At 44.2% G+C, this 72089-nt stretch overlaps 1 non-coding gene across 1 annotated transcript; it reads right to left on the bottom strand.

Annotated features, from left to right (window-relative positions):
* Positions 1-51002: 51002 nt before the first annotated feature.
* Positions 51003-51075, bottom strand: TRNAR-UCU. The gene has a single exon. It is a non-coding gene; the product is annotated as a tRNA-Arg (tRNA).
* Positions 51076-72089: the final 21014 nt, after the last annotated feature.

Here is a 72089-nt window from a genome sequence, read left to right as displayed (position 1 = left end):
AATGAACCAAAATTAGTGTGTCGGATATTAGGCCTGCTGAAGGGATAGGCTGTTCCACCCTTTGCTCCTTTTTAGGGTCCTCAAATAAAGACACTTTTATTTGGGGGAGAGAGCAGGAAATAGGGAAGAACAGAAGGAGACTGGGGTGAGCTTGAACCTCACAGGGTCCCAGAACTTGAGCTCCAGACCCAGTCTAAACATCTGCACCACAATTTTATATCCCCGCAGCTTGAGCCAGCTGACAAGGGCCGAGTGCAGGTGTTTAATTGCAGTGTAGACCATTAGTGGCTGTACTGTGGTACCAATGCCTTTCAGGAGCAGAGAGGACAGGAACAGAAGAAAGTTAAACGAGGATCCCTAGTGTGAAGGGGTTTTCCTACTGGGGAGAGTTTCAGGCAGGTGGCGTCTAAGACACACATCCTGGTGTTTGGGAGATGACTTCACTGCCCAGGACCTCAAGAGGAAATTTCAGTTCAATAAGCAGAGATGGCAGGACAGGCACTGTGCACCCAGAGCCGAGGGAGAGCATTCCATGCTTATCACCCACCCACCCAAAGCCAAGCATTTGTTTTACAGGAAGGAAAGTAAATTCCACCAAGGCCCTGATTCTGCTACGCTTGATCATGCTGAGTAGTACTTGCTCACCAGAGTAATGCTAAGAGAGAGGAACATTCCTTGGGTCTTATCCCACCCACCAACCCACCAAGGGACAGTTACAACAAACTGCCATCCACTTTGTGCTTTCTCCCCCTTAACAAACACACGAACGCAGAACCAAATGCAACTGTTGAGCAAACAGGAAAGCAGGTGACCAGAAAGAGGACGCGAGCTCTGTGGTTCGAATCAGACTGGGCAGAGCACTGGAGAATTTACTGTTGAGAACAATCTGTCCCTGGCAGAGGGATGTGTGCAAAGTGGTCTCTTCACAGGAACGACTAGGAAATGGGAATTCTGGTTTGTGAAACATTTCAAGGTTTCCAAATTTGTTTATGTTCCTCAGCACAACGAAAACTTTTCAATTTTGTTGGAGAAAAACCAAGTGTGAGAGCGACATCCCAGAATAGCTAAGCCCAGCAGTTAGGGCACTCAGCAGAAATGTGAGAGACAGGTTCAAATGCTGTGGTACTTCATTCGGAGCAGGGATTCAACCTGTTTTCCATCCCCTGGGTTATTCTGGGGTGGGTCTCTCTCTTCTCCCACCCCAGAAATTCCATCCTGGACCTGAGAAACCTTCCCAAGGAAAGTTTTGTCAAAATCGATATTTCCGTTTAAAAAAATCAATAGTCTCCGGTGGGGAAAAAATCGTTAACAAATCATTAACCAGCTCTAGTTCTGTGCTAGGATTCTAACATCAGGGTTTCATCGGTGTATTCATTTTTAAGCAGTTGTATTCAGGCAGTTATACCGCAGCTGTTAACATTTAGTCAGGCCCATAATTGAACATTCATGTTCAATCTTTACCAACAAAAGAAAGGCAAAAATATTTTTTCTTATTTCCAGTTTGAGGGGTAGGTGGAACTGGCCAGTTCAGGGGCTTGGCAGTGAGAATGCAGACTGAGCAGGCAGGGACCAAAAGGCGTTATTGTTGTGTATTTGGTTGTCATGGGTTTTGTTACTATGGCAACTGAGTTAGACTATTAAGGGATAGCTCTGCCGGTTTCAACCGGCTGAGTGAGCTCTCTGTCTCTGTAAAAAAAAAATGGGTTTTTTTGCTGCTGCTGCTCTCTGGCCTCAAGTGATTTCTTCTAAAACCAGCTGCCCCAGGACATAACACAACACTGTGGGGATCCTGGTGTGGCTCTCCTACAGAAAGAGTAAAGTAGAAAAGTAGAAAAGAAAAAAAAAAAAAAAAAAAAAAAGCTTGTGACTGTGAACTGTGAAGTGAAAAAAAAAATAAAAATCCTGACCCAGGCTGACTGGAGCCTTGAGAAGAGAAGAGAGAGAATACAGAGCAGTACTATTTTGAGCTTTTTTTTATTTTTGAATGACATTGAGAGACAAGAGAAGCCAATACTGTTGTTAGGTTAACTACTGGCTGCTTACTCACTACTACCTACTACTACTGCCTGTACTAAATCAAACTGTGACTGACAATACATTGACATTGTGGAAATCTCTGGGTCTCCTGGTCAAAATTTCCCAAACCACTGAACACAGAAGGAAAAGAGACTAAAAGAAAGATGAAACAAAGGAAAGGAAAAGGAAACACAAAAAAAAAAACAAGCCATAGTAAAAAAGCTAACAGAACAAATGATGTTTAAAGAGTGATTAAATGTGTGTGGCCCTGCAAGGTTATGGCCTCTGAAGCTAAGCAAGCTGGAAGCAGCTTAGACTGACAGAGGCTCAGACAGCTGGCTGTAAGGCTGCTGATATTGCTGTCTCCATGGACATGGCGGTGCATCAAGGCACAATACATAGTGCAAAAAGAGGTCACAAAACAAAAACAAGAAAGAGAACTGTCAAGAATGTTAATCAATGTGTCCAGGCATCAGCGGGTCACCAGGCTGCACCTGGGTGTCGTATTGTGGCACACTGTGGGAAAAAACACAAAGAAAAATGTGGCAAAAAGAAAGAAAAGAGGGAGAAAGAACCTAAAAGAGAAAGAGGATGATCAAGGACCCACCACCAGACCCAGGAAGATGAGGTGCATGCACAAGTGGAGGCTCACAAGCATGTTTGCATTTTCAGTTTGTCTTTGTGGCAGCGCTCACAACCCCCTTGGGTGACCCCTTTATTGGAGGCAACCTACTGAGATGGAACTAGAGCTGTCTGCAGCAGCTGTCTGACTGGTTGCTGACTAAAAGCTACAGCATCTACAGCATCTCAACAAACAAAACTGTTCTGAAGACATGATGTGTATGAAATTGAAGGTTGGGTGCTGCTGTGCCCATGTGATGGTTAATTGGACACAGGTGGACAGTGCTAAATTGCACTGTTTGTGGTGAGTGCTGGCTAGAGGTGATGGGTGAGTCTTTCTTGGCTTGAGAAGACTAACCTGAACAGAGGAACGGATGAGAAAAGAAAGAAACCAACCAAACTAAATAAGGAAAAAGGCTGCTGCATTTTTGGATGATGATTGGGGTGTATGAGAGATGAAAATGTGACTATGAAGAACAAACATTGAGAGTGAACAAAATATCTGAAAGCCAGAATCAGAAATATGCCCATCAGGCCAAAAGTTGAAGCAGACCTGAAGTTGAACAGACCCACCAGTCTGTCTCCCAATAATCTACCCTCTCATCAGCATGGCTATCGTCATCTCCGTAAAGAAGTGATTTCTCTCTGGATTTCATTGTGATTTTTTTAAAGTCACTGTCACCCGCATGTTAGAGAGCAGTACCCGCCTGCCCGCCGCGATGACTCATGATTGATGCGCCTGGCTGGATGAAAAGTTACAGATGATTGAGATTGATCTGAGTCAAGCATATTTACAGATGCACGTCGTAAGATGTTGACTATTGATGACTCATCAGGCTTGCTTCGATACTGTCGCCTGCCTACCCTTCTTGTCAGGCGGTGCCCCGCCCCGTTCCAGAGGCTATGGACCCAGATCTTGTGTGGCTTGTCAGGAGTCAGGTGCTATCTGGAATGATCCTGATCACTGGAAGAATTGAGAGGGAGGATCCTAAAAGAGAAGAGGGCTACTACTAAGAAAGGAAAGAGAGTGAGGCCTTAGTTCTTAAAAGAAACAAAATTGTTCTTTCCCTCTTCCCTGAATTTGGGGGACATCATCTGCATCCTCGATTCTGCAGGTCTTCATAAGGCCCCTGCAAAAGTTTAAGCTATTGTGGACCTCCACAAGCCAGCTGCGCCAGTAAGCCCATCTCATCAAACACTGGACTATTCAACTTCATCTCATCCACACACTAGCCAAACCACTTCAACCACTCCTTGGAGCAGAACAGCAGAAAGAGGAAGAAGACTGTTGATTAGTGATTGAACAGGATGAATTTGTAAATGTGCATTGTCCTAACGCAAAAATTCTGAAGTTTTAACCCACTCCACTGCATTGTGCTTGATGCCCTTGCTTCTTATGGCGTGGCATTGCTATGGAGTGGAGTGAGAGACAGAGATGCAAGAGAGAAGAGAGACCTAACTCTTGCGCAAACTAAGCAAAGCAGAGCAGAAATTAACTACAAATTAGGCTAACTAGGAATTGTTTTGTTTTTAGGATTATTAGGAACATCTTTTGGTATTTGGTTACTCTTCTTACAGACCATCGACCTCTGACACATCATCTTTTTCCTTCCATACACAGGCATTCCCATTAGCTGCTAGTCTGCAATTAGCATTGCAACGTTGGGCATTGATACTTTCTGCACACACATATGAATATGAAATCAAATATAATGCTCAAAAAGCACGATGGCCTCTCAATGCCAAAGTTCAAGATGGTCAAACATCAAGGTTGCCAAAGAAAACTCTCTTCTACTTTGAAGAGGTAGAATACACCCATAGAATACAGACAGATAAAGAGAAGGCAACCCGCCAAGACCCTATATTGGACCTGGTTATGGACCTGGTCCGACCTGTTCAATCTGGAAAAACCTCTTGGGACTCCCCCCGGTCGTCCTTCCTGTGTGTCTGGATGGGGAGTTTTATCAATCCAATTGTTTTTGTTGTATGGAATGTGGTCATTCATTAACCACCCCTGAGATCACAGATGTTAGAACAGCTACATTCCTATTTTTGTGGGATTAGAGTGGATGAAAGAATTTTTAGGAAGCTAGTTTGGAGTGGTATTGTGAGTGCCTGCAGTTGAAGAGTATGTCATGAGATGTCATGTGAGGAAGGCACCTGAACACCCGGAGATGGCCCCCAAACCACGTGCACCCCCATGATGGCCGTGGCCTGCTTGCCTGTGGCAACTTGCTGCAGGTGGCAGTAGATGCCCATTCTCAATGGCCAGAAGTCTCTCTCATGCATGCCACTTATAATGCTAGTACTATCCAAAAAACTGCCAGAAACTCTTGGAGAGTTTTTGGACTTTTTACACGCAGGAGTTTCAGTCGTCACGGTCTGCCAGAACAAATTTTTCATCACTTTCAGCACATTATCATCTCGTCCACCACATCCAACAAGATACAGGCAAATGGATATGCCAAACAAACGAGCACACAGCCAAATCAATGTATACTAAGAAATCTGCAGAGGAACACAAAGGGACAACCAAATTCCACACCAATCAGCACTATAGAAACATCCATTCCAAAGCCTTGATGGAACTTTAGCTGCTGATGCCTGAACACACAGCATGCTTTGACCAGCAGCGAGAACTCAGCGCACTGAGCCAAACCAAGAACTGCAAAATCAGCAACCTCAAGCTGCAGCAACCACAGACCCAGAGCAAAAGACCATCAGTTTAGCCCAGGAGGCAGCACAGGACAGCCAGTTTTGGCAAGAGCAGAGAATCACCTTCGGCACCAGTCCCATCGAATCAGGCCCTCAAACGACACCTGTTTCCTATACAGTCCCATCCGGCAACTGAGGAAATCAGAGCTCATCAGTCATTGCCAGTCTCTCCAGGTCATTGCCGTCTACATGTAGTCCAGTCTGACTCAGGTCTGGCCAGGTCTCCTCTACAATCACTGCTGACCTGCTGCCCTGCTTCCAGCTCTGAGCCCTCTCACATACCCCCTACACATGAGACCTGAGCACCTCCACCTCCTACCTGCAACCAAACCTCTCCCTCTCCCCTGCAACTTTAGTTAGAGGCCCTCACAGAACAGAATCCAGGCGGACCCAGAGTAGAGACCATGGGGAATCAGACCAATCTGGGTTCCTTTTTATAATCCCATGATGTTTGGGGCTGGGCCTGGTTATAGTTTAGTTTTTATGGGAGATGGGTCTATCCTATTTCTTATGTTGTGTTTTAGTGTTGTTTTTGTTTAGGATGTTATATTTAGGGAGTGTAACTGGTTGTGGATAGGTCTGCCGTTGAGTTAGGTTATGGTTTTGTGCTCTCTGTCTCTGTACTGGCTTTTGGTCTTTTGTTGTAAGCTGGCTTTCTGTTCTCTCTCTGTCTCTGGCTGTCTCTCTCTGCTCCAAAGAGTTATCACCCGACATGTTTGCTGCTCTACAGGCAACAAGTTTCTCAGCCCAGTTGCTAGTGGACTGGTGGCTACAGGTCCGAAACATTCTCTCAGCTGGCACTTTGTTGTCAGTTTCAGCCTCGAGGCCAAGGGATGAGCGAGCCAGAGCGACTGAACTTCACTCCCATCTCTAGAAGCAGTCCCTTTGGATAAGCTGCAACAACAGGAGTGATGTGAGAGAAGATTGCACCACCAATTCCCCCTGCTTTAATGCCCTTTTTTCTGGTTCAGTGGTGGGCTTCAATCTGCAGGGCTGTCAATGCAGCCTCTCTCTTCTCAGAGTGGTGGGCTTGCCCAGGATTCTCTGCTTGGTGTCTTCATCTGGTTCCCTTATTTTATATCATTAAGCCTCACTCTCATTCTTGTGTTCTTCTGTTGTTCTCCCAAGCAATTATTTGACTCCGGAGCTCTGTGGCCCGTCCCCTGTTGTTCTGGTGAGCTCCAACCACCATTCTCAGGAATCAAATAGGCCAGGAGTGTTCACGTCTCAAAACAGCAGCTCCTGTCTGGGATTCTCAACTGGGCCTCCTCCTCTGGATCCCTTGTTTTGACCCTGCGGCCTATGGCCTGTTTGTTAATTTTTTGTCCTTTCCACTCGGCTAAATTCTGGCCCCTCCCTCATTCTGTAGCTCCACCCACCAATTCTCATCGCCGGGTTGGCTGGAGTCGCTCACTTTTCAGAGCAGACAGTGTTGTCCATGGTTCTCCGATCAGGGTCGCCTTCCGGATTCCATGTTTTGACCGGTGACTTCACTCCCATCCCTACTTTCCTTTTATTTGTCTCATGCCGTTGAGTTGAACATTTTTTTTGGCTCCTCCCCTTGACACTGGGAGAAACCATTGTTGTTATGGGTGGAGCCCCCTGTGAGGTCTTTGCCCAAGTCACAGAGTTACAATAGGTTAGTTTCTCCTGCTTCTTCGTGCACTGTCCAGCATTCTCTGCTCAGCATCCCCTTCTAGTGCCTTTTTATTGTGCCCACTCCCATCATTATCACTGTATAGCTGACCTTTGGTTTTTGTGGGCTCTCCCATCTGCATTGCTGGTTGTCTGATAGGATCCCTGACTCCTTCTCAGAGGTCAAAGTGGCTGGTCTTTCTCACCAATGCTAAATTCACTTCTTAAAACCAAGTGTCAAAGAAAAATAGAAGGTGATAAGCTTAAAGAGGCTTCTTTTGAGCTGCATATCTCAAAACACCAGTGGGCCTGTCTCGTTTGATAGGTATTTTGACAATAAAAGGCCTAGACTTGGAAGTTAAAACACAACCACTGTGGACATGCATCACTTTTTTTCCCTTCAGAAAAATATGACAATTTTACTACATGGGCCTATAGAGTATTCAGTGAGTCAGGATTGACCTGATATTGAGTCAATGATCCGTGAACTCTCCCTCGTGAGCATAGACGCTGTAGTGCATATGTTACATGGCACATTGATTCAGGATGAATTGAAGATAGAAGGAGCAACGAGCTGAGCCCAGAGTTTCTGCTTTAAACTCTTAAACCTTTTGTTGTTCATAAATTTGCACCCCATCCATGATGTCCCTTAAAGCCAATGTGCTATACCTTTTTACCGCTAATTTACATGAACAGCTCACTTCTTGAGTCATGTTTGCCTCAGTCCCACTTACAAGATGTCTTCTTCAGGGCAAACCCAAAATACAAACCACAAAGAACTATACAGAGAGAAAGAGCCTCCCACCGTCTGTTTATTAGCAGGGACGTTGACTTCTGATGTGTGTCACGGTCTCAGACGGCTTACACACAATATTGGTTGGTATTTAAGTGGGTGCAGAAATGATGGGTGTTAAAAGTCTTTTGAGTGTTGCTGCGATGAGTCAGACCCACTTTAGAATTTATTTTTTAATCAAGGTTGAATTCTGGCCTTCAATCTGAATTCATTATTATGGTTTTTTAAAACCTGTTTATTCCTTTCTTCATTATTTTCCTCTTTCTGTTATAATTTCCAGGTAATACTGGATAGATAAGGGATGCTAGGAACTAATTACTTGACTACATTTTTGTTCACTGTGAGAAAAGAAAACCAGCCTCTCTTGCTAACCTCTAAAGTAGCATATTCATTTTTCTACCAAATACATCACCACCATCCACACAGAATTACCTTGCATTAATGCAAAGATGTCATTAAAAATAACTACTTTAGAGGGGAAAGTCTACAATATAAAGCACACATTCATTGAGATATCAAGATATATGGTATAACATTGATGGCACCCCTACCACTAATGCATAGAAAATGACTGAACAACAGCCAACTGGATATCAGTGAACCATTCTGCATTGTCCTGCATGATTATTCCTTATGGAATTGTCTATTGTGCTCAGTGAAGTTCTGCAATCAGTTTATTATTATCAAGAGGTATGTGGTCCGTATGCACATGCTTCTATTTAATTGGTGTTGGTTCTGCTTTGGGATTGGACTAGATGACCTCCTGAGGTCTCTTCCAACCCTAATCTTCTATAGCACCTGAGCTAGTTGGCAGCAGACAGATGGTTAACACATGGCTCTCCAGAAACAAGAGTATCAGTGCTGTGAACTCCTGCTTAAAGGAAAACCCTGCACTTCCTGATGTAACAACTGTGCTTCCTCCTGATAGCCCTTTCCTGTCCATCCCTCCCTCAGCAGCATGTACAATAACAGTCAGGAAAGCCACTTCCCCTTTATCAAATAAGTACTGTTTTAATTCATTGCACAAACTGCACAGGCCTTTCAATGGACTTTTGCTGAGCACGTGTGATCCAGCAGCTGCTGTGGTCTGGGAAGGAGCAGAGCTGCAAGGAGACAGAGGAAAAGATTTTGTAAAACCCCACACTTTCAAGGGTTTGTTCCAAATCGCACTGAAGCCAAAGGCAAAAATCCCATAGACTATGATGGAACTAGATCAATATTTATGAAGTGGTCTGAAATCTCCAGATGGAAGGGGCTACATGAGTGCAGAATATTATTTTTTAAAATGATTCATTATGCCAAATCTCGAGATTCTTCCTTATTTTTTAATGCAGTTTTCACTCTTTCCTTAGGCAGTGTTGTCCAGTGTGTAGGGCTCTGCTCTGAAACTCAAAAGATCTGAGCTCTATTCCCAGCTCTGCCACTGGCCTGTGGGGTGACCTTGGGCAAGTCACTTCCCTGCCTGTGCCTCAGTTTCCCCACCTATAAAATGGGGATCATGATACTGACCTCCTTTGAAAAGCACTTTGAGGCACAGGGATGAAAAGCACATGATAAGAGCTAGGTACTATCATCATCCCAGGAAAATTCACATTAAGTCAGTGAGACTGGTGAGCTCTGTGTCTGTAACATTAACTTTCACTTAAAATGGGGAATGAGGTGAAGTAACGAGGACGGGTCAGTCGTGGTTCAAGTGAGGCTGGGGCTTATGAATTATTGTCGGGTTAGGGGGACCGCCCCAGGCCACACATTTAGGCAACCAAGGATGGATTTCGAGCTGATCCTGCAATAAAACATCCATGGGGGCAGATCCCTGAGGGTCCACAGAGCCCCCGTTAAACTGGTGGAGCTCTGTTTGAAGGCAGGGGTCTCCCTGAAGTCAGCCATGGTTCAAACCAGGCTTGGCCGCCTTCTCTCTATGTCTCCCACCCCTGGGTCCCCTGGGGGCAAGCTCACTGTTCCCTGTGGGACCTGAGCTCACTCCAAAGGTCCTTTCTTGGTTTAATTACCTCTGGTCCCTGGCTGCTCCTCAGGCTTAGCTACAGGGCACTGAAGGCAAGCAGACGTCCACACCCCCTCTCAGGTCTGGTTGCCATAAGATGGGGGAGGGGAGGCTAGTCACTGCCTCAGGCTGGGGTCCCTGGGCTACCAGGCTCTCTGCCGTCTCTAGAAGCCTTTACTTTTGGGCAAACATCCCCCCACCCCAGCCCAGCCCTGAGTTCTGTGGTCAGCTTCACCTTTTATAAGCTCCCCTTCTCCCGGTAGAGCATGCTCTGCAGGTGCACCTGATTGGCACTGCCTGAGCACAGGGATCCTCCCTAGGCTTGCTTGTGGCCTGTCCCCTCACAGTGCGCACATGAACCACACTGAGTTAGCTCAGACCCTTATGGTACGTCGACACTGTGATGAAAGTCTACAGCCTGGCCATGGCTGGCCCAGGTCAGCTGACTCGGCTCAGGCTGCCGGGCAATAAAACTGTGGTATAGATGTGTGAGCTTGGGCTAGAGCCTGGGACCCTGTGAGAGGGTGGTGTGCTCTCGAAGTCAAAGCTCCAGCCTGAGCCAGAACGTCTACACTGCAATGTTATAGCCCCACACCCCAGGCCCCATGAATCCAAGCCAGCTGACCCAGCCTCTGAGACTTGGAGCAACAGGGTTTTCACTGCAGTGCCGACATAGGCATTTTTGGCAGCTAAGTTCAAAGACGTTGGTCTTTGTTTCACTCAGTGAAAGAAGTGCACGAGAAGGCTTTGATCCACTGAAGTTAAGGAGAGTTGTCTTTGCACTGAGTTTTGGATTGGGCCCTAAGGAACCCAGTGAAACTTGCTACCCATAATGTTGCTAATCAGCCTTCTAGCTGGAAAGCAATTGCCCTAAATGTAAATTAGAGGTGCCTCATTTTTTGTGAAGTTTAACAGAAGGAACCAGAAAGTCTACTCTCACCAAAAAAATAATACACCTCTACCCCAATATAACGCCACCCGATAATACACGAATTTGGATATAACGTGGTAAAGCAGTGCTCCAGGGGGGCAGGGCTGCACGCTCCGGTGGATCCAATCAAGTTTGATATAATGCGGTTTCACCTATAACATGGTAAGATTTTTTGGCTCCCGAGGACAGCGTTATATCAAGGTAGAGGTGTAATAATAAAAAAAATCCATAAATAACAGGCCTCGTTTTAGCCAATGGGTTCCCCTCAGGTTTTTTTACTCCTTTTGGAACAAAGAAGGAACGTTCCTTTTCATCTGTCAGTCACGCATCTTGTGGTGACAAACTGGCTCTGGAAAAAACGATGACTTGATTATATGGCAGCATAATCTGATGGCTTTTCTCTCACAGGCATATGCTTTGCATTATGTCTCTATATGCAAATATGTTGAATAAATTGTTCATGCTTATAAAAATATGGGATTCTGACTTTTTCAAATACAACTTTTAAAGCCTCTCTTTTTTTTTTCTGCTAGAAGGGCAACACTTTTCCATCTACAGGGGAATATAAAAAATAAAATAAAATGGGAAAGGCCTGAAGTTAGGATGATGGAAGACAGAACAGCTAAGAATCTCCTGTAAGAAAAACCTGTAGTGCCCGACCTTGTGGCTAATTAAGGAGAAGATGGAAGGATAATATTAAGGAAGACCGAAGACCTCTTAATGTGAATTATCATAAATGACAAAAATATGCCCTGGACTGAAAGAAATAGGCGAAAATTATGAGCATGGTCAAGGACCTCTAAAGTCTATAAAGCTTGGAGGAGGAGGAGGAGTTAATTCTTAAAGAACAATAAAATAAATACATATAAAAACTAGTCCATGTCGGCTGTTACAAAGAGAGGAAAAATCCACAAAATATGAACCAGTGAGGTTCCTCTCGAAACCTCAAGTGCCTCTTGAAAGGATAAAACAAACCTGAAACGACAACCAAACAGAAAGAGAAATGAAATTCAGTTATGTTTGGTCGTTCAGTTCTTTGAACACCCAAAGCTTTACATTTCATTATGGTAACACCTGTATCACCAGCAATTCACACACCTTAAAAGTGAAGAATCAACACACATTTTAGGGTAGGTCAACACTTGTGGCGGCATGTACAGTATGGACACTGCACACCCAGCTAGTAGGGGTCTGAAGAGCCCCGCAGACAGTGGGACACTGCTTAGGCGAATAGAGTGGAGACGTGGCAGAATCTTAGGGTATGTATCCCATGGCTCTCTACTCACCCAAGCAGTTCCTCCTACGTCTACTCTGATGTTTTGAATAGGGTAGTGTCCTGCTGCCTCCCCTCTGCCTGAGCCCTTCCCCACTGCCTCCTCCTGTCAGAGCCTCGCACCGTATAGCTACATGTACCCTAAATGCCACCGCAAGTGTAGGGGTGGGAGGAGGCGGAGCAAGGGCGGGGCCTCAGGCAAGGGGCGGAGTTGGGGCGGGACCTCAGGGCAGAGCACCCACCGGGAAAAATAAAAGTCAGCGCCTGTGGATGGGACTCAGCCGCCTCTGTGTCAAACTTAGCCCACTCCCTCAGGTGAGGGGCATGACACCAGTGCTCGTGTGGTGGAAGCAGAGTGGGGGATATAAGGGCAGCCTGAGCCTGGGGGGTGGGAGGGAGCCAGCTGAGGAGAGGACAGATGATGCTCTGGTGCTCCCAGGCAGAGGGACCTGCGTGGAGAAGGTGCCTATTGAGGGATAAGGCTGGGCCAAGGGACTTGCTGGGAGAGAAGCCCCAGCTGGGGGGACCGCAAAGGATTGTGAACCCAGAGGGTGAGCTAGAAGCAATGGGAATTCTGATAAAGGACTGGGAAGACTTCTGAGCCTAGAGGGAGGGCTGAGTGGATGCTAAAGCCCAATTATACACTGAATGCCCCAAGTGAGCCTGAGGAAGATGGGTGGCTGGGTTTGAGTGTTATCTTATGGGAACGAACCACCCCCAGGGTGCAGCAGTCTTGGGAAAGTGCCAGATGGGCTGTGTAATGTGAGCGAGAAGGTAAACTGAGGCAGTGGCTGGGCTGGAAGCCAGATTGTCTAAGGCACCTTTGGAAAAGATGTCAGGGTGTCTGTGCTCCACTTTGGATCCCCAGGCATTGCGCACAAACGTCGACTTGCACCCTTGTAAAGCTTCCCCCCAAATAACCAGTGGCTGAAGAGCTAACATCTGGCCTAAAGTGACTTGCCCTGGGCCCTACAGAGTAGAGATCTGACTGCTGGATCGGAATGTGAACTGCAGGACCATCCGTCCCCTCCCAGTCCCATTCTGCTTCTGCTGCACATCCCAAGTACGGCTGCATGAGGAGACGAAATTCACATCCCTTTGAGGAAACACATCCATTGATGCCAGGAGCATTGCACCTGAAACACAGTGGGGAAGTTGCTTGCAAATCTATAAACGCTTTATCTCCTGCTCATCTTTCGTCAGACAAGTTTAGTATAAATGGAGCTTAATATTGCCTGGCTATTTCCGGCTCCCCCGCCATGTTATTTGTTTCTATCGTGTGTATTTTCTCCTTCTTTAAAAATGAGGTTTCCCAGCTGCACGTCCTGATATCTAAGCTAATAGAAAGAGGTGACGTACAGTGGGAAGACAATCTATCCCTACGCAGATGTTGCTCATAACTTTGAATCCTCAGAGCCTCTGAATGTTTGCTAGTCCCTCAAGGCCAGGCTGTTCTTGGCTCAAGCTCTGTGGTGCTCACGCAGACGGAGCCTGAGTGTAATGCAGTTTGGCCTTGGAAATCTTTTCCTCCCCCTCTTTTGTGCTAGGCATTGTGCTTCTCAAAGCACTTTCCTGGTGAAACGAGGACAACAGAAAAAGGAAAGCCATTCCCAACCTCACTGGGAACCATCAAAGCAATGTCTTTCTGAGATGGGGATACGCTCTGCCAAGCAACCGCAAAAGGAAAAAGAGAGTCCTGCGGCCGGAGCAGAAGTCCCTGCGGATCGTCCCGTGGTCCCGTGGCTCCGGTGGAGCATCCGCAGGCATGCCTGCGGGAGCTCCGTCTGAGCCGCGGGACCAGCGCACCCGCCGCAGTCATGCCTGCGGGAGCTCAGGCGGAGCCGCGGGAAGAGGGGACCCTCCGCAGTCATGCCTGCGGGAGGTCCGCCGGAGCCAAATGCCGCCCTGCCGGCAAAATGCAGCCCCACGCGCCTGCTTGGCGCGCTGGGGTCTGGAGCCGGCCCTGCATAGCACTATCTTGTGGGCAGGGATCTACCAGGAGCTGGCTAGAGAGAGACATGCAGACAGATACAGTTTTTGCACACCCTTAGTAAGATGTGGAATCCAGGCTCATCCATTGATATAACAGTGAAATAAATCTTTTTACTGCAGTCTGAGCCTTCCTGCTTCCTTGGGGATACCACAGCCTGACTGCAGTTTCTGACATGTTAACGGAGGATGGCAGATAGGCAGAGTGGACTGGGACTCAGAAGACCAAGCTTTTACTCCTGGACCTGGCACTGGCCTGCTGGGTGACTTTGGACAAGTCACTTTCCCTCTTGGTGCCTCAGTTTCTCCACCTCTAAATGGGGACAATGACACTGATCTCCTTGGTAAAGTGGTTTGAGCTCTGCTGATGAGAGCTCTTATAGAGCATGAGATTATTACTTTGGTCTCCAGTTTGTTTTAACCTGTGAACTCTTCAAGGTAGGGACTGGCTGCTTTGATTCCTGGTCAGAGCTCATCTATTGCATGGTGTCCTGGTGAAACCATTTAGAGAAGAGTTATCCAGAGAATTCAGGGGTGAGTACATTTTGAGTCATCCAATCCCATCAGATTTGGGAATATTGATCGAGACAGCAGGAACTCCAGGGGAATTCTTCCCACACCAGTGTGGCCATTATTTGTTTGAAATAATGTTATCTATTTATTTAGAGAGATTTAAGCAACCAAGAAAAGCAACCAATGAAGCAAAACTGTGGCAGCCTCAACAATTCATTCAACTTGGTGGTGACCACTCAGAAGCATTAAATAAGCAGGTGCAGGTAGCTAATTAATACAGTCAGACAATAGATCAAAGCAATGGAAAGACATCTCTCTCTCTCTCTCTCACACACTCACACTCACACTCACACACACACACCCTATCCTCAGCTACCTCATAGAATCATAGAATATCAGGGTTGGAAGGGACCTCAGGAGGTCATCTAGTCTAATCCCCTGCTCGAAGCAGGACCAATCCCCAACTAAATCATCCCAGCCAGGGTTTCGTCAAGCCTGACCGTAAAAACCTCTAAGGAAGGAGATTCCACCACCTCCCTAGGTAACCCATTCCAGTGCTTCACCACCCTCCTAGTGAATTTTTTTTCCCTAATATCCAGCCTAGACCTCCCCCACTGCAACTTGAGACCATTGCTCCTTGTTCTGTCATCTGCCACCACTGAGAACAGCCGAGCTCCATCCTCTTTGGAACCCCCTTCAGATAGTTGAAAGCAACTATCAAATCCCCCCTCATTCTTCCTTTCTGCAGACTAAATAATCCCAGTTCCCTCAGCCTCTCCTCATAAATCATGTGCTCCAGCCCCCTAATAATTTTTGTTGCCCTCTGCTGGACTCTTTCCAAGTTTTCCACATCCTTCTTGTAGTGTGGACCCCAAAACTGGACACAGGACTCCAGATGAGGCCTCACCAATGCCGAATAGAGGGGAATGATCATGTCCCTCGATCTGCTGGCAATGCTCCTATGTATATATTTCCTCACAACCCACCAAACTTTATCAAATACATGCCTATTGTAGCATGCCTGGAAGGTGATCAATAGTCGACTATTTCACACCAATGTGGGGAGCAAGTTCCAGATCCTCCGACCCTTGCTGAGAATGCCCTGCTCAGTGACCCCCTTTTCTTTTATAATGAGGGGAAGCCAGCTCCAGCATCCCATCCCCGTTGATTGCATCTGCAGCATTATCTCCCCAGGGGGTCTCTCAGGTAGGCAGGTCCCAGGGCTCTGAATACTTCCCGTTTGTCGCATTTTTAAATGATTGGATTTTCTTCAAATCAGCCCCACCTTTACTCACCTTCAGGATCATGCAGCTCAGACATGGTTCTTCTTGTGCAAGTCTGATGATCCAGGAAGGGAATGGTTCAATTTAACCAAGCCATCAGACAGAGAAGGACTGGAGAGAGATGTCGGACTGTTTTCATGCAACACTGAGCATTTCCAAAGGTTCATTTCCATGAGTAATGAACGGGTGGTTTAGCAAACGTCAGGTCGGAAACAGCTATGTTCCTTGGAGAGACAGGTTCAAATGCTTGCACTGGGGAAAGAGCCTTTTATTTGTCCAGGAAAGATACAGTATCAGGCTGTTCACAATGTGTGGTTATGAAAAAGTAAGGTGCTGTTTGTACCACATGCAAAGTGAGGGTCCCAGGGCAGTTTTATTAAGAGGTTTTCCCCAGTGGGCATAATTTCCCCTACTCCCACTATTGTGCAGTGTGGTGGATACTGTTTGGGGTTGCTTCCATCACCCCAGAGGTGGCTGACTTTCTGAGGTGCTGTATGCACATTAGTTGTAAAGTGCTTTGGGGTCAAAGACACTCTAGAAATGTCAGAGATGAATTAGAAATGGCCCTGAGATACAAAAGTCTGTATGGAACACTAGCAGCCTTGGGTGGGTTGTCAGTAGGAAGGATCAAACCTAGGACCATTAAATCATGCCAGAAGATGGGTGGGATGGTATGATGGGATAGCCTAATTTTGACATTTAATTGATCTTTGACTACTAGCGGTAAATATGCCCAATGGCCTGTGATGGGATATTAGATGGGGTGGGATCTGAATTACTACAGAGAATTCTTTCCTGGGTGTCTGGCTGGTGAGTCTTGCCCACATGCTCAGGGTTTAGTTGATCACCATATTTAGGGTTGGGAAGGAATTTTCCTCCAGGGCAGATTGGCAGAGGCCCTGGGCGTTTTTTGCCTTCCTCTGCAGCATGGGGCACGGGTCACTTGCTGGAGGATTCACTGCACCTTGAAGTCTTTAAACCACAATTTGAGGACTTCAATAGCTCAGACATAGGTTAGGGGTTTATTACAGGAGTGGGTGGGTGAGATTCTGTGGCCTGCATTGTGCAGGAGTTCAGACTAGATAATCATAATGGTCCCTTCTGACCTTAAAGTCTGTGAGTCTATGACAGGGGATGGCTCATGGGATGATTTCCCTGTTCTGTTCATTCCCTCTGAAGCACTTGGCATTGGCCACTGTTGGAAGATAGGATATTAGGTTCGATGGACCATCGGTTTGACCCACTATGACCCTCTTATGTTATGTTCTTATGCATGAGCCGCTACTACCTGATCCAACACACCCAACTGTTAGTGGGGGCTGTAGCAGACTCATCAATCTCTAGCTGGCCTAGCTATTTCTAAAGGGGATAAAATGCCACACGGAGTGGGCCCAGCTTACACGTGTTTGAAACCTGCAAAGCACAGCGATGCTCGGAGCTGGGCTTTTGAATTTTCTGCATTATAGGGGCAGGAGCCAGCTGTGAAATTTGAATCCCGCTCCGCCTTGGGATTCCGTCCCTCAAACATCCAGGGCATTCAGCTGAGGAGCTTGGGGTCAGGCTCATCTCTCTTGTTCAATCAGAATGAACTGGAAACGTACCCCAGGGCTTCCTAATGGAAAATCAGGGCTGTCTTAAACAAACAGCTCCACAGTCACATGGTTCTTCCAAGTAAAGGAGTGACACTCTCTGTCACCCATCCCTGGCTAATCCTCTTTGGAAGGCTGCCTGAAATGCCTGGCACCTGTGCTACCAAGTATTACTGCAGAGATTTTTGCTGGGTCTGACTAGGTTTATGAGCTTTTTACAAGTCTCTAAGTTTCCAGGGCAGCATAAATTTGATACCTTGACTATTCCAAAATGATTCTGTCTCTCACACCAGCACCCGGGCATGAAAAGTCGGTTTCAATTCTTGCCCCTCTTAGAGCCATGGAACTGTAACACTTGAGTTGGTAAGCTGGGTGAATTCCACTGAAAAACACTGAGCTCCTGTTAAAAACAAAAAAACCCACCACTGCTTTCTTGCATGGCAAGAGGGACTGGAGATCTCCAAGGCTGTATTTTGCTTGGACAAGCATATTTACTCTATGCCCTATGAACACCCCGCTCCAGCCCTGAAGGGGTTGGAAAAACCCTGCAGAGGGCTGGGGCTGCAGAAGGGAGCAAACCCCTGGCTGATCGGGGGAAGTGGCTGCAGCTGGAGCCATGCCTCAAACTGAGCAACTAGGCCTTATAAGAAGGCTAGGGCAGCCAGAAGCTCAGGAGTCTCACTCTGACTGGAGAGAGAGACAGGCCTGGCTGCTGGGAAACTCACTCAGGGACCTAGAGTGAGGCAGGGCTGGGGAAAGGCTTTGGGGGCTGGGAAGCCCTAGGCCAGCAACTCCCCAGGCTGCAGGGCCTGGTCCTAGGCCCACATAGGTATTGAGGTTGCAGAGGGGCAGCCTGAGGGTGGGTAAAGGCAGCCAGTCCAAACCCCTTGTTGCCTGTGATGATTGGCTGATAGACTGCAGTCTGCCCCAGTGAATGGGGGCTGGATGGAGGCTGGGCAGTAGCCAAAACTGAGGTGAAGTGGGGATAGTGGGTTGGGGGTTCCCCATGGAGGGGAGACCCAGAGAGAGTGGGGGTACTGCCAGGGGGGCAGCACCCAAGACAAGGGCACTGGGGTCCAGGAGGTATATGGGGGCCAATGACGGATGGGACACCTGGCCTGCAGAGGGTGCTCCGATGACTGGTGAGCTAATTCCCGAAATGACCAGCAGGAGGTGCCGCTGGGTGAGTCAGCGCCTGATTACACCTTGTGTGTGCTTGTCTGCCTCTGTTTTATTAGTGTTTATTAATTATTAGTTTTATGGTACTGCCTGCGACCTCCAGTGAGGATTGGGGCCCTGTTTTGCTAGGTTTAGCATGCACGCATAATCATCGTTATTGTTTATTTCGGTAGCACCTGGGAGCCCTGGGTCACAGTGCGGGATCCCATTGTTCTAGGCACAGTACAAACAGAACAAAGAAATGGTCCCTGCACCAAAGAGCTGAGAGTCTAATTCCTGAGATACAGTCTCTACCCTCAAGGGTTTATAGCCTGAATAGACAAGACAATGGAAGTATTATTATTCCCCATTGTACAGCTGGGGACCTGAGACACAGAGAGACTAAGAGTATGTCTACACAGCAAAGAAAAACCCATAGTAGCTTACTCAGGCTTGCAGGGCTCAGGCTGTGGGGTTGTGTTTGGGTTGGAACTTGGAATCTAGGACCCTGCAGGATGGACGGGTCCCAGAGTTTGGGCTGAAGCCCGAGCCTGCAAGTCTACACAACAATTAAACAACCCCACAGACTGAGCCCTGCAAGCCTCAGTCAGCTGGCACAGGCCAGCCGTGGATGTCTAGTTGCATATTTCCTAAAGTCATGGAAATGTAAGGCTGGAAGGGACCTCGAGAGGTCATCTAGTCTATCTCCCTGCACTGAGGCAGGACCAAGTAAACCTAGACTATCCCTGATAGGTGTTTGTCCAACCTGTTCTTAAAAATCTCCAATGACAGGGATTCCACAACCTCCACTGGAGATAGATGAAGGGATAGGTAGATCCAGGACCTAAAACAGAGTTTTAAAAAACGTTTGACTTGTATTTACTTATTTACATTTGAGTTTATCATTTAATGGGAAACTCTTCCTCCTTGTGTTGAAAAAGTGACTGACAGTAGCTAGTAGTGCAAACAAAACTCTCTGAGAATAGGTTCCCTGAAGCTAGTATCCTTGGGAAATCAGAAACCTGAATGTTAGCTGAGAAAACAATGAGCCCGGCCAGTCCTGTCATTCCTGAGAAATAGCCAAATACAACCACTAAGGATTCTGAATTTACAGTGTTGTTTGGAAGCTAAGCCTGACTTTTTTTGATGAACACTGTACATTAAAAAAAATTGATTTAATGGAGTAAGTTATAAATATATTTCTTGCCACACTCAGATCAAAAGACCAGAGCACATAAAGAGTTATTTATTTCCAGTCCATTGTAACGATGACTGAATTGGCAGTGACAACCCTTTGGAATTGATTTGTAGCGGTAAAAGACTAATTACAAATATTTCAAAACAATTTTTCCCTTCCAAATAGACCTTATCCAGCACTAATCACAGGGAAATAAAAATAAAAAAATCAAAGAAAACCACCCGCCCTGTAATCTATTCATTATTTGTATCTGAGATCTGAGCTGGAGCTCCATTGTGTTAGGTGATGTACAAACGCATAGGAGAGATCATCCTTGCTCCCAAAACGTACACTCTAATAGTTAAGACAGATGAAAAATAGCAATTATTATTTTCATTATAAAGAGGTGGGAGCTAACGCACAGAAAGATTATGGGATTGGCCCAAGGTCACACTGGAAGTCTGCGGCAAAGCCAGGAATTGAACCCAGACTGCTGATATTTCCTCACCCCAGTGTTCACTGGCTTCATGGAATTCTCACAGACGATCCCGCCAAGTTCAAAGTTTGGGGCCTTACCAGCGGAGCGCGCTCAGGGATTGACCCAAGAAACCCGCCAGGGAAATGACTCCGCAGGACAACTCCATTCTGCTCAGATGGCAGCCACAAGAGCTTCCTCAGCAACTGGTCCACAACTGGAACTCTCTTCCAGAAGGGAGCAAGATGGTCACAGGATGAAATGTGGTATGCACGCCTGCAGTCTAGCTTGACTTCCAGAGCCCCACCAAAACCACGTAGAAAACTAATCTAAGGTCTACTTATACCAAAAGGGGGAGAAGAGGAGGGAATGATGCTGAGATCTTCTTGTGTCCACTTTAATACACATGGAAGGCATTGATATAATAGAATGACAGGCATTGTAGGAGAACCTATAGAGGCAGAAATAGTTTAAGAGAATTGACCAGGGTGACATAGGGCCTGACTCTGCAGTGGGCTCTCTGCCTCTAGTGAAATCTGGGCCACCTCAGATCCCACAGACGTCAATGGGAGTGGAGGACACTCAGCACTTCAGAGGAAGTGCTCAGTACATCCCTGAGCCTACAGTGAGCCCTTGGTAGAGCTGGGATTAGAACCCAAGAGCCCTGATCCTGTGTCTCCGCCTCACACCACTAGACACCACCCATTCCCTACTTTAAAAAAAAATTTGTGGCAAAATTAATATTAATATAATAGTAGGGTCTCAATGTTCCAACCCAGATCAGGATCCTTTAGTACTAGGCATTGTACAGACACATAGTAAGAAACAGACTCTTACTTTAAAATCTTAATAGGCAAGACCAACCAAGGGTATTTGTACAGTGCCTAGCACAATGGGATCCTGGTCTGCGACTGGGGCTCATAGCTGCTATGGTAATACAAATAATAAAAGTAACCCTGGTTTGCCCAGGGTCATATCAGAGGTCAGTGGAAGAGGCAGGAATAGAGAACCCAGTTTTCCTGATTCAGCCCCTTATCCGCTGGACCAAACCACCTCCCAAGGTGGTCCTTTTTCTTCTTCTTCTTCTTCTTCTTCATCATCATCATCAGCTTTTTGAGTCTTTTTTAATTTATCATGGATCCTGGCAAGTGACACTCCTGACTGGAAACATGAGCCTGTGACTCAGCTGTTTGCAGACGACGTTGCCAGGACTGAATGCCAATGAGTTTTAATCAACAAGGATTTGCATGTGGAAATATAGCCATGTCCAGAATAACCAACTCTCAGTAGTTATTGAGTCTCTTAATCACCCACAAAAACACTTAGCCGAGTGGTTTTGTCTTACACTAGTGTTTTTAACTGTTCAGTACCAATATTTTGGCAGGGTCTCACTTTCGGGAGAAGCAGCAAGAGAGGCTATAGGGTAACGCTTGACTGGAGGGGGCCATTCCACCTTATAATTTGTCAGTTAAAGGGACACTTTAAAAACTGCTTGACTCAAATTAAACACTGTCCCTGCACATGTTGCCAAAATTAAATTAAATACATGGCAGCTGTTTGTATTCCTAGCAGGGAAAAAGACTGTTTTCTAGGACAAGACCTGTAACCATTTTAAAATCGGAGCATACCCTCACAACCCAGGTTGACCTGCACACACAATGCAGGAACAGTGGAAACACAAACATGTCCAAAAAGCAGCAATGGATGTGGAGTGCGTAGTCTAGGCACCAGACCAGATAATAGGGCTATAAGAAGTGTATGAAAGTGTGACATTGCCCCCTTGTGGCTGGCCTTCAGAATAGATAAGAACCTTCCTGGATACTGCTACCAGCTAGGAGAGATGTTGCTCGGGATTTTCAAATAACACGTCTCTTGGACCCACTCCTCCCTGCTTTCCTGAAATGAGTTTTAGACTGAAATTCCTGAGAGAACATTGGGTTCCTTGTGGTTTATATAAACTCTCATTATTTAATCAACATTGTGAGTGTCTCTCAGCCTGCACTGGGAACCACAGTCCTTAGTACCCCAAAGTGACAGGATGACTCATCCATTTATCACACACAAGGGAAGAATAACTTGCTCTGAATGGAGTTGAATGATCCTGCTACAAGCTGGGTTTCCTCATACACAGATGCCTTAGATGGGATCTTCATGTTCATTTTGTTTAAAGTAGAGCTGGGAGGGAACGGGAATTTCCATTGAATAGCAAATTCCATGATTTCTAGATTTGCTTTTGTTCAGAAGAGGAACAAGGCATCTAATTTTTAATTTCCCCACCAAATGAAATTTTTGGGTCAGTCAAGACATTTTGAAACCGGCAGGGTGTTTTGAGATCGTATCAAAGCTCATTGTTTTATTTATTTTAAAATGGAATTTTGTTGAAATCAGCATGCTGCTGCTGACTTCTAGACCACTACCCTTAAAGGAACAGATCACCCTTCACATGCCCAGGGAGCCTGACAATTATTGCACTCACCTGGGATGTGGGAGACCACACTGTAGTCCCTGTTGTGAACCAGGAAGAACTTACATCCCCCACATCCTAGGTGAATGCCCTAACCACTGGGCTATTGGCTAGTCTCGGATGGCTTGCTTTCTCGCTCTGGTGTTTTCTCACAAAACATTTTGAAAGGTTGGGTGGAACCAAACCAGATTTTGAAACCTCAAACATTTTTGCGGGCCAGAATGCTTGTTGTCCAGCCTGTCCTAGTACAGCGGCTTCTGCTCTTTCCCTGTGTCCGGAGTCACAACCTGAACAGGAAGTAAGTGGGGAGTGGCCACACAAGGCAGCCACAATCTAGCTTGATGGGAGCTGTTGGGCTTCGAGCACAATTTGACTTTTTTAAATGCCAACATTGTTAAGTATTTAACTGATGATCATTTTAGTAGAAACATTCCATTAATATGCATCTCCCTCAATCCCAAAGAGCCTCCTATGCCTCCCCAGGTCCTAAAACCCTCAATCGTCCCTTACTCTGCTGCCAAGACCTCTAGCCTTACCCCTGGCAACTTGCCCAATGCATTTCTGCCGTGTCAATGCAAATGTTTGAAGCTTGCTGGAAACTGCAAATGTGGGGCAACATTATTCATTTTCGCATTCAATTAATTTAAAACCTCCATGAGGTAATTTAATTGAGGTGTCCCAGGATTGCCATCCAGCTACACTGGAGTCCTGTAGAGCCTATCTTATCACAGAAGGTGTGGGGCCTTGGTCAACTGCTTGTCTTCACTAAGTCAACCTAAGTTACGCTACTCCAGGTATGTGAATAACATAGATGGAGTCGACATAGCTTAGGTCAACATACCCCGGTGTCTTCACTGTGCAGCATCGATGGGGGACGCTCCCTGATCAACTTCCCTTACTCTTTCCAGAGAGCTGGAATACCGGGGTTGACCGGAGAGTGTTCTGCCATCAATTTAGCAGGTCTTCACTAGACCCACTAAATGGATCCCTGCTTCATTGATTGCAGCAGCATCAATCTCCCTGTAGTGAAGACCAGCCCCAGTCCCTACTGCAGGAGAATAGCACCCGTTGATCAAGAGATGGACCTGTTTGCCAATTAACTAAACAAATGGCAAGCCATTTGATTCATTGCAAGTCAGAGGTCTGTAGTGCTGGATAACCAACCAAGCATTATCTTAATGAAATGCAATTCATTATCAATTCCAAATGAATTAACTACAAAGGAGACCAATTTTTAGCATAGGGAAAACTTCCCGATAGAGCAATCTTTTAGCCAATAGATAGTCTCCTGAGAGAAATAGTAGAGGTGTCATTGCTTTGCACATTTAAAACTGGGCTAGCCAAAACACTAGCATATGAGTAATAGGGAAGAATCTTGCCTTCACAATCAGCTGGACTAGTTGACTTAATGAGTCTAAATCTCCACACTCTGATTGCCGAGATGCAAAAAAAAGGTCTGTGCTGGAGAGACCAACAAAAATAAATGATTGCAACATCTGTATTGTAAAATACCCATTGATATCAATATAAATATCAGACAAAAGAATGTTCTACTGTCTCTGGTTATCCTGTCAAGCTAATCCCTGCAAGTAGTCTTTATGTATAACTGTCTTATTCAGATACTTGGCTGTAATCCATCAAACACTTCTCATCCATTAAATATAATTATATGCTTTGTTGGAATAACCAGATGTTTAGTGCTGAGATGAGCAGATGTCTATGCTTCATACCGGAAAGTTGTAAAGCTATGTACACTAGCAATAAACGACAAGTATTTAAATGCTGGAGGAAATGAGCAGTTGTTGCTTCTCCGCCCCCCTCCCCCTTTTGGTAAATGCTAAATAATTCCTTGCCTTTTGGATCAGTGTAAGAAAGGCATAAACTGTGCTGTGGGGTAGGTTTGATGTTCCCAAGACCCAGCTGACCTTCTGTAATGAATGTAATGATGATTTTCCATTGCGTAAAATTTTAACAGTAAGGACAATTAACCATTGGAACAATTTGCCAGAGATTGTGGTGGATTCTCCATCACTGGCATTTGTGTGTGTGTGTGTGTGTGGGGCAGCTATTGTTGAAACTGGAATTATTTGGGGGAAGTTCTGTATGGCATGTGTGATACAGGCCATCAGACTGGATGACCACAGTGGCACCTTCTGGCCTTGGAACTGCATAGATTTATTTTATCTTCCAATGAATTTGGTTTTAAAGACACGGGTCCGGATGTTAGCTAGTATCTTTGACAGAGCTATACCCATTTACACCAGGAGGATCTGGCACTTATATCCAAAACAGTCATGTGAAATGCGACAGATTCAGCTTTTGCAAGTCTTACCTTCCATTTTGCTTCGTGTGGGTTCCCACCCTCCTCCTTGAAGTCTGAGTTCCAGATTCTAGCAATCTCACTACAAAAGTCAGCTGAGATGACAACATTTTGCTTGATTTGAGATTGAACATGGGTGAGGCCACTGAGTTTTGTGGGTTGCACCCCAAATAATAAATCGTGCCTGACCCACATTAATAGTCAACTAGCCAGAACAATTTGGTGGTTATAGCCTGAATCGTGGCCCAGTATCTCAAAGTTAAACTTTTTTGAAAACATGACTATTGGCCTTTTAAAATGTCAGAACAAGAGCTGAGTAAATAAATTGCCACAAATAATGTACCTGCTGTATTACGCCCCCAGTCTAGCAAAGCATATAAGCCATTATGCATACAAATATAAGCACTTATGCATATAAATAGTTTCATTGAAGCCACTCCAGTGGGATTACTCAAAGGCATGCAGGAGTGAAACATGAGATTAAGTTCATAGCTAGTTTGAGGCCTTAGCCTCTTTTTCTGTTTGTGGAATTTCTGCAATTCCTTTCAGTTTGTTCATTATCAAAATTCCTTGATGACTTTCTTTCATTTAACTATATGGATTGATAGTGAACATTTCTTTGAGTTTTCAAAGGTCATTATTTGAGCTTCATTGATTACTTCTGATTGCGCTGATAAGTCACACGGCATTGTTTCTGTTCTCTGATTGGCTGAACATTCAGGTGCCTCGGTTATGAAGAACCACCCCTGCATTTTAAAAACTCAGTTTTAACAAATATTTTCCCAGGCAGCTTTGAAATTCATTTTCCGTAACATTCACGCCCGTGCATCTTGATTGTGCGCTTGGTTATTCACACCAATAGTCTCACCATAGTCTCAGAATGTAGCAGAACCAAGATTAGAATCCAAGAGTCCCAGTGCCCACCTCTACCCACTAGACCACACTCCCTTCTTCCATTGAGTCTGAGGCCTATAATTAGGCTTGGAAGGATTTGAGTGTTATTTGTAAATGCCGGTAAAAGTCGATTTCACCATATGCACACAAACCGATTAAAAAAATGTCCATTGATAATAATCAAAATGTCTAGAAAAGCAAAGTGTGAAAAATGAGAGCTTATTAGAGTTTGATTGAAAGATATTTACTTTGTATGTTTTACATGTGATGTTGACAATTTGTCTTTTAATGGTTATGAGGCTTTAACTTTATTGAACCTTAGAGCAGGTCTACACTACAGCTTAAGTTGTTGTAATTTATGTCGCTTAGGGGTGTGAATAAGCCACCCCCCAAAGTGACATAAGTTACAGAGACCTAAGCGCTGGCCACACCAGCGCTATATCAGCAGAAGATACTCTCCCACCGACATCGTTTCTGCCTCTTACACAGGTGGAATAATTATGCCCATGGGAGAGGTCTCTCCCATGGGCATAGTCTGCACCAGATGTGCTACAGTGGCACAGCTGCATCTAGTGCATCTAGCCCTCAGCATCTACTGTCATTAAATAATTGTCTGACCCACGCTGTTGTCTGACCCCCCCCCACACACACACATTATTTCCTGCAGCTTGAAAATTTAAATCGATACAATTGAAAAAAAATGCTTAAAAATAAACACCAATATCACCCATTGAAATTATAAACAAATACAATTCTTCCAGGCCTAAGTATATTAACCTTTTTTTTCAAGCAGTGTCAGACAGCGTATCATTCCATATTACCTGAAATGTTAAGAATATTGAATCAACGATTACCCGGGTAGATGGAGAGTAACGGAGACATTATGAGGTATCAGAGTTCGCTAATACAAGTTCCTGTTTTAATAAGCTAAAGCTTTCACATGCCCTGTTGTTATTGACAAAGGTTTTTCACTTCTCCTGGACTCAATCTTTATAAATTGGCTGACTCCATTTTCCCATTAAAGGGCATCTGTAATTTTAATATACATAACATCAATATAACAGCAAAAGAGCATGGGGATAAATTATTAATCAGTGACTATCACCACTCAGTATTTGTATTTGGTGTTTAGCAGTACTATTTGAGAGTGTCTTTGGGCACCGGCTATTTTTGATCTATGCTTCTTCTTGCAGTTTAATTTCTTAGTCCATTGTTTGATATATGGGATTAGTTTATATTGCTCAGTATTAGGTAATAGTTGATCTGAAAGGAAGGGCTCAGGACTTGCACTCAGGAGAGCTAGATTCATAACATAAGAACATAAGAATGGCCATACCGGGTCAGACCAAAGGTCCATCTAGCCCAGTATCTGTCTACCGACAGTGGCCAATGCCAGGTGCCCCAGAGGGAGTGAACCTAACAGGCAATGATCAAGTGATCTCTCTCCTGCCATCCATCTCCATCCTCTGACGAACAGAGGCTAGGGACACCATTCTTACCCATCCTGGCTAATAGAGGATTCAGTTTTTGGCTCTGCTACAGATTTCATGTGGGACCTTGGTCAAGTCATTTAATCTCTCAGGACCTTTATTCCTCATCTGTACAATAAGGAGAATAACACTTCATCTGTCCCACACTCTGTCTGTCTTGTCTAGTCAGATGACAACCTCTTGGAGGGAGGGACTACAGCATTGTCAATACCACGTGTTCAAAAATCATGAGTCATACAGATAGTGTGTGGGGGCTATATTTTCCTTCTGGTGTTGAAATGTTTCGAAGTCACATTTTCAGGGTTTATTCTGCAGCCACTGGGGCTAGAAACGTACATTTAAAAAATGAAAGCTGAGATTCTCAGGAACTGTTCTGGGTTTGAGATTTTATTTATTAATAGTACTAATAATAGAGGTCAGTGAACAGGCTCAAGTGGAATTCATTTAACTGAAGATTATTAGTCAACGATTAATGCAGCACAATATAGAATACAGAAAAGAAGGTTTTATACATTACCCAACCAATCTGAAGACTGGATCAGTGTCGGCCACTTGATTCATTCCTCACTGACTCCCTAAAACTTTCTCCTTATATACTGTTTAGGACAAAGGCATTCCTTTCCCATGAGTGATCTTACCTTGGGTTCCAGCGCACATATCTCAATTTATCTAATCAATAAGCTAAAGACATCTGTAGCTGACCAATTATTACAGAAACCATCTGTGAGAACAAGTGATTCTTACTGGCCTAAACATCAATCAATGGCTCATTATTTTATCAATCACAGAACACGTCTGTGATAACAAACATCACGTGTCAATCACCAATGGTCCCTATGAACATCTGGATGCAATTCTTATTGATCAACAGGGTCAGAGCAAGGGATTACACACATTCCCTTTTTGATTACATACATTCCAACATGTGGTCACCAACTAAGGTTCAACCTAAGTGCAGAGAACTTTGCAGTTTGATAGGTACAGAGCACTAGATTTGTAAATAAAAAATATTTTGGTTTATGCACAAAAAAGGATTTTGATTTGTATATAATCCTTTTTTGTGCATATATATTGCAGAACTGACTGCTAGAAACTAGGACTGGACGATAGCAGATGGCTCGCTCAAAAAACGAATTTTGTTTGTTCACTCCCTCTGAAGCATTTGACACTGGCCACTGTCCGAAGACGATATACTGGACTAGATGGACCATTAGTCTGACCCAGTATGACCATTCTTATGCTAATATTTAGTAACAGTAATAACCTGGTTTCAGCAGCTGCGCTCTAACAAAAGCACTGTATATTGCAAAACTCACAATAAAATCATGGGAGTTGGCAATCCTGAGAGTGTCCCTTATTATGTGTCTATACACAATAGGGGCATGATCATAGAATCATAGAATATCAGGGTTGGAAGGGACCTCAGGAGGTATCTTGTCCAACCCCCTGCTCAAAGCGGGACCAATTCCCAACTAAATCATCCCAGCCAGGGCTTTCTCAAGCCGGGCCTTAAAAACCTCTAAGGAAGGAGATTTCACCACCTCCCTAGGTAACCCATTCCAGTGATCTCCACTGAGAACTCTAGGAACCAGCATCATGGTAATAATCTGAAATTCCAATGGCCCATCTTATTCAGTTGGGCCAAATTCATCCCTGGTGCAACTTTATTGACCCCCTCTGGATGGAACTGCTGGACCCCCATCCCCAGATGGATGAGTTACTGCCAAGAAGTTTGTATTTCTCTATTTTAATAGGAGTGAGGTGAGTGATCAATTAACAATCCTACTTTCCATGCTTCTGCACAGGAATGACATTAACCAAGGAAAGCCAGCATCACTTCTATATAAATTGATGGCACCATAATAAATGGCTCCTATGGTTTGCGAATAACAATACTTTGCACATTTCTTTTCATGTTTATTTGATCATTAATATTCCACTCATTATAACAATATGTGGGCATGTTAGCAAGTGCTAGAACCATCAGTAACTATTGCCAGTGCCACAGCCCTGACAAAGGCCTTGCATTGCCATTGCCACTCTGTACCCAAGCCACCCACTGACAACAAACACCTGCCCTACCATTGACCCAAATCCACCAAAAGACATAGGAAGCAGATTAAACAAAGGTGACCCAAATGCAATCAATGCAGCTGTTTCCAGAGGTGAAATCTCACTGCCCCTGGCCCCAAGCCAATAGCCCCAGTACCCCTTCCTATGGATTTCACAGTAACAGGATTCTCGCTGTTTGAAAGTGCCTTAGTGGAAAAGGCCACCTTTAAGATGGCTGGATCCCAAGTCATTAGGGTCTTTTATATATATATATATATATATATATATATATGTATCAGTACCATAAAACTCATTCAAAAGGAAATCACAAGTAATTGAAGTCTATGGCACATGCGTATTAGGCACCTACATAGACTTAACCTGTTGAAAAAATAGGTAGCAACTTTCTGCTCTAGCTAGAGTTTCCAAGAGGTTCTAAGTAGGGTGGGTAGTGCCTTTCAGAAATGACAGAGGCAGAGAGAGCTGTGGGAAGGTTGCAATTCCAGTGGTCATCTGGCAATCAAATAGTCTCCATATTGCACATCACTGAGAGAGAAGGGCCCTCTGAAGAGAGAGCAGTCACATCTCCCATTGAGATGTCCTCACTCATAACCCTTCCTTCTTGGCTGAAAGTGAGCCTTCCTTTCAGGTAGCCACCTATCTTGGCCGAAAATTGGTCTCTCTAACAGGGAAGCATGAAGCTCAATATCACTGACATACTGATACCAATTTTATAGGTAATCATCGAGTGATCCATCCCCTGTCACCCATTCCCAACTTCTGGCAAACAGAGGCTAGGGACACAATCCCTGCCCATCCTGGCCAACTGTCACTGATGGACCTGTCCTCCATGAATTTATCTAGTTCTTTTTTGAACCCTATTATAGCCTTGGTCTTCACAACATCCTCTGGCAAAGAGTTCCACAGGCTGACTGTGCACTGTGTGAAGAAATACTTCCTTTTGTTTGCCTTAAATCTGCTGTCTATTAATTTAATTTGGTGACCCCTAATTCTTGTGTTATGAGAAGGAGTAAGCCAAAAGCTTCTCACAATGATTATTGGCAGCCTCACATAGATGTTGAGCAAGCTGGGTCAGGAGATCCGGACTCCCTGCAACCTACACTCAAGAGCTCTCAAAGAGGATGAACAATTGCTCAATATGACCCTCTGGATCCTCCCTGAAAGATATGAATGCCCTATGGCTAAATCCACAGCGCTTCACGATCAGCGGTGTCACTGAAAGAGCTAATAGAATCTGCCTGGGCACCTACTCCTCTCCATCTCCTGAAAGAGATTATCAGTTACAAATGTCAGCAGAGTCTGCATGCTATATCCCCAGTCTAGAAAACCAGGGAAGCAGAGGGAGCTTCTTTTTTCTGTATCTTTAATAAAAGGTTAAAGGGATTTGTAATGGTGTGTTTGCCATGGTACTAAGCAGGCCCAAGTCTCTGTATTCCCAAGCCTTGTTTAACTATTAATGTCGTACAATGACAGGATCGTGTTAACACTGTTGACTCTCTGAACTTATTTATTCCATCAAATATATACCACAGTTCCAATGGACACAACGGGAATTTACTGGCATGGGTAAATGTATATATGTAGTTGGAATCAGTTATCCAAACTGCAATGCGAGTTTTTTAGTTTGTTTTTGTTTTTATAAAGATGCATTCAACAATTAATACCCGCCTGTTGCAATAAGATTAAATATTGCTGCCACCATGTATTTTTCATTAGGGATCAGACTGACACCATTTTACTCACATATCACGCGAGTGTCTGAACAGCCTGTGCAAAGTAGAACAGGGATTTGCATAATGAATAACTATGTCCTTTTCTAATTGCTGGTCACGTACTCCTGTAGCTAGATAATATCTGACAAGCATATGGCACCAGAGGCCAACCAAAAGGTCAAACCTTTTCCAGTGATTTCCAAGACACCTTCCAAGATACTTTTCATTTCCAGTTGGCCAATCTGAGTCTCAGAGTCTGATTTTGCTTAAAATAACCTGAGGATTTGCTTTAAACACGCAAGCTCACTTCCAGAAACGCAGATGCACAATGTTGACTCTTGCTAATGAGCAGTGCAAACGTTAATGACTCTGTTGAGCTATACGTAATGTTCATTAAGCAGAGATCTGATATGCCATCCAGCCTAAGACTTTTTAGGAGCTGGATGTCTAATTTGTTTGTTCTGCCAGCTATTCGCCATCTGAACTATAAGTGATTAATGTTTTCCATCTTTTGATTCTGTGCATCTCCAAGAATCTTGGGCTTCCTGCTTCTTTGGCTGCGTTGAGTCCATATTCTATTGATCTTGGCTTTCAAAGGGCTATGGATCAAAGGTGGTGGGAAAAGACAGTAGGTGTTGGTTGATGATAATAGCTCGTCATAAAAAGCTGCTGCCTGCAGCTGCTCAACTATATTGACCAGTTAGAGGCTTAAGATTCATTTGAGAATACCCCTCTGCCCAAAACTGTATGACAGACAGAATAACCTTCCAGCCACTTGAATAGAACATTCACTGGTCTCTTTAACATTTAACAAGTGCTAAAATGGAGAATCCACTCTTGTAGCCACTGCATCACAAAGCAAATCACAGAGATTTGAACAGCAATTTCAATATGATGTGTTATTTTCTGTACTCAGCACTGTAAGCAATACAGAGGGGGTACATGGTGCCTTCATAAAGGAGCTTACAATCTACATTCATCTGAGATGGCTCAGAGACACTAAGGTCAGCTCCAGATCTAGATATGGTTCTGAATTATGCAAAAATTTGGATTCTCTGTCAGCCCAGTATGGAGACAGTGACCAGCTATAACATTCAGATCCACAGCCCTCGATGTCTGGGCAAATTTGGATCTACAGGTTTGGCTCAGGCCCATTTCTTACCATTCTGTATGGATATTCATTGAGGAATGCTTGTCCGTACAGCACCACTGTGCTTTTGGATTTCCCCATGCATTAATCCAGGAGAGCCCCTGTCATAAATATAAAGGGAAGGGTAACCACCTTTCTGTATATGGTACTATAAAATTCCTCCTGTCCAGAGACACAAAATCCTCTTACCTGTAAAGGGTTAAGAAGCTCGAGTAACCTGGCTGACACCTGACCCAAAGAACCAATAAGGGGACAAAATACTTTCAAATCCGGGGGGGGGGGGGGAGGAAGGGGAGGAAGGCTTTGTTCTGTCTGTTTCATATGGCTCTTGCCGGAGACACATCAAGAAAGCAAGCAATCCAACTCCTGTAGAATTAGTAAGTACTGGCAACGGAATGCGTTAGATTATCTTTTATTTTGGCTTGTGATTTTCTCTGTGCTGAGAGGAAGGTGTATTCCTGTTTTTGTTGTTGTTTTTTTTCCCTCTTTTTGTAAATTTAAGGTTTTGCCTAGAGGAAAATCCTCTGTGTTTTGAATCTGATTGCCCTGTAAAATTATCTTCCATTCTAACTTTACAGAGGTGCTTCTTTTACCTTTTTTCTTTCTAATAAAGTTCTTTTTTAAAAAAAAAAATCGGATTGGTTTTTTTAGTGTCCTAAAAAAACCCCAAGATTAGTCTGTGCTCATCTTGTTTATTCTCAAGCCTCCCCAGGAAAGGGGGTGTAGGGCTTGGGGGGATATTAGGGGAGAGATAGGGCTCCAAGTAGCCCTCCCTAAATGTTTATTTAAATCACTTGGTGGTGGCAGCGTTTACCTAATCCAAGGTACAGGGGAAAATTTGTACCTTGGGAAAGTTTTAACCTAAGTTGGTAAAAATAAGCTTAGGGGGTCCTTCATGAGGGTCCCCACATCTGTACCCTAAAGTTCAGAGTGGGGAGGGAATCCTAACAGCCCCCCTGTATAATAGACTAAACATAAAAACACATAATGTGATAGCAGCCTCCTAAACAATTACACAAAACAGGGACATAAACTCAGTTTTATTGGAGGTCACTTTTCTCTGAGAGATGGCCAGAATAAATCTGATTCAATCCATAAGAATTCAAACCTGTTTGGCTGCATTTCAAGACAGGTCTAGTTTGTGAGTTGGCAGTGTCTTTATGTGAAATGGATTGTTATGGAGTGTTTGATATAGATCTAATAATCAGTTTGTTCAGGTAGGAGAGATTAAGGACTGCCCAGTGTCTTATCTGCAGAACAGGTTATTTTTTTTACCCGGACAAGTGCTATATCTCCCTGATATTTTTGAGTGGTTGTATCTTTTTCTTTCTTTTAACAGTGAGCGTACAGCATGCACGCTATTGTGAATTAAAGGGGAGTTTTCATACAAATTTTGAACATCTTTTCCATTCCTTTCCCTATCCGTTTATAAGTAAGGTTGGATCCAGTCAATACTTTTATGGCAAACACGGGCTGCTACAGTAAGCAGTGATGATCCTGCAGTAGCCAACACTTATCTGTCTGAGTTCTGAAGGGTTGTCCCAGCATGGCATCAGAGGGTACCATGCCACCAAAGGTATCTTCTTACCATGAGATGTAAAACCAGCCCATTATAGTGAAATCTAGGAGCCTTTTACTCACACGGACTTGTACTAGTACTGTACTTTGTAAGTAGTTCCATTGATTCTAATAGTACCATTCATGGATGAAGGTACTATTCAGCAGAAGTCAACCTGACCGAATGAGGCTTCTGGGGCCAGTGTATGAACTCCTTGGAGGCTGGTGAGCATTTATTCACACAGGTAATCCTAGGGAAGTCAGTGGGGTTAGACCTGTGAGTAACTGCTCACCAGGGTTCCCTTTCAGGCTCATGTTTGGAGGATTCCTCTGATGTCCTGGAAAGCAGAGAAATTGTCAGTGTAAATAGTCTATGCTATGGGTAATTCCTTCATAGCTCATGTTTTCTAGACCTTTAATCATTTTTGTTGCTCTTCTCTGAACTTTCTCCAATTTGTCCACATTTTTCCTGAAATGTGGCACCCAGAACTGGATACAATACTCCAGCTGAGGCCTAATCAGCGCAGAGTAGAGGGGAAGAACGACTTCTCATGTTTTGCTTACAACACTCCTGCTAATACATCCCAGAACGATGTTCACTTTTTTTGCAACACTGTTACACTGTTGACTCACATTTAGCTTGTGGTCCACTATGACCCCCCAGACCCTTTCCGCTGTACTCCTTCCTAGGCAGTCATTTCTCATTTTGTATGTGTGCAACTGATTGCTCCTTCCTAAGTGGAGTACTTTGCATTTGTCCTTGAATTTCATCCTATTTCCTTCAGACCATTTCTCCAGTTTGTCCAGATCATTTTGAATTATAATCCTATCCTCCAAAGCACTTGCAACCTTTCCCAGCTTGGTATCATCCACAAACTGTATTTGTCCTCTGTGCCATTATCTAAACCATGATGCAGTGAGAGAGGCCATTCTTGTGGTATGTCCTGCTTCCAGCTGAGCCAGACAGTGAAATTTCACCCCCAGTCTGGGATTAGATCCCCCATTCTGCTGGGGGCTATACACATAACCAAAGGATGATCCCTACCCCAAATCTAAGTCAGGAATTTACAATCTAAATAGAGATTTGGCAATTTTGCAGCTTCAAGAGGTGCATCAGTTTTGACTAATGTCTCCATAACCATCAGAAATCTGGTTGCTCAACCACACCTACAAATTTTGCAAAGTCTGAAAATTATAAAGCAAAAGTACCATCGAAGATTAGGATTGGAAGAGACCTCAGGAGGTCATCTAGTCCAACCCCCTGCTCAAAGTGTGACCAACCCCAACTAAATCATCCCAGCCAGGGCTTTGTCAAGCCGGGTCTTAAAAACCTCTAAGGATGGAGATTCCACCACCTCCCTACGTAACCCATTTCAGTGCTTCACCACCCCTCTAATGAAATAGTTTTTCCTAATATCCAACCTAGACCTCCCCCACTGCAACTTGAGACCATTGCTCCTTGTTCTGTCATCTGCCACCATTGAGACCAGCCAAGCTCCATCTTCTTTGGAACCCCCTTTCAGGTAGTTGAAGGCTGCTATCAAATCTCCCCTCATCCTTCTCTTCTGCAGACTAAATAAGTCCAGTTCCCTCAGCCTCTTCTCATACGTCATGTGCTCCAGCCCCCTAATAATTTTTGTTGCCCGCCGCAGGACTCTCTCCAATTTGTCCACATCCTTTCTGTAGTGGGGGGGCCAAAACTAGATGTAATACTCCAGATGTGGCCTCACCAGTGCTGAATAGAGGGAAATAAATCATGTCCCTCGATCTGCTGGAAATGCTCCTACTAATGCAGCCCAATATGCCGTTAACCTTTTTGGCTACAAGGGCACACTGTGGACTCATATCCTGCTTCTCATCCACTGTAATTCCCAGGTCCTTTTCTGCAGAACTGCCACTTAGCCAGTCGGTCCCCAGTCTGTAGCAGTGCATGGGATTCTTCTGTCCTAAGTGCAGGACTCTGCACTTGTCCTTGTTGAACCTCATCAGATTTCTTTTGGCCCAATCTTCCGATTTGTCTAGGTCACTCTGGACCCTATCCCTATCCTCCAGCGTATCTACCTCTCCCCCGAGTTTAGTATCATCTGCAAACTTGCTGAGGGTGCAGTCCATCTTATCATCCAGATCATTAATGAAGATGTTGAACAAAACCTGCCCCTGGACCGACCCCAGTGTACTCCACTTGATACGAGCTGCCAACTAGACATCGAGCCGTTGATCACTACCCGTTGAGCCTGACAGTCTAGCCAGCTTTCTATCCACTTTATAGTCCATTCATCCCATCCATACTGCTTTAACTTCCTGGCAAGTATACTATGGAAAACCATATCAAAAGCTTTGCTAAATTCAAGGTAAATCATGTCCATCACTTTCCCCATATCCACAGAGCCAGTTATCTCATCATAGAAGGAAATCAGGTTGGTCAGTCATGACTTGACCTTGGTGAATCCATGTTGACTGTTCCTGATCACCTTCCTCTCCTCCAAGTGCTTCAAAATGGATTCCTTGAGGACCTGCTGCATGATTTTTCCAGGGACTGAGATGAGGCTGACTGGTCTTTAGTTCCCTGGATTCTCATTCCTCCCTTTTTTTAAAGATGGGCACTATATTTACCTTTTTCCACTCATGGAAAAGTGTTTATGTTCCCATTTTCAAGTGGTGGCGGAGCCATCTACTGGACATAAATCCTAACCAGAAGTTTCATTAACTCCCTGTGTGCTTTATCTCTGCACCGTTTGCTTCATATTAGCGCTCATCTTTATTCAAGAAAGATAATGTTAGACTCCATCTACCCATTCCCTGATGCTTCTGCTAGAGCGAAATATTCTGTGCCCTAGTCTTAAATTAGAATTAAAAACACTTTACAATTAAGATGATGCAATTTATTAAATTGACCAGCAGTAGCTCGGTGTTTTAATTATACCCAAATATTGTAGTTAATCTCTTCCTTTCCATTATTTTTCACCTCTGCCCAGTAGACTGCTGGTTATTTAATAATTATTAAATCCTACCCAAGATTAAGCATAAAAGCATATAAGCATAAAAGCAAAAGCTGCTTCAGAATTGATACCCGCGTCACTAGTTTGACCATGAAGCAGAAAGTCTCATATATATTTATAGCTGGATTCTGTGCATCGTGCTCTTAGCAGTGTATGGGTTTGCCTATGGAGGTAATTTCCATTTATTATACTTAGTGACTCTTGATAATTTCCCATCTGTGCACATACACGCACAAAATGGGATTCCTAATAGATCATTCACCTTTCTCTCAGGTAACAGAGTGAACTTCATAGACACTTAGAACAAGCTATCATAAAATGTATCAGGTACAACTGTGGCAATGACATTGTCACAGAGTCACTGGGCCAATGCTCTGGAACTACTCCGTGTGAAACCAGTCAGGACTCTGGGGTAGCATGCCTCCTCTCTCTGAGCATACTGTCGCCAGGGGAAGAGGCTTACATAGCTTCGACCTTCCTGGATCTGACCTCAGGGCATTCAGCATCCCCTTGCACACCGTGGGTCCAAGCTGGGCTCCTGGGGAAGCCAGAGGGCCCTGCACCCCATCTCCGCAGTCAGCAGTGACTTTCAGCCAGCCGATAAAACAGAAGGTTTATTAGTCGACAGGGAACACAGCGCAGAACAGAACTTGTTAGCACAGAAATCAGTAATTTTCAGCCAAGTGCATCTTGGGGGAATCCCGGGCCAGACACCCTGGACTCCCTGCTCCAGTCCCCAAAGCAGACTGCCCAGCTTTCAGCAACCAGACCTCAGACACTCCCATTGCTCCGCCTTCTGGTCTTTGTCTTGTTTCCCAGGCAAAATGTCACCTGGTCATCACCTGGTCACCTCCCCCTCCTGGGTCTCAGGTTACGAATGGCACCAGCCATAGCCTCCTTGCAGGTAGCTGGAGGAGCCTCCCCTTCTCCTGAGGATCTCAGCCAAAGTCACACACCCTTATTCCCACCACTTAGGCATTGGTGCAGCACACAGGGAAACGGAGGCACACAGTCTTCATGAAAAACAGTAAAACTCACATAGGCTCACATACAACATAACAAGGAAAAATCCCCACTTCATCACAGACTTATGCATTGGTTTAACATTATGCATTCTAAATAGTCCTATTAGAAATACCTAAAAAAAAAATCCTGGTCCAGATCCTCAGCTAGTGTCAATTGGTGTTGTTCCATTTACTTCAGTGGAGCTACACTGATCTACACCAATGGAGGATCTTTGCCTCTTGTCACTAATCCACTGGGGATGCTATGGCACAGTCCAGCTCCATTACACCAACAGGAGCTCTGTATGCTTTCCGAGTGCTGAATATTCAATACACATCGCCACTGTAGATAAAATCCTCCATCTGCACTGGAGAAGAGAATTTGGACCCACACCTTCAGAGTATGGACAGTGGAAAGGAAGTATGGGCAAAAGATGCAGGTGAGAAACAGGTGATTGGGAAAGAATGAAGTAATTCTCTCTTAAAATTTACCTGTCTCTTCATCTGGACATCTTTGATTACACATTTTTCATCTCCTCCACAGTTCCCAGGTCTTCTTCACTCGTTCTTGCTGTGGTGACCCATAACACCAAAACACAAAAGAGACAAAGCCTTGTACTCATCAGATGCAGATGCCAGAGGAAAGAGGTAAAGATTTAGCTTTACTCTAAAAGAGTCACTAAGGGTAGGTCTATACTTACCGCTCGGGTCGACGCGGAGAGTTCGACTTCTCGGAGTTTGAACTATCGCGTCTAATCAAGACGCGATAGTTCGAACTCCCCATGTGCTCCAATCGACTCCGGAACTCCACCACCATGAACGGCGGTGGCGGAGTCGACCTTGGAGCCGCGGACTTCGATCCCGCGGCGTCTGGACGAGTGAGTAGTTCGAACTAGGGTACTTCGCGTAGCTGAACTTGCGTACCTTAGTTCGACCCCCCCACCCCGCCTTAGTGTAGACCAGGACTAAGAGACAAGCAGCGCTTAGGTTGTTCTGTTTTCTGCAAGGCTCCAGGATGAGCATGTGCTAGATCCAGGATGGGGGAGACAAAGGCAATTTAATGTCCCCTTTAACTCTCCCCCCACCTCTGTCAAGACTTGCAGTGAGCACACTCAGCTGGTCCATATCCTCTGTTTGTGATACAGTCACAGTGGCTTGCTGGGGAAGGTCATAAACGGGATTATTGTGATAACTTCATAGACATCAGGCGCAGATGACTACTAAGGAACAGACCCTTTCCTCTCATGTGTGTCGCTAAGAACAAGGGAAGATAAACCCAGAAAATATTTAATGTACTCAATAAGTGCAATTGTCTCCAATTAGGGAATGTTTTCCATGAGTGATTATGAGTCCTGCCCCCTTTAAAAGTAATTAGCTAAATAAAGACACTAACAACGTGTCCTTCATTACATTGGGTTAGACTGTGATTTTCAAAGGAATTGGGAATGTCATGGGTTTTGGATGCAAAATTCATTTAGAGCCTTTTGAAAATTTCAGTCTAATCTCCTCCTATTGCTTGGGTCACAGCTATGGGTGGCACCTCTGAACCCCACTGAGAGGCAGGGTTGATCCTGCGTATGTACAAACAGAGATGCTGCATATTGTGCCCATCACTGGCCAATGGGCTGAAGCTGGAAATGGTGTTGAATATGTTTGTGGTCCTGTTTTCAATGGAGGGAAGGTGGAACGGGTGCGGCAAAGGGGAAGGAGAGAGGTGACACATACTTGGCTCAGGGGTGGAATAGTCCCTCTGCTCAGAAGATTCTCAGATTGCTCTAAAATGGAGTGCTGACAGGAGTCCGATCTCTCAGCACCATCACAGAGGAAGAGAAAATTATCAGTAATTTCAGTGTGATCACACCAATTGATTGATGTCCTTGTTTACAAATTGCGCCATCTGGGACTGGCCTCATGACAACTCCTTTGACAAAGGCTGGCTTCTGTCTGTAGAAGGAGAATGGTTGAAATACTTATCTTGAGGGCAAGATAACAAGTCAGTCGTTTTTTTCTGCAAAGGATATCGTCTGAGAGATCGATGCAAGTGGCTAGTTTAGATGTCATGGACTTTGTCACGATTCATGCCGACAGCTAAATAATAAAGCTCAGATTTTTACATGTCTAATAAATTAGGGTGGAAAAAAAATCAAATGGAAATTTATCACTAAAAACTGAAAAATCACACTCTTTCATTGCTCACTGAAACTAGAAAATGTACTTCAGTGCTCTCTAAACTGACGAGTCAGAGACTTAGCTTCTATAAATTGGAGTCAATGGAACTGTGCTGATATATACAGGGCTGGATTTCCCATTAGGCACATTTCTAGGGGCATCTACAAATTAAAATGTTGCTGCTCCCGGGTCCTGGCAGGGGATGGGGCTGGCTGAGGGCGAAAAAGCCCCATGCAGACCTGCTGGAGCTCTCCTCACTCAGCCCAGTGGACAGAGTCACCTCCCAGTGGGGCTGGTGAGTATGGCCAGTGGGTCTCTGGTGGGGTGTGGGGGTGTGACGAAGTGGGGCTGTTCTTAATCTTTCCTCTGAATACTGTGTGGGTGCCTCAGTTTCTGGCCGACACTCTGTCTCCTGGCAAATAATGGCCCGGGCCCTTCCCCCCTGCAAGGGGATGCTAAAGTGTGGGAGAACAAAGAGGTCAGGTGACCTCCTGACCCGGGAAAGGAACTCAGCAGAGAAGGAGGGGCTGGAGGGGGTTTCAGTTGGGAGCTGGCTGGGGACGGGAAGTGAGGGCAGATGGGGTTGTCTGGCTTGCTGGGCCCCAGAATGGACCCGGCTGAGGGGTCCCATTCTCTGTACCTACAAGCTCTGTTTTAGACCGTGTTCCTGTCATCTAATAAACCTCTGTTTTACTGGCTGGCTAAGAGTCATGTCTGACTGCGAAGTGGGGGTGCATACAGGACACTCTGGCTTCCCCAGGACCCTGCCTGGGCGGACTCGCTGTGGGAAGTGCACGGAGAGGCATATGCTGAATGCTCCAAGGTCAGACCCAGGAAGGTGAAGTCATGTGAGCTTCTTGCCCTAAAAACAGTCTGCTCCATGGAAGAGGAGGCTCCCCAAAGTCCTGACTGGCTTTGTGGGGAGCAGTTCCAGAGCATCACCCGGGGACTCCATGACAGGGGGGGACTCTCAGAAGTGAGGGGGTGGTGGGCGCTGGGCAGTGGGTGGTTTGTGGGGGGTGCTGGGAAGTTGTGGTGGGGCAGTGGGGGGGTCTATGGGCGGCGGGGAACCTAAAAGTTAAAAGTGGCAGGGTACCCCCGCTGCCACCACTGCCCATGGTTAGGAGCTCCAAGTCATAGCGGGAGGGATTCTAGCCTTGATTCTACAGCATTCCACCTAAATGGCCTAAATCACTGTATTTACAAGGAGGGAGGTCCTTTACTCAGGTTTTACTCCATCCTTACACCAGCAAACTCTTTGATGTCAATGGGAATTTGTCTAGAATACATGCTGAGGGTCAGATTATTACTGTACTATTACCTGCATTTCCTTTCTGCACAGGTAGAGCCACTGGCACAAATAGGCATAATTGTGGGAGAGGTGCTATGCCGTGTGAGTAAAAGTTCTGACTGTTGACTCTTTTATGGCCTTGGGTGTTGACCTCAGACTTGGCCCTGTAATAGTACTGTTGTACAGGTAGGTGTTTTACATCTAAACTAAAGTGGATTTGCATTTACCAGGCTGGTCATTCCCAAGTGCTGATAATGGGATCCATAGCAGCTCTAGCAGCACATTGGTGCACACCTGGCTCAGGTCAATAGTCATCAAAAGATAATACCAGGTGAGAGCTCCTTGGCGGTCTGTGTAAATAAAGAGGAGAATCTTAATCTGGAGCCAAACAGAGAAGGGCTAGGCTCTGTGGAATGCTCAGTGCCTCCTGCATGGATCTATAATCTACACTGACTTCAGTGGGAGTTGATAGCATGTAACTGTCCACATCAAGTCCAGCCCCCTGCCTTCAGTAGCAGGACCAACTACTGATTTTGCCCTCGATTCCTAAGTGGCCCCCTCAAGGATTGAGCTCATAACCGTGGATTTAGAAGGCTAATGCTCAAACCACTGAACTAGCCCTCCCCTTATCACTAGCAAAGTCCCCTCATCGGGAGTCTGGGCAGAGAGACTAATTACTGAACTGCCAATGGAGGATGAGTTATCCGCCTCTAGAGCACACCCCGCCGGGTCAAGGTTGGAACACATTGGCGAGGCAACCTGGAGAAGTTTGCACTGCCAACGCTGATACCTCAACAGTTCTGTGCAGAAATAAAAATTGACTTCAGTCTTCAGGGCCATCCAGCCAGCATCTTTTGCCAGCTCTCAGCTCACTTAGAGTGAAAATATTAAGCTCAATTTTAGAAAGGATTTGAGCTTCTTTTTATATTTTCTGACTTAGCCAACAGTCCTCTGGTGCCTCATCAGCTGCCATTGTAACTGAAACAGCTAAGCACCATAGCAACCAATGTGATAATCTCATTGTCACGAGAGAAAGTGAGAAAGAAATTGTACATCCCCTAAAACTGTATAGCTCTAGTCTCACCTTGTGATCAATGCTAACAGCTACCATTAATGGGGGTTATGAAATATCTATGGGAGACAAAATAAGCCCTTTCATTTTAAGCATACTTCCCGCTCTGGGCCTAAAGAATAAACAAAGGAAGATAAGCCACATAATACTGAATGAAGAGCTGTTTCTAGGCAACTGCAAGGGTTTGAAACCCAAATTTTCAAAAGAAGTCCTAAGGTGTAAGCATAGTCCTGCATGTGTGCATTGAAAACGGGTAACTCTGTGCTCCATTGGCCAATACAATGGGTATGTAAAGTCATCCACCGACAAGCCATCTGTGCAGATTGAATCCAGGACCTTGAGTTATAAGATCATGGACTTTTACTGCTGTTCTTAAAAAAAAAAAACACAACACCTTTAGCTTGGAGACAGTAGCAGCCTCCTCAGCCTCTATAGGTATTTCTTCACTGCAATCAAGTTCTTAATTTGGGTTAAAATAGCAGAAAAGACACACACAACCGTTAACTGAGGTTAGCCGCTTAAGTTCAACCACAGGCTCCCAAATAGGCTTTATTTCAAGGTGCTCACTTATTTCAAGCTGCTCACCCAAGTGAAAAGCTAAGTTGATGTGTCTTCACTGCCATTTTTTGCAGCAAAGACATTCCCTAAGTCATATCATGTAACCTCTAGTCGGGTTAAAGATTTATATTTTGTTAGCAGAGGTTACATACTCCCCCCCTATAAAATTGATTCATATATAAAAATAAAGTCTCTGCATTAACAAGCATCATTATGCATGTGAGTATGAGGTAGCCAATAATTTCATCAAGTCTCATTTGGAAACTACAAATTGTAGCAAATACAATACAATGGGTATGTAAAGTCATCCACCGACAAGCCATGTATGTCCATGCTGCTCAGATCCACTTCTTCCAGCTTCTCCTCCGTCTGGGGTTCCTGGACGATTCCTCTGCAAGTCCTGCTAATAACCCAGGCAAGAGCCATCACTGCCCAAAACTCGATTGGTGCTCAAGATCTCACCCTCCCTGCTTCCCTTTCCCATCTGCTTGAGATCAACCCCACTCAATGGAAAGCAACAGAGTCAACCCCAACAGTCACCTCACCACCACCACTGTTGCACCCAATACCCAGCATGATTCTCTTCCTCTCCTGAATTTTGAAGGCTTTCAAGAACAAGCATCTGGGGTTACACACCTGGCAGCCTGCCCATATCCTATGAAGGGAGACAATACAAGGAGAGGCAAGAAGAGGGAGACATTATGGCCAACACATTAGAGAAGACACAGATTGAGAAACATAGGAGCGAGGAAAGCAATTCAGTGCCTGGAATTACCCTCCTGGATAAAACCTTCTACTGGGGAGGACACACCACTCCTGCCCAGAGAGAGATGAGCAGCCCCAAACCAGACACTTATCTCACAGGCCGTGACAGCTCCTCCACTCCCAGCTGGATGGCTCTTGCCTGGCATCAACAGTGCTTGCTGTCTCACTGCTCTTGCTCGCTTTCCATGTCATAGTGAGTATCCAACATCCAATGAAAACCAGTTTGAATTGGGGATGCATCATATATGGTATGGTTTCTGTTCCCCACATAGATGAGCATAAGCCTGAGAATCTGGGTTTCCAATGTGAATTCAAAATGGGAAGTTTGTTTACTGTGGACTGGCTCCATGAACTTTCTAGTCCCAGTATATGCAAAGTGATTTATAAAACCACCCCTTGTTCTAAGACTATCTTCATATTTCCTTCTGGAAAAGTAATTGCATCCCTTGGGTATGTCCCCTTGAGAAATAAGCAGTATATTAATATGTCACTATTAGAGAGAGCCCTGAATCAAACACAAGGATTTCAGCCCCAGGGGCATAGCCACAGGTTGGACTGGGTGAGCCATGGCCCACCCACTTAGCATCCAGGCCCATCCAAATCTGAGCAGGGGTATAGTGCTGCCACAGCAGCGCAGAGAATCACTCGGGCCCCTGAAATCCAGGATGGAGCTCTGCACCTGCCCTTCAGAAAGCTACGCTCCAGCAGCTCTGCCGTGCCATTTTCTGAAATGCCCCATGCACGTGCCCAGCTCAGCAGGTGAAGCCCTTTGTCTGGGGGCACCAGGGCTAGGAAGAGGGGGTGGCATGAGGGGAGAAGCTGAGCTAGCAGGTGCTCGAGGGCTGCCTGTTGGCCAGCGGCGTTCTCTGCACGGCTCATCCCCTGCATGGCTGGAGGCAGCGGCCAGGCCAGTCTCACTGCAGTGCTCCCAGAAGAGGATGCACTTGACTGGGCGATTCAGTACACAGTCCGGGCCAAGTTGTGCACCAGGCAAGCCCCTGTTCATGCCTCTGCAGCACAGCCGGAGCTGACCCTGCACAGGGGCCGTATGGCCTGTAGGAGACACAAGCCCCCAGCTGAACGGCAGCAGCCGATATCCCGCAATGAGGCTCCCTCTCATCCCCCGCTGCAGAGTCAGGGTGCAGCCAAGGGGATCAGTGCTCCCTGCTCTGGCCAGGCTGCACAGCCAGCTGGCATGGCTAGTGAACAGCACAGTCTGTCATTGCCCATCCACCCGAAAGTCGGGACCCACCCAATTTCCACTCCTAGCTATGCCACTGGTCAGCACACTGGACTGTTGAGGGTTTTGCCCCAGGGTTAGCTTCTACCACCCTTCCTGGAAGTAGCACCCAGGGGATTTCTTACTGAAGACAATGGGACCGCTCATGAGTCAGCACTGAGTTAACAATGGGTACTGGCTTTGGGATTTGCCTTTGGGACAGCTGAAGTACTGGAATGAATAGCAAGTGGGGAAAATACTATTATTACAACAAATAAGCAAGTGATTATCTTCCTTGGAAAGGCCTCTATTTAATGCTGCCTCTAATCTTTTCTTCCCCTTCAATAATTATCCTCTTCATTGAGTCAAACATGCAGAAACATTATCCCACTGTGCAGCGGCTCTGATTTCCAAGTCAACACCCGGGAGATAAAAGCTGCCTTCACTTAAAATTGTCTTTATTTTTCATTCCTGAGGATGGAGCAGAGTTGTCTGAGGCCAGAGGTGGGGTTTAGCAACCATCTCATGGCATAAGTGCCACCCTTAAATCCTTTGATTTGTACCAACACCTAGTGAGTGAAATTACTGCTGGGCATTCATCTGAGGAGAGCAACAGGCTTCTCACTGCTTAAAGAGCAGCTGACATGCTGTTTAGGAGCAGTTCTGCATACCACGGCTGTATTTTCTCTGACTCTTTCCATTTTGTTCTTTCTAAGGCCATTTCTGGATGCCAGAAATTTAACCTCCAGCCCTGTATTCTGAGTTGTGCAATAGGCAGCCAGCATGAGGTGGAGGGGTCTATAATGTGACCCATCTCTAGGGTGGAACCAGATCCTCTACCCTCTCACCAATGTCTTGTCTCCACCCACATACTGTGATCAGGTTCTTTTTTTTTTTTTTCCTTTTAAAAAGAGTTCAGTCCTTTGGGCTGGACTCCACACTGACTTCAATGTGAATATCACCTACTTGGCCTCCCATTATGCCACAGCTGGTAGGATCTTCTATTCTTTTCTTGGGCTCAAGCATGGAAAGCCGTGCCAAAAAATAATAATCCCCTAACAAAACAGAACTGCACTTAGACCCAAGCCAGCGCAAGAATCAATCATACCAGTTTGCATATGAGCATATTTTCCTGATTTAAAGCCAGATTTTTTTTTATTTTAAATGTGGCTCAGTGAAACCATCTTTGCCTAGGTTATGCCCGGTCAATATGTTCAACCAATCTTTGACCTTTTCAAGTGAAGCATTATGTGTTTATCTCTTGCTCTTTGCAAAACTTGCTTACGATTTCATTGTCACTTGACATTCTTGTCAGAAACGTATGCACTGTGGCCCTGATTCCGCAAGATGCTTGAGCATGTAACTAACTAAGCATGTGGGTCAACATCACCATTCAGCTGCTTGGGGAGATACAAGCTGAACTGCCGTGCTGAACCAGGGCTTATATCTGTTTGTCCTTTAAATATTTAAGTAGAAACGCTGGGTGAAGATCCTGTGGCTTCCCAGGTGTGCTGTGGCAAAGTGGTATGTAGAGGGTGTTAGGGTTCCACATGATTACCTCATGGGGATAGGGCATGAGGTTCTACAGGAATCCTAGGGGTGCAATAAAGTGGCCTATAAAGTGTCTTGATTTTAGATGCAAAAAACTTTGATGGAAAATGTCCTACTGGTGGCATTTTCATGGTTTGCCACTGAGACGTTACAAGGTGGAAACCAGCACTTCTGTCCCGCTCTTAGTGAAGACAACATCTCTGGGCATTGCACACCCCAGCCACAAGATTATTACAGTTAAACAAAAGGATCACTACCATAATTCATCATTGGTTTTATGACACCACTATGCTTTTGCTTTGCAGAATGGTATGTCAGTGTGCAGTACTACTCAATGTGCTCATGCGTTTATCAAGAGAGAGATACTCAACAGGCCCCATGACATATTTCATGCAACTGATTCCCTGATACTGCAGGGGCCTTGGGCATTGGTGGCACCTCAGTCTCCTCTGTTCTCTGCCTGTGGCACACAACATGTTATTGTGCAGATTGTGAAGCTTGAATTTAACCCAGTTTATTGGGATCAACACAGGAGAGGGTGGGTGAAGTATAACAGTCTGTGGTATACCGGAGATCAGACTAATCTAAGATCCCTTCTGGCATTAAACGCTATGAAGTAGATGAGAGAACAGTTCATGCTCCATGCTTATGCAGCCACTTCCAACAACCATGACAAGTAGTGCCAGTTAGGGTGGTGGTTTCTGTGAAGTGGACTCCTGTTAAGAACCAGAATGCATATTTACACTGCTTTCTCGTTTCAATGGCCTCTGTGCTGAAGATTGGCTGGATTGTAATTAGTGTTGCTAGGAAACTTTCATGGAAAATTTTAACTTTTTCATGAAAAATTGAAATCTGACAAATTTCAGCCAATTTTTTTCTGCTGAAAACCAAAGCGTTTGCTTTGGCAGTGCTACTCTGGTGCTGCATGGGAAATGTAGTTCAGCTGCCTCATGTCCCCCTTTCTGCTGTGTGGGTCAGTTGCATGGTCAGGCTACAGCTCCCAGAATTCACCATGATCTTCCCTCTTGCTAAGTCACAGTGGTGCATCAAGTGGGTCACTGGACACAATGCATCATGGGAGATGTAGTCCAGCTGGCAGACCCAGCCCATAGACAAGAATGAGGACATGAGGCACCTGAATTACAACCCCAGGAGGTACTATCCCATCATTTCCACATCAAAAGTCAAAATATTTCATAGAAGGCAGACTTTTTCCAAAAAATATTCATTTAATCAAATCAGTTTCTATGGAAAAATTTCAATCAGCCCTAGTTATAACCCAGTCCAAGGATCTGCAGTCCTAGTACAGTTCCCAAGACTGATTTTTTTCCTCTTGAGTCCAGATCATAAGCGCATTGAAGTCAAGTGAAGTTTTTCTATCGATTTCAGTGGGCTCAAGACCCTAATCCTTTGTTAGCCCAATTTGATAAGCTCAGTTTTGCACACTCAAGTCTGATTTCTTCTTTAACATCCCTGGGAAGCTCATTTACAGCTGTTCATTGTACAGAATGGCTGTTTGATTCCCACAGTCATTCCAACCAATTGCTCTCTTTCTTCCCACTAGGCATAAAATAGTCCTGAGCAGTGATTTGTTATTTGGACACCCAACATGATAGAGCACCACTGAATGATTCAAACATCATTCTCCCCCCAGTGGTTTTCATCCTCATGCTCAGATTCCAATTGGTATCTGTGGTGGAGCCAGATAGCCTTGACAGCCTGTATCAAAAGTGACATATCAAACACAGCAGGCTACCTTTTTGCTGGCCTAAATGGGCATATCTCCAACAAGTCAATAGAATTGCACCAATTTGCATTAGCAGACAATATGCTGCATTATCTTTGGAAGACAGCACACTCTTACCACCTTTCAGACTGATGCTGCTCCCATTAAAGTCAATGAGAATTTTGACTTTGGGATGGAATCAGTACATGCATGTAAAAATGGATAGATCTGGGAAGGAACTTAAACTTTTGGAGAATTAGGGTTAGGGAGCTGGTTAATGAACCACTTCTTTTCCCCAGCGAGCTGGGGAATGTTGCTGGATCATCATATACCTTCAAGTTTTCAGTATCTTTTCTTATCAGAGAGATGGTTAATGAGCTCCAGCTAGTAAAGGAGGAAGAAGTGACCCCTCAATGCAAACTTTCTAAGCTTTCCAGTCAAGGTGGCTTCAAAGGTCTGTTTCTCCCCTTGCATTGATCCCCCGAGAGATCCTGCCACCGAGCAAACTTTTGCACACTAGGTGTTGCTTAAGGTTCACAGCAAAGAAAAGCATCCCAGAAAAGGAAGAGGGAAATAATCAGAGTGGGACTAGATTAGAAAGGTCAGGCAAGAAAAGGATGAGACGTGAGGAGACAAGTTAAGCATTGCTGAGAAATAGGTAGCAACATCAAGCACTCAGTTTTATGCTGAGATGCAGCCTGGAGGTGGCAGGGGACCCCCCACTGAATGTATTTCAATACATCCCAGAATGCCATTTGGAATTAAGGTATAGATAGCAATGCTGTTAGGTTAAATGTGTAGGGCTGGATTCATTCCAGTCCCAGAGCTGTACATGGCCCAGGAGAAAGGAGTGGGTGTCAGAGAGCTGGTTTCAGCTGAGTGGGGTGACCTCCAGCATCTTTAGAACTGCTTCTGGGGAGCTCTTAACTACTCCACCAGCCTAGAGTCCTTGATGGAACCGATGCCAGTGGAGGATTGGCATAGAAGAGCTCTGCTCAACCACACCTCTCCAGCACGTGACACTCTTCACTGGCTGCAGCACAGTTCAGTGTCAGGGAGTTCCCTTGTAGCATGGGAACCTGCAGCAAAATGATGGTCCCTTTATGGCACTTGGATGATGTAATGGAGTCTTAATGCACAAAAGAATCTGGCCCATATCATATAGATGTGCAATAAAAGGAAACCGATGTTTTCCTAAACACTGAGAATAAATCTGATCTTTTCCCGTGTGTCTTGTCACTCAACACAAGGGTTGGGTGAAACAGTTCAGAACAAATCAGTAACTCACATCAACCTTTACTTGTTTCTGGAATTGAACCAAAACCAAATTCTCTGTAACATACAACAGACATTTTGCCACTGGCTTTCATCTTCATGTGCCTAGTTTGGTCTCAGACTATATTTGCTGAAATAAGGTGAGAAACGTCCATTCTTGTGACATATCTGGCTCTAGCATTAATTCAAAGTATTAAAAATCTTGTTACAAAGCAGCTTCCTCTGCTGACTTTTGGAGACCCATAAGGTTTGCACAGGTTCAGATGTTTCCAATAATCTTCCAAGGATTTGGAGTGCATATCTGAACAGAGCCTGAAGCCAGGGCCGGATCCAGCCTCTTTTGCCGCCCCAAGCATGGTGGATGAGATGGGGGGAAGCCATGATTGGCGGCCCTCTGGCAGCAGCTGTACTGAGAGGGACTGAGGGACCTGCCGCCGAATTGCCGCCGAAGAGCCGGATGTGCCGCCCTTTTCCATTGGCCACCCCAAACACCTGCTTTCTGCGCTGGTGCCTGGAGCCAGCCCTGCCTGAAGTGAAAAACATTTGAGGTTCACCCATGATTACAGGCCATATTCTGTCACCTGATCTGCACATGCAAATCCCATGGCTGCAAATAGGAGTTTCCTGCAGTGTTCACAAGGACAGAAAGTGGTTCTGACTATGGGATCCATGCCAGCTTGCAAAGCTGAGTGGAATGAATCAGCGCTATCACTTACATAGCACTTTTCCATCTTCAAAATGCTTTGCAAACAATAACTTATTACTTACATAGCTAATACCCCATTTTATAGATAAATGGCAGTGGCTGAATGACTTGGTCAAGTCTATAGAGGGAGCCAGTGTCAGAACTTGTGTTAGAATCTGGGAGTTCCTTGCTCCCAGTCCTATACTCAGACCACTATATCATACCATGGTGATGGTCATACTAAAATATCTTGGAGAGACCAGAGATAAAAGGTTAGCCAGACAGAAACAAACTAATTCATAGAAGTATGGCCTACTTTTAAAGACAACTTTCAGAGTTAGCAGATTGACCCCTGGAAGATTTCCACTGTGTTGAGAGTCAACATCCCAGTTCCATCCTGGCCTTTATGTCGTGACAAGAGACCATTCTCCTGTGACAACTGACACTTCCAGTTGATGCTATCCTGTAAATGATCACGATACTTTACTGAAGTTCCAACTGTCAAGCTCCCAGTCAGCCTCCATTGTAAAAAAACATTTTTTTCTAATAAATGCATATTATGGTTTTCCCTTATTTCTAACTAAGGCAATACCATCGGTTCTGGATGAAAGTAAGAGATATACCTATCTCACAGAGCTGGAAGGGACCTTGAAAGGTCATTGTGTCCAGTCCCCTGCCTTCACAACAGGACCAAGTACTGTCCCTGACAGATTTTTGCCCCAGATCCCTAAATGGCCCACTCAAGGATTGAACTCAACCCTGGGTTTAGCAGGCCAGTGCTCAAACCACTCAACTATCCTTTCCCCACTAAAATAAGACTGATGTTTCCTTGCACTATATAGGAAGAAAGTAGTTTTTCACCCCAGATGGGACTTGAACCCACAATCTCTGACTTAGAAAGCCAGTGCCTTATCCATTAGGCCACTGGGGCTCCTGTAGAAAGGAAAATTTGACTCATTAATGTCTATTTAATGTGAGTAAGACGTCAGAATTCTTACTCTCATGTTGGTCTAAGCTTGCAGATAACCCCCTTTTAAATTGTTCTCTCTGTTCAGCTCTTCACTGCTCTAAATGCATCAGGAAACCATAGGAGTTAAAAACTGTGGTTCCGCAAGGCTGTGTACAATATATTTATGGCATCTCTTTCCAAATATTCCTGTTTAGTCATAAATGAGTATAAATGAAGCATGACAAGCAATTTGCTGCATGGTAGGCGATATTAATGACATGACACATTTGTACCTACTTGTGTGATCTGATTTTTTGAGTGTGACAAATTACAGTAGTGAGTGCCTTGTGTCAATAATGACCTCTTCTGTACTCCGTTATGTTGGGTTATCGTTTTTGTCCCTACAGTTATAGCTGGTTGTGACATTATCTGATTAAAATAGGACCGTGTAGATCATTGTTGCTACAATTGCAACAAATCTTATACAAAGTTTGTCAAGTAAGGGGTCAATAGAAAAGTTATGATCTGCGGAATCTGATTATGCTATTTGCATACATGTATCATTTTTGTATATGAAGTTATGAATATTAACTATGTACCTGTATTTCAAATGTTTGCTCCTGTAGTAAACACCAACAAGGTTTTTAGCCAGCACATTGTGAAGGAACTATTCAAGTTGAATAGCTCATCAAAGAACCCTTAACACACAGTGAAAGACGCCTATCTACATGTAATGGACTTTCCTGTGAATGTTCTATCGAGAGTATGGGTAATGGCCTTTGCTATGACTAAGTGAAGCTGGCATAGACATGTGACTTGCCCACATGACTCCAAAATCCATCCTGTTACCTGTATTTTTCCACCAGCTGTGCAGAGGGCTTTCTTGAAACAGTGAGTTTCTCCTAACTTAGAAGAAGCTATAAAAGACCCTGGGAACATCTCCATTTTGCCTCTTTCCTGCTCAAACCTCTGGACTATGAACTTATACTAATGGGAGCATTCTAACCAAGGGACTGAGGACCTTCCAATGATTTTGAAACAACCAGAGACTTAACAAGCCAACAGTTTATTCCATCACTGCTACAAGCCTGATCCAAGAACTTTGCCTTTATTGTATGTATTCGATTCCTTTAGCCAATTTTAACTCTCACCTTTCTTTCTTTTTATAAATAAACCTTTAGATATTAGATACTAAGGGATTGTCAATAGTGTGATTATTTGGTAAGAGCTGAGTTGTATATTGACCTGGGTATGTAGCTGATCCTTTGGGATCAGAAGAACCCTTTTGTTGATGAAATTGGTTATAAACAACCACCACTCATTAAGTCTAGTGTCTTTGGTGGTGAAACAAGGACCGGAATGCCTAAGGAGACTGCTTTTCTGACTTCTTGTTAGCCAGTGTGATGAAACAGAAAGTTAATTTTGTTGCTGGTTTGGTATATTTTATGTGACAATAATCACCAGTTTGGGGGTGTGTCTGCCCTGTTTCTCAGCAGTTTGTCCTGAATTTGGTATGCTCAGTTCTGACCCACTGAGGCATGGAGACACCGGTCAATCTACTGATGGAGAAAACTTTATTCAATGGATTTGATCCTTATCAGTTTGTGAATTGCCTGCAAAACTATGATTTTCATGAACCTTCTCTCTATTCATAATTTTTCAACTAATAGTTCTAGCCTACACTACAAGGGCCTTTAGGTTCTCTCCACTGACACTGATCCAAAGCCACTGTAGTTAATGGAAGGACTCCAACTGACCTCCATGGGCTTTGAATCAGGTCTATATTCCAGCATTTGGAGTTCTTATTTAATAATCCTGAGAGATGTTGGGTACTTCTGGTCTTGAGGTCAGAGAGGCTGAACTAGAGGTGCTAGGGACAGAGAGGTACAATGACAAGGCTTTCCAGGACACAGTAAAATGGTGGAAAGATCTCTGAAAACATCAGCTGAATGTGCAGCAGCAGTCAAAAAAGTGACCCGAATGTTAGGAACCATTAGGAAAGGGATAGATAAGACAGTAAATATCATAATGCCACTGTATAAATCTATGGTACATCCACAACTTGCATACTGGATGCGGTTCTGGTTGCCTTATCTCAAAATAGGTATGTTAGAATTGGAAATGGTACAGAGAAGGGCAACCAAAGTTATTAGGGGCATGGAACAGCTTCTATATGAGGAGAGTTGAAAAAGACTGGGACTGTTCAGAAAAAGAGATGACTAAGAGGAGATATAATAGAGGTCAATAAAGTCATTAATGATTTGGATAAAGTAAAAAAAGAAGTGTTATTTACCTCTTCCCATAACACAAGAAGCAGGGGTCACCCAATGAAATTAATAGGCAGCAGATTTAAAAAACAAAAAAAAGGAAGTACTTCTTCATACAACACACAACCTGTGGAATTCGTTGCCAGGGGATGTTGTGAAGGCCAAAAGTAAAGCTGGGTTCAGAAAAGAATTAGATAAGTGCCTGGAGGATAAGTACATCAATGGCTATTAGCCAAGATGGTCAGGGATGCAACCCCATGCTCTGGAGGTCCCTAAGCCTCTGACTGCTAGATGCTGGGGCTGGATGACAGGGGATGGATCACTCAATAATTGCCCTCTTCTATTTGTTTCTTCTGAAGCACCTGGCACTAGTCATTGTTGGAAGACAGGATACTGGGCTAGATGGACCATTGGTCTGATCAGTATGGCCATTCTTATGACATCCCATGAATGCCAGAGGTACTAATCATGTGCATAAAGGTTTGTGGCATTAACCCCTTATATCCTGCTGGATATTAAACCTGACCATTGACACTTCACCAAGATGATTGCATTCGTGAATATTTAGGGCTAAATTTTGTTTTGCTAGACAATATATACCCCTCCTTCCTCCTCATTGAAATTAAATGGATTGGCTATACAACTGCAGAAGGAATTCAGTCCTTGATATGGACTGAAATTCTGGAGCCCAAGAATTTGTCTGAGGATTTCCTGTGCTGCAAATTACCACTGATTTCTCTTCCCGCAGCTCTAGGTAGAATTTTAATTAATTATACCAGTGTCCTAAACTACCTGCTCTTGGTAGATTTAGCTTTGGCAACTTCCTCAATATTAGTGTTGTATGATTGGGCAGGAAACGTTCAGCACATCATGCGAGAAAAGGGTCTTCATTCTGGAACGCTAACTAAGCTCTGTCAAGTGTCTCCCCATTCCATTTTTTGGAAGACATATGCTGCCTAGAGGCACAATGCTTAGTACATAGTTTATATTGTGTCTCCAGGGTTTTCCTCTGGTTAGAACAAATGTAACCAGTCTGCTTTTCACACAACTAGCCTATTTGGCAAAGTTACACAGTTCATTGGAAGCCCTTTACTTGAGATGGCCAAATATCTTAAAATATTTTCCATTGATATAGTCTTGATTAAAAACATGTAAGTGCTTTGGGGGCATCATTTTTGTGGTGTTGAACCTGCAACATGTTGAACCTGCAACATGTAGAGTCTCTAAGCAGATGCAACTCTACTGAAGTCACTACAATTACACTGTGGCTGTATTTGTTCCATAATTGTTTAATTTTAGCTCTATTTTCCTCTTCTCAACTTCAAAAGAGTGAATAAACTTGAGTCATTAATGACTCCCCAAATCAGGGCTTGTGATGGTAAAAAAGGACCATTACAATACATATAAAATGATGGGATCTAAATTAGCTGTTACCATTCAAGAATGAAATCTTGAATCATTGTGGATAGTTCTCTGAAAACATCCACTCAATGTGCAGCAGCAGTCAAAAAAGTGAACAGACTGTTGGGAGTCATGAAGAAAGGGATATATCATAAGACAAAAAATATCATGTTGCCTCTATATAAATCCATGGTATGCCCACATCCTTGAATACTGCATGCAGATGTGGTCGCCCCATCTCAAAGAAGATATATTGGAATTGGAAAAGGTTCAGAAAAAGGCAACAAAAATGATTAAGGGTATGCAACAGCTTCCATATAAGAAGAGTCCATATGGGACTTTTCAGCTTGGAAAAGAGACGACTAAGAGGGGATATGATAGAGGTCTATAAAGTCATGACGGGTGTGGAGAAAGTAAATAAGGAAGTGTTATTTAATCCTTGTCATAATACAAGAACTAGGGGTCACCAATTAAATTAATAGGCAGCAGGTTTAAAACAAACGAAATGAAGTATTTCTTCACACAACGCACAGTCAACCTGTGGAACTGCTTGCCAAAGGATATTGTGAAGACCAAGACTATAGCCGGGTTCAAAAAAGAACTAGATAAGTTCATGGACGATAGGTCTATTAATGGATGTTAGCCAGGATCGGACAGGGATGGTATCCCTAGCCTCTGTTTGCCAGAATTTGGGAATGGGCGACCAGGGGTGTGTCACTTGATGATTACCTGTTCTATCCATTCCCTCTGGGGCACCTGGCATTGGCCACTGTCACAAGACAGGATACTGGGGTAGATGGACCTTTGGTCTGACCCAGTATGGCCATTCTTATGTTCAATAAATAAGACTGGTTTTATTTTTAGCCATGTCACAACAAAAACAAAAAAACAGGCTTCTTTGGTGAACACACAAACTAACAGCCTTGTAGAGACTATGCTCTGCAGTTTGCCTGTTGATTATCTGTATTGAATTTCTGGGGAACTTTTTACTGTCAAAGAAGTTAAACATTCTCTTCGCAATCATTCTGTAGTGCAGGGTCACCATCTATGGAATTTATTTCTATGCACTGCAGTGTGTGCATTGCATAGAAATAATGAGACTAATGACCTGTTTCCACTCTCACTTCCAGTAGAGTCACACAAGTCTCTCTCCATTGGCTTCAGTGAAGCTCTTTTTAAAATAAATAGTATGTATTTCTGTAGCACCTAGGAGCCCTAGTCATGGGCCAGCACTCCACGGTGCTAGGTGCTGTACAGACACAGAACAAAAAGACAGTCCTGGCCCCAAAGAGTCTCCCATCCAAGCATAAGGCAAGAGACTCCATTTGGTCTGTCTGTCTGTCTCTGTCACGAAAACAATGAGATAATAATATTGGTCAGCATGTGTCACAGGTCCACATGCTGCCCCCTCTCGCTCCAGGAGCTACAGCTACAGCTTCCTTCTCGTGACTTGGCCTCCAGCCAGGTCACTATGGTCTCCTCTTCCGGGGTATCAACGTCTTCCAGGCAAACTGTCCCAGGCAGTCTGCTCTCCACTGCTTGGTCTGTGCTGCTTACCCAGGGGCTGGTGGGGAAACCCAGGTCCACCCTCTACTCTGGATTCCACCTCAGAGACCCTCTAATCAGCAGCCAAGCTCTGTACTAGCCAAACCTTGCTGCTTTTCCCCTGAGACTTTCCTACCTTTCTGGTTCCCGCCTCTCTCTGGACTGGGCAGCCCAAACTCCCTCCTTTCAGGGAGCAACTGTAGGCTGCCCTCTATAGTCCCAGACACGCCTCCCTTCACCCAGGGAGTGGCTGCAGACTACTTCCCTGCGCCTCTCAGCTCCTAGCCTTCCTGTTCCTGTCCACTTCTAATTAGTCCTTGATCCCTGGCTTCTCCTCCAAGTGCATCCTAGGCAGTTAATTGGCCCACCTGGCCACCTGAACCCCTTCAGGCCACCCGATCACAGCATGATAGGTATTATAGGAGCTACTCCTGATGTACAGTGTATGAGAACCACAGGCTAATTTAAAGGGAGCTGGTTAGGCTCCTAGGTGGACCAGCTAATATCCACCCTGATTCTCAAGGGTTCTGGCCCACATTGCTTATCGAATGAAATATGATTTGCTGTCCTTCTTGTAAATTGTATTAAAGTTCATAGACAAATGGAAATCAAGAAAGCATATTGCTCTGATGAGCTACTACTAACCCTACTAAACTAAACTAAGAGCTAAGCAACACAGTTAAAATCAAATCAAGGTGAACTCAACAGATCAAAAGATAGCAGCAGTAATGGACAGGAATTAAATTATCAGATTAGTCAAATCATCATATTAATACAACAAATCAACCCATATAAATCCACTAAAGGAATTGAAGGAGGGCTGTGCATTTGATTATAATTGGATTTTAGAGCTGGTTGAATGCTTTAATAGTGAAACAGAATTACTGTTTCATGTCTAAACCACAACCTCAAAGCCAATTCAAGCTTCCTCCTTGGATTTTTACCTGACTGTGGTAGCTAAACCTTTTCCTCCTCCACAAAAGGAGTTACAACGATACAGATGTTAACAGACCACAACAATAAGCAGAAGTTTTACATCTCATATTCAGCAGTTTACAGCTGAGAAGTCTAATTTTCTTGGGATCCTTTGCACACCAAACGGGGAAACACACTCAAGTATTTACAAGGTAGCTCCTGTCTAATATGAAGTCTCCAGTCTAAAAGCATGTGGGAACTGGACCTTCTTAATGAAAATGTAGTAAGAATGTTTTTAACATGGATAAAACACTGTATTTTCCCCTAGCCTTGGTTCTGGAAATGTCTGCTGAAACATTCCAAAAATATTCTGTCTGATGCACGCACCCAGCATGGCAAATTTTAGCCAAAATCGTTAAAGTTAAAAGCAAGTGATAACAGGGTCTCATAATGGGAACTGCTGGGACACCTTAACTATAGGCATCATCACTACAAGTTCTGCCTACAATGCTGCATGCCAGCATGAATTCATAGAATATCAGGGCTAGAAGCAGCCTCAGGAGGTCATCTAATCCAACCCCCTGCTCAATGCAGGACCAAACCCCAGACAGATTTTTTGTCCTAGATCCCTAAATGGCCCCCCTCAAGGATTGAACTCACAACGCTGGGGTTAGCAGACCAATGCTCAAACCACTGAGCTCACCCTCCTCATGATTATCAGAATTCATCCTGATTTGGCTCCACTGGGCATTCTTTTGGCGTTATTTCCCATTTGAAGGGTACATTTAACTCCCACTAATATAAGGAAACAAAAGCCCTCTGTTGATGCACTGTGCCAGGAGTAGTCCACAGACTGACACTTCCAGGTAGTCCATATTCCTTCACAGTAGCAAAGGATATGCTACGTAGTTTTTAAGCAGTCACTGGTCCTGCTTGCTGTGGCCAGATCAAGACTCTTTGGGTCTGAGCTTACACCAGGGAGTTACTCGGAATTTATACTGATGTAAGTACCAGCAGAATCAGGCCCTGAGTATTCACAGAGGGATAATTCAGTGCTGAGAAATGTACTGTCCAGCCTCAAAGGAAAATAAATTAACGGCACTGATAAAAAAATAGACCAATGTAACCCAACTATTGCACCAAAATCTACCATCAATGTTTGTCTTTGGTGCCATCCTCATCCGATTATTTCATGTAACCAAGTACACTAATTGCCATAGGGAAGGGCTGTGATCAAAACTGGGTGGTTGAGAAGAGAGAGGTCCACAAGGAGCCCATCGTGCATAATATGGAAAGGTCAGAACCATTCTAGTATACTAAAGGGTTCTATAGTAGGATTAACTCACTTATCCTTAAAGGCTTTTCCCATGGTCTTTAAATAGAAGACGGATACATGAAAAGGAAACTGAGTTGGATACAGAAATCCAACAAATAAAAATGCATCCTTAATCATTAGCAATGCACATATAGGACTCAGCAGTGAGCCATCTGCATAACATTGTCCAGACTCTTTCAGCTGACTGATAATTGTCTGCTACTGCACAAAGAAAGGTATGTATCTGTGAAGTATATTAGGCTAGACTGTAATACATGGAAGGGTCTTGCAGTTGAGCTAATGAACACCTGAGGCTTTTCTGCAATATATGCCAGTACAATTAATGTCAACACCAGATAACTAGCCCTGTAAACATGCTTGAAGGGGGATCTTATATCTTTAAGCAGAAACTCCATTTACGAGGTAAAATTTCCTGATGTATCCCTGACAATCAGGGGACAATCCAATAACCTCCATACCACCAGGCATCTTTCATCTCCAGTTAAAGACAAGTGTTATCTCAGATGACAACAGCAGGCTACAGGGAAATAAATAAATGGATGTCTTTTCCCTAGAACCGTCGCTGCTTATATTAGAAAAGTTGATGCTCACAGAACTGTGAGCGCAATTCAGCTTCAAACCTGTCTGCAGAGATAGCCCATCTGTAGCAGTCCAGTCAAAGGCCAGGGACCCACTGCATTAGATGCTGTACATACACAGCGCAAAAAGATAGTCCCTGCTTCAAAGGGTTTACAATCCTAGTAACGTTGCGACCATGGACAGGTCATTTCACCGCCCTATTCCTCTTTCCCGTCCCTGTCATCAGGGCCGGTGCAAGGATGTTTTGCACCCTAGGCAAAACTTCCATCTTGCGCCCTCCTCCCCTGCCCCGCGCTCCCGCCCTGAGGCGCCTCCCCCTCCCCACGGCAGCTCCCACCCTCCGCCCTGAGGCACCCCCCTTACGGCAGCTCCCCACCCCCCACCCTTAAAGACTAACAAATTTATTTGGGCATAAGCTTTTGTGGGTAGAAAACCCCGCTTCCTCAGATGCCCAAATAAATCTGTTAGTCTTTAAGGTGCCACCAGACTTCTCATTGTTTTTGTGGATACAGACTAACACGGCTACCCCTCTGGTACTTGGCACCATATGAGCAATAAAGCCAGATATTTTGCATTTGATATGTAGAGCATTTTAACAAATGAATTTCTGCTAAGTCCTCTATCTAACTAAATATTGACTGTCTCTCAAAGGAGCTATCCCTCGCCACTGCAGTTAGGCACCACAAAATAATTTAAAAAATGAAAGTGCAACTAGTTCAATCCAAGTCTAGTGACACCATCTGTTGATTTTTAATTCTTTAGGAACTGAAACCAACGGAGATTATTGCGGTCTAATCTAGTTATATTTACTCCTAATGCATTATTATTATTATTATTATTAATAATAATAATAATAAATAGGTCATGTAGGTCATTATTAACATTTGAATTTTTCTTTTCAGGTCTGTTTTGCATTCTATTGTATTGCCAAATCACACTTGTCCTCTGTAAAGAAAAGACATACTGGACAATAAGTGGAGTTAAGTGAATGCACTTTTGAGCCTGGAAACCACCAGCAATAGCAAAGATGGACATTTTTAGCAGCCTCTACTACACTCTGATATATGCTTCTGGCCCTCGGGTGCCTGCTTCTGTAATAGGCTCGTTATCAAGCTTGGTACATAGACTGCTTTTGCGTCAATTAATCCCAGTTACCCAATCTACCATGTTTATTTTATAAACTCCTAGGACGGAGATGATTAAAAATGAGTTTATGCCAGCATTTTTTCACTTTCTTGTGGAATTATGCAACAGGAGCAAATAGCCTGGGTCACATCTGCACTGACTTTTATTTCCCCCCTGCACAGCTTCTGAAATTGGGGGGATAACTTAGTGGTTTGAGCATTGGCCTACTAAACCCAGAGTTGTGAGTTTAATTCTTGAGGGGGCCACTTAGGGATCTGAGGCAAAATCAGTGCTTGGTCCTGCTAGTGAAGGCAGGGGGCTGGACTTGACAATCTTTCAGGGTCCCTTCCAGTTCTATGAGATAGGTATATCCCTATATAATAAAAAAAAATGTCCTTGTGAATCAGGGACACTAGGACCATGACTAGATGCATATTTGTGTAGGTGAGAGTTGAATAGTCTCTGCAAAGGCAGCAGTAGAATATCCAATACCTGGGACTTTTAAAACTGTATGTACAAAGCACTAGAAGATACACTATAGAGAACAGTCCCTGCTGGTGGATGAACTCGACAATCTAAGAGATCAGTTTTACCTCTTGTTACTCTTATTCCATGACCCTGAATCTCTGCTCATGTAAACCAGTTTGATTATCATGATTAATTAATTACTTGTATTATAATAGCACATAGAAGCCCAGAATGAGATCAGAGCCCTATATGTCAGGTACTGTAGAAACCGCTGCAGTTTTGCATTTTATCTGCTTTAGCTTCACTTTTCTCTACTGACAAGGGGGAACATGTGCATGTGAAGGAAGTAGTCTTGAGGCAGTGCCCATCAAGACATCTTGAGAGTGGTTTAAAATGCCTAACCTCCCTTGATACAGAGGTTATCATCTGGTTTCGGAACTTGCACATCAAGCTCTGACATCAGCAAATGAGACAAAGTCTGTAGAAACATATTGCAAGAGACAGTCCCTGCCCTGAGGAGTTTTTAGTTTAAACAGATAGGAAGATGGGAAGGGAAGTTGAGTCAGAAGCTTGCCACAGGTCACAAAATGAATAAATGGTAGAGCTAAGAACAGAACCAAGGTCTTCTGAGTCCCATGTTAATGCCCCATCCTTTGGACTATGCTATCGCTGCAATGTTGTAGCTCCATTGAGCTGAATGGAGCTACTATTGTACCTGCATGGAAGTCAGGGCAGAATCGCAGCCTGTACTATGGGCCATAGCATGTGACTAATTTTCTTGGGGATACTTTTTGCGGGGGGGATTTTCACCAGGAATTTCATAAATTCAGTGTTACAAGTATCCATCTCACTGAGTGGTCATGGCCTGCTCCCCAATTCTGCTGTCTTTCTTTGAGAGACTGACCCCTTCTCCCAGAGCATCTTCTGGAGGCAAGTGACACCCTTCCAACCCAGCAATAGCAGAGGTCCCCTGCTCCATAGCTAACAGATGCATTAAGCTAGTCTGGTTCTCCAGATGTCCCATAATGTACCACATCCAGTGACACAAGCAGATTTTATGCTGCCCTATTAATTAATGTAACTGGCCACTAGATGTCCTCTGTTACTCCACACAAAGCTGGTGCAGAGAGAGAGAGAGAATTTATCAGGAAGTAAATAAGATATTGAAGGAAAGACATTCACAAATAACCATTGGCATAACTGGTCTTAGGGCAACATGCAGTTGCAATGGTTGCACTTGCAAACCTTTCTAGTAAAGTGGTATGATTGGTTCTGGCAGTTGGCACTAGCCACAAACCCACATCAGATAATTCAGTACAGGTGCCATTATCTGATCATGAACAAAGCAAATATAGGGCCTAATCCAAGTCCCGTTAGGAATTCTCCCTCACCCACCCATTGCATTCCAATGTTCCCATCTAGCAGAGACCTAGCCAAGTTAACTCTGCCAGTTAACAACATAGGAAGGGTGGGATTGTCACAAGTCTCTGACACGAGTTCAAGGCCACCCTAGTGGTCACAACTTCCAAGTTGAGAACTGATGGACCCAATAGCATAGATATTCTCAATCTCTACATTCTGTGTCTTATATCATTTGTTCATATGGCCCCATTACAAGTCATCATGATGGCAATTCCTGTTTCCTCCATAAACCCCATCATAGTGTAACTTTGGGGTTTAACAATAAGTGAAAACTTGTGCTACTGATACAAGGAAAAGAGAGTTGTGCATAACTCCTTTCATTGCATCCACTAACTGATACATATACAGCAGTAAGTTCAGTCTTTCAAATAAATTAATACATTAAAAATCACAAGACAAAAGTAAGTCTTTGGGTTTTGTTTTCCACAATGTGAGATTATGCTACAAACAGTGACTAGGGCTTTGAAAGGGAGTAAAGAAGAGTTGCATTTTATTCAGTTTAAGTCACACAGCAGGCTATGACAAAGGCTTTTATGACTAGGCATTCTACTTGTTTTTCTCCTTACAGTTTTAAAGAGCACTTTGAAGACTTTTCATGTTGTATGGACAATTAGGTGTTTCTGTCATTCACTTCTCTCTAAAGAAATCTTTATCTTCTGACCGCTGCCATCCCCTTGAAAGATTTTAGCTTTGAAAGAAGATCTGGGGAGATGCGCTGCCTAGTTTACAAAAATCACCTTAAGCAGTAATATTCTAAAAGTAGTCTGTTGTTTGTCAGCTGCAATCTGAGACCAGGAAAATACCCACTGTCAAAAATAAAGAGAGGTGGAAAACTGAATGTGGTACTTGCTTTGTATTTTATCTTGTGAAGTAGCAGGGATTTCATCGAAATTAGTTTTGACAGAAACAGCAAGATGCCCCGAGAAACCACTGCAGTTCAAATAAAGCAAGAGTTGCCACAACGAGAGCTGGCTAGAGGAAAACAATCTCACTTTGTGACAACTTTCAAGGTTTTGAAATGTGTTTTTGTTCTGCACTGGAACAAAACCAAAACCTTTGAAATTTTTTTTGTGAAACAGAATTGTGCCAAAGTGGCTGGTTTTGGATTGAAAAGGTCAGATTTTTCAATTCGGGTCTCTCGCTCTTGTCAAGAAGGCCACAGATTCCATCTTAGACCTCAGAGAGCCTCTTGTTGAAAACTTCATTAGAAACTTTGTTGAACTAGATACAGCTCCTCAAAATGTTTCAACTTAGACACAACAGCAGATTCTGAGGAAAATAAATTTAGTCAAAAATATTCCAACAAGCTCTAGTCATAAGTAACAGTCCATGGGCAGATACATACTGGCACTATGGTTAATAAATCATAATAACCACTACAATGTGTTTTTCTTCATCAGCAGCTACATCCATATCTAAAGCCTCTTGAGTTTCTCAGCGCAAGTATAACTAACCACATAAGCGAGCACAAATCAAACCGACCCTCATTCATTACCCCCCATATACAAGTTATGCAGAATCCAACAATAAGCAACTGAAAATTAAATATCAATCCAAAGAGTATTTGGCCTTGACTTGAAAGATGCCCTGGCTAAACTCTGGGTCATATTGAAGTGAAGAGTCTTTCAGAGTTTCCCTTCAACAGAGAAAATCCTGCCTCCATTCTAATCTGTTCCAAACAATGCCCATTAAATCCAGCCTCAGCAACCTTTCTACAGAAGGACACAGTGTAGCAGACAGTAGACCGCCAATATACATCCAAGGCTTTAAATACCAATAAAGTATTTTAAGTATTTCTTCCTCGTCTCCGCTTTTCTGCTGCCCTCTCCCCCTCACTTTCTAACTAAACTTGCTCAAAAAAATTAAATAAATCATGGAGCTAATGTTTTCTGCCTTCACATTGTTCACTCTGCTTTCTAGTTAGACCTCTTTCCCTCACCCCATGTCTGTCTTGTCTATTTAGATTGTAAACTCTTCAGAGCTGGAACTATTACTCTGAGCTTGTACTGTGCCTATCACAGTGGGTTTCCATTCTTGGTTGGTCCTTAGGAACTACCATAATAAATAGGATTGATGGATGAATTAATTAATAGCAAATCATCAATCCACCATGCAAGAGGCGCTGGGAATATAACAGTAGCTCTTCCACTCCCTGGAGGCCTCTACCCAGGGAGCAAAAGGAGCTCAACTGCTATTTAATGTAGTTAAAGAAAATGTTATGTACATGAGATGGTCTCTTCTAACAGAGGACAGTGATGTGTGCAACATATATCCATAAATCACGGAGCCCCTGGGTAATCTTCTAAGTAGCCTGAGGCCTGATCCTGCAACTCCTGTAAGAAGTCCTTGCACACACGAATAGTCTCCCTGAAGCCAATGACACCAATATATGAAAAAGGTCTACTCATGTGGGTAAAGGTTTCAGGACTGAAGCCCATCTTTTCAGCCATCAGTTCTAAGAAAGAGTGGGGCCAACTGTGGTTTGACTGCAGACCTGGAAGCACCCGTTTGTGCAACATCAGCCTAGTGTCATTCAAGTTACTGAGCCTGATGTTGTGATGCTACCATTCCCAGAAAATTGCCACCTTGATGACAAGCATTTGAGAGGTTGGGGTGGGTGGGGGGTTTGTATCAAAATAATGAAAATACTGGAGCTTCTCTGGGATCTCCGATAATTCTCAGATTTGGAAATCCACCTCTGCTTGTTTACACTGACTGACTATCCTGGCAATGTCCCATCTCCCCTTGAAGAACAAATATGTTACCTCTTGCTCTCTGTCAGTTCTGGTGGTTCTCCTAAACCCATGAGTCCTGTGTGTGTTCATTTGGGTCAACCCTATATGGATATAATCTATCAAATACCCACTGACCTAGCAGGGCATGTCCTGCCTCTCATGGTGAAATCTATTGTATATCAATGCGTTCCTCAAAACAGGACCCTTCCAACAATGGAGGTGCAATTTTAAGGGTACAAGGAGATTTCATGGAGTTATTATCTTGTTACTGGCTTAAGTGCATATAATAGTATTTGTTTGTTTGAGTTTCATACTGCGCATCGCCGATATTCTACTTTACTATTTTTCACCTTATGAGCTACAAAGTTCATCCTCATAACTGGTTGATCTTTCTAGTTGATTCCTTTACAGTCTGCGCCACTCTAGTGACCAGTAAATAATAATGTGTTTTACTTGGTCCTTAATGAGGTATTGGCAACATCAATTTGTACTCTACATTTCTGTGCTGTTAACAGTAGCAATCACAGGTTTCCTACCTATTAAGAAGTTTGGATGGAATGTAGTTATTCCCTGAGTTGTGAAGGATAGGTTTACATCAGAGCATGGCAAAGAGAACTACAGATTTTAATTGTCAATTTATAGTCACTCTCAATTAACATATTTTTTCTATTAAAAATAAAGTAACTTTTCCCCTCCTCTGAGAAAAAGGAACTTGATTCTGTCATTAATTACATCACTGTAAATTTGACTGCCAGGTCCAGATCCAAAGCAGGTGTAAATTAGCAGTGCTCCCTTGGCTATTAGCCAGGATGGGCAGGAATGGTGTCCCTAGCCTCTGTTTGCCAAAAGCTGGGAATGGGCGACAAGGGATGGATAACCTGATGATTACCTGTTTTGTTCATTCTTTCTGGGGCACCTGGCATTGGCCACTGCTGGAAGACAGGATACCGGGCTAGATGGACCTTTGGCCTGCCCAGTATGGCTGTTCTTGGTTTCTATAGAGCTATGGAGATTTACATTTGCTGAGGTTCTAGCCTAAGACCTATGTCCTTCATTCCCCTTACTCCTTTGACAATTCAGAAGAAGCGTCTATCCAATGCAAATGGTGACCCTGTTTCATTTTCCCACCATGGATACCTAGGAAAGTTAAGATGAAACCTATGGTCAGTAAGACTCCTGTTGGTGATTTTCCATCTTCTCTATTACAGTCTGACAATGAATTCAGCCTATTGATCAACAAATGAGGTGTCTCATCTCTTATCTCTATGAATCTTCACGCTGATCCCAATTACATGCTACTTCAGCCTTCTAGTCACACAAAGATGGAAATATATTTTTATTTGATTACATTGGAAACACTTGAAATTCCATGCTAGTGTGAGTCCATTGTGGCTTGGGTTATTCTATGTTTATTTTAACAAATTGGCTTTACCTAGGAAAGGCACCAAAAGATGAAAAGGAATAAAGGAAAATAATGTCTTTTTTTAAACAACCAGCAAGTGGAAATGTGGAGAATTAAATGCATTTGAAACGAAAGACTGTTTTCTTGTATTAAAAAAAAGACATTAGGCAAAGAACAAGATTAAGGATGTCAAAAGCAAAAAAAATTGTTTAATTTTTTTATAAAGCCATTCTTTTGACACTGCCTTTTTGTTACTTTCATCTCTGAAGCAGATGAGGAAGAGTGAAGAATAAAGATCTGTTGGAGGAGCATGCTATTCAGCTAGAAACATAGCATGCAGATTTATGTTAAGCATACATCAGTTTCCATAGTCATCTGCCAGAAATATCAGGTCAGCTTGCAAAGAATTACAGCTTGATCAAACAACAGAAGGATTTTAAAAAGTAATTTTGAATTTTCAGTGTTGTTTCCATTTTGCAGGTTTTCATTTCCATTTACTGTCTGTCACAAAGTTTTTATATTTCTTATTGAAATTTGAATGGACGTTTTATCAAAGTATGATTAAAATCATGATTGAAAATTTGTTGTTTTCCAAAACAAACTTTATAGAGAGCAGGTTAAATTTTTCTGATAGAGCATTTTCCATAGAAAAGTGCTTTTTCATGACTACCGAATCTTCTTCTGGGAACATGTCAATTGTGTTAATATTTCCTTTTGTGGGAAAAAAAATGAAGAAAAAAAGGCTTTCAGTAAGGTCCACACATCCCATTTTGGCCATTTTGAAATGGAATATTTCAAAATTACATTTCAGGTTGGCTTTTTGTTTCAAAATTTCTTTTATTTTATACCAGAATATGTGTAAACCTTTTTTTTAATGTCAAAATTCAATCCACATCTCCAGGTTAGGTTCCCACGTTCCCTGTACAATAAAAAGGGAGATTTAGGTGCCTAAGAATGGGGTTCATAAAAGCCAGCAAGCTGAATGGACAGGCTCCTAAGCTAGCACGTAGAAATGCTGAGGAGAGGGGCCTAACCATTGTCTCCTCCTCTGGCAGTTTTGTGTGGCTTTAGGCATGCTCTGAGAACGCCTACCAGACCAGAGCCCACTGCCAAGGTAGGGTGTGGGGAATGCTGAGTTTGAGGATCCTGACGGGGCCTAAATGTGAAAGAGGCTACTATGTGCCTAGACTGAGACATCTGTGCACATGCTCACTGGCAGATTTTTAGATGCCATGGGGACTCTAATGGTGAAAATGTAGGCACTTAGGGACTTTAGGTGCCTCAAGACTTAGTCTAAACCTGCTCAGCTGCCACCTATCTCAGTGGCCCCAGATACCAAGGTGATAGGAGCATGCTATAAGAATAGAATAGAATAGAATAGATGTGTGTGATGGGGTATACACACCCCACAGTGGTTAACACCAGGTTAATGAGCTATTGCAGGCCCAATCAGCCCTGCCCCATCCACCTAGAAGGAGGAATTTAAAAGGGGAAAACACTGCACAGTTGGTGGTAAGCCAGAGAGGAGAAAAGCCCTCCAGCCTTCAGCTCCTGGCGAGAGAGATGACTGAAGGCAAGAGCTCCTTGGATCACTGCTGCCCAACAGCCCCACTCCCTGAAGGAAAGAAGGGCATGATGCTGATCCACTTTTGGTGGGACCATTTTTCTGTATTAGCCTGTGAGCCCAGCTGGGGCCACAGCTTACCAGAAGCTCAAGGAATAGAGCTGTACCACACCGATGGGACAGTTCATTTGTGTTCATTTCTTTTTGCGTTTGTTGCCAACACAGAAGGGGTGGACTGCCCGGGGCTCAGCCAGAGGTCTGAGCCTTGTATGATTGGACTGCCATGGCAGAGCATTGCAGAACAGAGACTGGGTGAGTGTAAAGGTCTGGCTCAGTCCCTGGAGGGGAGGTTCCCTGGTCAAGGAACATGGTGACAGTTTGCATCTGAATCTGAAACCTAGTAAATTTCACCAGCTTTAATGATTTGTTACCAAAGTTTTTCATATCTCTAAAATGAATCTGTCTGTAGGGTGAATGTGAGCTGGGCTCTGGTAGTACTATAAAGACTTGGTAATCAAAGAGAAGTAGGTTAGAGCCTCACCCTCTCTGGGGAGTGGCTATTATTCATATTTAGTCCGGAGGGTGATTTTTTCCAATCCTCAGCTAGTCTTTTCTATAATCACCAATTAACGCCTGTCACTGTAGTTTTTCCTGGCAGTTGATGAGGATTGAGGTTTTGGCAGGTTGGAGCTTTCACTCAAGCCCTGCAGTTAATAACGGTGATATTCAGAGCAGAACTAATGGCTCATGCTTGGAATAGATTCCTTTTTTTATGTGACTTGATTCTCCTAGGACTCGTAGGATTGGATTTCTCTGAGCACAAGCACTTTAACACACTATTGTTAGCCAGTAATAACTCCAGAAAGACCCCGGCCAGGGAGTATTGCAGTTTATCACAAAGCAATCGAACCGAATTATTTTATTTCCAGAGTTTCCAAAAAGACCATTTATTTCCCCCCCTTTGAAACATCTCCCTTAATCTGGTGTCCACGGTAGTATCACTCCCTCTTCTAGGTCCTAGTTCAGACAGGTATTTAAACGCAGCCCAAACTTCAAACACATGGCTAACTACATTGAAGTGGATGGGAGTACTCATTGGTGCTTATCAGTAAATATGTGATTGGTTGGGTTTGCGACACCCCTGATCTGTGCACCAGCTTGGTGTGACAATCCATATAGCAACTATGGCGCAGTTGACAATTCATCTGGCTCGTGACACAGTTGTTTTTAGGAGCTACCATAGTTCATGTTACAACATGGCACGTCTTGGTGGCATATCAACCACCAATATTAACCACACTTTAGAAGGTGGTTTAAAATATGGAGGAGAGCTGGGTTATTCTTTGGCTATCTAGCCAGATTGCCAGCTGGTGTCAACCAGGCGTATCTCCTGGGCAGTGAATAGGGCACAGTCTCAGTGGGTTTAAATCGAGATAGCCCAATAGAGCATATGCATCTCTCCTGATTTACACCAGCTGAGAATCCTGCACATCGTTTCAGTCCATTGTAGTGATGCATAAATTACAAATGCAGAGATAGATTGAGATTCACAATGGTCACTTGTAGAGCAGCTCAACATAGTATTCATAGAGTAATTTATATAGTGGTGGTGGTGGTATAATAAATGTGATGCACACCATTCAGCCAGTGAAAAACTGGGTAGCATCACAAAATATTATTCACCAAGTCAATTATTTTGATTAGAAATTGGCAAAATTAATCAAATGAAGTATTAGACAAATAGCTTTTGAGCAGCAAAAGTTACCAATAAAAACGAACAATTCTCTCACCATGCTGGTATAGAGCTTTGACGCACAAGCTTTCAGGAAGTCAATTGAAGTTGGGCACCTAACTTCTGTAGTGTCCTTTGGAAATCCCAGCTATTTATTTATTTATTAATATTATTAATTATTATTACAACAGTAGCAGCTAGAAGCCAACCAGGTTACAAGTCCCTTATTCTAGGTGTTGTACAAACATAAATGCCAATTTCAGCCCCAAAGAGCATACCCCACTTCAGTTGTGTTACTCCAGATTTATAGAGGAGTAACAGAAATCAGAATGTGGTCCCGATTCTATATTCAAAATGGCTGATAAATAAAAAAAGGCTGAATGTAAACTTAATACCCTCTCTTGGGCTGCAGAGTACAACAGCCGGAGAGCAGGGAATAGTTTATGATTGAGTGACATACACAGAAAGTGCACTGGATAAAGATGTACAATTTATTTTTTTTGTCTTGCCTGGCTAACCTTCTCACGACTCTTGAAGTACAAGCCAGCTGTAAGCATTAGGGCACCGTTAATGAAAGCAACTCATTATTGACTAGGAGATGCTGTCCTCTAATGATGCCCTTTGGATTGAAATTTATGTAAATGAGGATTATTTAATTTAGAACCTTTACTACACGGACCTTGTAAATCAGAGAAGGTAATTACTAAATGTAATATTTATCACTAGGTGCATCCGCTCCCCACCACCTTTACAAAACAAAAGGGAAAATACAACCTCTGAGGTGGTTGTTTATTTAAGAGCCACTGATGTCCGGAGCCCGGAGAAATTGTCAGAAACATATGAGACAAAATATCCACCACTTTATCCCCTTAAGCTACTGAGCATTATATTAATATGCTTCATGCTTTGAAAATGGTCCAGCATTTCACTGCTTCTTCAACATTGATTCATTGATTGATGAACATTGATTCATAAGAGAGTAAGTTACTGGGAGTACGGTGTAGTCGTGTGTTCATAAGTGAATGATCTATATCAAGGATGGCCAAGCTTACCGACCCTCCGAGACGCATAGGACAATCTTCAAAAGTTCGAGAGCCGAGGCTCAGGGCTGCAGCCCTGTGGGGTGGGGAGGTTTCACTCAGATCTTCAGCTCCATGGCAGGTGCCTGCAGGACTCAGGGCTGAAGGTCTGTTCCTGCTGAAGTTCTGAGTCCTGGCAGGCTTGCCCTGCAGGGCTGAAGTCCTGCCGCTGGGCAGAAGCCAGAAGTGACGCTTGGGGGGCACATGCGGTCATGTTCCCCCCTCCCTTGATTTTTGCCAGGGTTTGCTAGCCCCGCTTGCTCAGTCACATGGTGCCACTGGGACCTTTCCCAGCATGGCAGCTGCTGGAGTCAGCAAGCTGGGAGCTAAGGCAGTGGGGAAAGGCAAACAGCTGGGAGCTGCTGCTTCTTCTCCCCAGGGGACTAATGCAGCAGCCCCTCCCTGCAGCTCCCAGCTATTTGCTGCTGCCTCTCCAGGAGGAGCTAATACCTGGGAACTGCAGGGAGGGGCTGCTGAGGCCAAGAGGGGGGCGTGCCTCTGTGTGTGTGTGTGTGTGTGTGTGTGTGTGTGTGTGTGTGACTCAAGCTGTTGGGAGGCTGAAACTTTGAATTGTGTCCCCCGCTCTCAGTAGGCCCCAGTCATTGCTAGCCCCACCACCCCACCTCAGGGCAGAAGCCCTGAGCTCTCCCCCAGTCTGGTAGTCAGAGAAAGGAGGGGACGACTTCGGGGACTTCAAAGAGCTGCATGCGGCTCATGAGCCACAGTTTGGCCACCCCTGGTATATATCTCGTATGTGCTCTTACGGGAGGAGCACATCAACGGGATTCATGTGCAGAGGATGCCTTTCACGCAGGAACATCACCCCTCTCGTGATGAGTTGTCTCTTCATCATGGTCCCTCCTGCTCTTTCCAAATTCTCCATGTGCTTAGTGAGTGGGACTAGAAGGGCAGGAAGCGAGGGTAGAGGATGGTGAATATAATTCTCTCTGCCTCTCCAGGGAAAGTTCTCCAGGAAGTTCTTATGGACCCATTTTTTAGGAGATGATCCAAACTTCACTGAAGGTGGCGGAAAAACTCTGAGTTCAGTGCATTTTGGATCAGGCCCTCTTATCTCCTGCGACTTCATCCTCTGGCAATGGCAAAAACCAGAACATAACCTATATCCACTTATCCCAGGTACAGTTACTCCTCTGTGCCATCAGGAGCAGACAAGATCCATCCTTTCCATGTTCCTGCACAGTGCCTGTGTCTTAACAGCCAGCATTACAGGCAGTGCTGCTGGTCCCAGTTACCCTGTCTCAGAGCACGGGCAGTGCCAAAGAGCGGGGCGTGTAGCTAAGTGCCACGTTTGTATGCTCAGGGTCTCGCATGAGCCCATATCTCCTCCTTGCCCACAAACGGTCCTTTTTTTATCTTTTTTTAGGGCACTTGGCTCGTGCTACCATTCATTGTAGAGGTCCTTGCC

Source organism: Mauremys reevesii, linkage group 11, assembly GCF_016161935.1.
Source record: "Mauremys reevesii isolate NIE-2019 linkage group 11, ASM1616193v1, whole genome shotgun sequence".
In the NCBI taxonomy this organism is placed as follows: domain Eukaryota; kingdom Metazoa; phylum Chordata; order Testudines; family Geoemydidae; genus Mauremys; species Mauremys reevesii.
Note: the sequence above shows the minus strand (reverse complement) of the source record. Positions and strands in the feature narration are given on the sequence as shown.